The sequence below is a fragment of the Rhododendron vialii genome, chromosome 1a, assembly GCF_030253575.1.
Source record: "Rhododendron vialii isolate Sample 1 chromosome 1a, ASM3025357v1".
Taxonomy (NCBI): Eukaryota; Viridiplantae; Streptophyta; class Magnoliopsida; order Ericales; family Ericaceae; genus Rhododendron; species Rhododendron vialii.
This window is the reverse complement of record NC_080557.1, coordinates 5120734-5191372: the sequence shown is the minus strand read 5'-3', so window position 1 is coordinate 5191372 and position 70639 is coordinate 5120734. Positions and strand designations below refer to the sequence as shown.

Here is a 70639-nt window from a genome sequence, read left to right as displayed (position 1 = left end):
TGTAAAGTGGCAGATTTTATCTTAACATACAATTTAAGCTTTAGGCTCCATTCGTTTCCATGTAAAATATTTTTTCAGAAAACAAACTTCAAACTTTTATTTTTTGGTGTTAATTTGGTTGTCACTTGAATTTATTTTTTCAGAAATGAATAAAATAGTGTAGAGAGAGAAGGGAGGGGGGCGCCTAAACGGTGGAGAGATCTGAGAATTTTGGAATTGAATGTGGGCTAGGATTGATGATCGAGAAAATTGAGTAGTGAGAATTGCAGTGGAAAGTAGCGGGTTCATTTTGGAAAATAACCTACAAAAAATTTAAAGGTAAGTCATTTTCATCCAATTAATGAAAAATGTTTTACATGTAAAATGTTTTTCTCATTTTTTACAGAACCAAACACCGGAAAATAGGTAAACTATTTTAATGGAAAACAGTTTATGCCCAAACAAACGGACCTTAGTGTAAACAAAGGTTAAAATCATGTCGTCAAAATAGTAATTTAGTATGGGAGAGAGGTAAGAGCTTCGTTTCAAGGATGAGTTTGTTATGATCTTATGATATTATTGTCAAGGATGTGCGGGATAGGGCATCTTCTTGGCGGAATTATGGTCATAGTCCTGTTAATAGAGCTTTGTGTAGAGTTTGGAACATTTCAGAACATATATAGTTTGTAACTAGCCGTAGATAGGCTCTTGCATGTTTTTAAGTTGTTTCTGTTCCTGTCTTGTTTCCAGTAGGTAGCTGGGCTTTTTCCGAGGCATTGTTTGTCTATTTTTACTTGCAGTCGACGAATCGACTAAGAGTTGTTGAGTGTGCTGGAAATGTGGGTGTTTGTGATGGTGGAGTTTGGTTCCTTGTCGTATTTCAGGACTTCTCTGGAAGCAAACTGAATGAAGTGAAATGGAGATGAAAGAAGAACAACAAAATGGACTTTATTATTCCTCGGTGTAGAAGTCAATCGACTATGAGAACACAATCGAACAAACGGTTAAATTACAAGCTACTCCTAGAGCAAGAAATGTAAAGTACAGATAAAAGTAGAAGCCTTTGGGCGATTGATTGGGAGTTCTAAATGTCTTCTATTCCTGTATTTATAGGCTGTCTTAGACTTAAAATTCAAACCAGATGGAATTCCCTCCTTCGATTTGAATTAAGTGGCTCCATGCTCCCTATTCTTGCTCCACCATCTGCACGAGGCGGTTACTTCTCCACGATCTCACATGTTCCCAATGCGGTAATTACTCCAACTGCCTGCTTGCATTAACTGTCATGCCCACGATCCGTGTGTGATGCATATTCTGAAACGTGTTCAGTCGAATATCAACCGTCGATCAGTCCACTTGATTTTTCCTTAACAGGCTTCATACTACCTTTTGTTTAATCAGTCTAACACGTGTAACGTTTTGACCCAATCGATCATATTAGACTAAATACCATATTATGGTGTAAACAATGCCCCCCTATTTACCTGAGTTAAATATTAACTTTGGTAAATATTTCTCTTAGTAACTTACCGCCTATATAAGGCAGAACGCTTCAAATTTTAGGGCACGAATTCGAGCTTCTTCGCGCATAAAATTCTGAAACAACTTTCAAACCCTAGAGTAGCTCTCAAATGGCACCGAAATCCAAACTACAGATTGTCAGTGATCCAGTTGAAAATCCGGCTACCGAGTTAGCGGTGGAGGATTCCTTCCGATTCCCTGAGTCGTACCGAAATGGGGTTAATCAGAGCACCCAAGTCCTGATTCCTGACGATAACGTCAGTTCTCACTGTATATTGGGTCCAGTTTTCTCGTCAGCTCTTCCGGATGGCTTTCCAGAAGTTTATCCAGTGGGAGAACGTGACCCACTCCTCCTACAGCTTCCATCGCTGGAATGGTCAGGCTGGGATAAGAACACCTGCCTTCGTTCCTGGCCTTATACCGTCGAAATGGGATGGGTAGACTGAGTAAGGCGCATGATGAAGTTTCTTTTTGAGGATTGGAAAACAATGGGGATTCGTGAGACAATCGAGCTCTCACAATTCCCTTTGGACATGAATCCTGAACTCTTAGCTGCTGCCGCCTGTTTCTGGTCCAAATCATCCAATGCCCTAATTCTACATTGTGGCTTATTGTCTCCGACAATTTTGGATATCTCTCATTTGACCAGCCTCCCTTCCTTAGGCCGTGAGGTAAATGCCCTACTTTCTCCTGATCCATATGATCCCCCATTCATTGTTCCATCAGCTGGGGTTAGTTATTCGAAATGGCTTAAGATTCATTTCAAAGCCAAAGCATCTGGACCCTATTTTCATGAGAAGGTTGCATTTTATCTGTTTTGGATTTGCCGATTTCTTATGGCAGTTCCTGGGCTTAGGGTTACCAAAGAATACCTTAACTTGGCCATCTGTATGGCTCAAGTAAAAAGATTGGCCCTTGCCCCATTTGTTCTAGGATCCCTGTATAAGGGTTTATTCACCTTTGTTGACAAGAAGATAGCAGATTCTTGTCGTGGCCCTTTTTGGATTTTCCAAGCTTGGTTGTATGCATACTTTCCCCAACTAAAATCGAAGCTAAATAATCCTCTTCGATCGGATGAAGCCTTACATGCATGCCGTAGTTATGCCAAATACTTCTTAGGTTTTCTGACTCAGACAGAGGAGTCATCCTTTCAAAGGTACTTCACCTTCTTCTATGAAGATAACAAAAAGAATTGGCCTGTTTTCTATCCCTTCGATAAATTCGAATATGCATCCGAACGATTAAGGCCATGTTTTGAGGATATTCCTCCAGCCTCTCCCCAGCTTGCAGAGAAAATGACTCAATCTAAACGGTTATTCTGGGCCAGCATCCTTCTTCCAAGACTTATCCCGGTTGGCTTTGCCCTAAATAACACTCCTTTTGGGAACTGTGGTTTTGAAAATTATTCTCCTTGTCAATGTGCCAGACAATTTGGCCTTGCACAAGGCATTCCAATGCCCTTTGTTCATCCCAACATTGCTGAGATGGCTTCAAGCAGGCCAACGATTAAGGCCAAGGACTCGCAAATGATATCCTTGATGGTCAGCAATTTTCAATATCGCGTGAAAGCCTTTCAGTTCATCGACTTTAAGACCAATAATGTGACCCTGCCTGCTTTTGATGAATGGTGGTCGACTATGAGAGCCCTTTATTTTAGTGCTCCACTTTCAGACTGCCTATACAGGCTTGATCCTGAATACAAATACCTCCAGGATAAGGCTGGTAAGCACAGCTATTCATTGATTTGCAATTCAATTAGTCATGCTTCTACTAATCATTGAGATATTGTTTCCTTGACAGAGATAACAGCTCGACTGCCTGATGAATCTTCTAAGGCCATTGTGCCTCATGCAGGAGCAGTTCCCATATCATCTGTGCCAAGTGGGAATACTAGGAAAAGGAAAGCTGAATCGATTAAGGACTCCGAAACCAGGCCACGGACGCGGACTCTGAAAATCACATCAGGTGTGAGCCAAAAGGTTTCTAAAAGTCCTACCACTGGTAGATCTAAAAGACAAGTTGGTGAAGTATCTACCCCCACAAAGCAATCAACAAGAAAACCCACCAAAAAACAAAGCTCGAGTGACAAAGAGTTGGCTCCAAGGGTACATTCTTATCTTCTCTTTTCCCTTATTGTCTTTTCAAAAGCCTTTCTATTCTCATTTTCTTTCTTTTACAGAAAGGCAAGGGAACCAAAATTGTTGATGCCTTTGAAGAAATGGAAGAAGAAAAAGAACATTCTTCAAAATCCTCTCAAGTTCAGAAATCCTCCTTTTCAGCAGGAGAGACAATTGACACCGAATTGGCAATCGATCAATATGAATCTTTTGATACAGCAGTATCAGACCCTTTGGGTCAGGCTGATTGGTTGCCAGAGTTACAGGAACAACTGCTACACCAAGAAAATCCTTTGCTGCAGGATGACAGTCCTTTTATGCAGGTTGGTGAGGGCTCAGTTCTGATGCCAAATGTTGCTGAGCTTGGTGTACAATCCATTCGACAACCCATTGTCACAACAACTCAGCCTGCAACAGATGTGGTCAATGCTGTACCAGGACGGAAGACCACTGTTGACCCCAATCCCCAACAAACTCAGAAGATTGATCTAAACCAACAGGGCGACGGTAGGGAGGAAACGATTTATCCACGGGTGGCAAATGTACCTAATTTGGAGGTTCCATCAGCACCAATCGAAAGGGATTTGGAAAAGAAAGGACCAGTTGAGGGTCCTGTTCAGATTGCCCCCATTGCCCAAACTAGTCCTAACCAAGGAGGTGGACAAGGGGCAGAGGATGTGGCCTCTAGTCTTTCTGGCAATCCCTCTGGGAATCAAGTCCTATCACCAGCAGGTATGATCCCTGCAAGTTTTCCAAAGGCTCTTGCTCTAAACACATCTCCTCGCTCAGTGAACAAAACGGCAACAAATCCTGTAGGTGTTGAGGATTCTGCTCACGTTAAATCTTCTAGTGATTCACTGGACCATCTGATGGAGGAGATAGAGTCGACTTCTCAAGTCTTTCGATCCCTCACTGAAGTTTCAGAATCCAGTAGCTCTTTCTTTTTCTTTCAATTCAGTGCAGAGACCCAGAAAGAAATTCAAGTATTCTTTGACTTCTTAAAGCTTCCTTTTGAGGAGTTAATGACAGTAAAGTCCACAGATTTTAGTGCCTGTGTTGAATCCCTGTCACAAAGGCATGTTTTCCCCCTCAGGGAACAAATCATCCTGGAAAATTATGCATCATCATTAGGTGACAACATCAGCCTATTTCGATATTACCAGCAGGAAATAAGTCAAAAGCAGGACTTGATTGGTAACCTTTCCAATTTGACGGTAAAGTTATCGAATATGCATGCTGATGCTTCGACTTTAAAGTCGAGACTCGTGGCTATTGATCAGGAAGAAAAGGAATTGTTACACCGATTGGGTCAACTGCAGACTGAGAAAGGAAATCTTCTGGTAACAGTAGGTCAACTTGACAAAGACTTCAAACACTTAGCAGAGGAAGGCAAAGGAGTCTCAGTACATGTCTCTGCTGCTCGTGAGGACTTGCAGAGAAACAGAGTTAAATGTGATGAACTTGTAGTTAAATGGGAGGCTTTTAAGTCCTCTTTTCTGCATGATTGACTTTAGTTTTGCAGTCAGTCGACTAGTCTTGTTAGTACAAAATTATAGGTACTTTTGTTTGCTGTTTATTTTCTACCTATCAGCAGGTGGTATGCCAGAACTTATGAATGGCAACTCGGAACGGGTGTTAGGCCTTCCATGGCCCTTCTCGTACTTATTGTTTGGGATGATTTTTCTTACACTAATGTTTTGATTGGATCAGGGAAATACTCACATGTTTGAATTAAGGACTAAACTCACAAAAACGTTCACATAAGAATAAATAGGAATGAATAGGAATAACCTTACATAATTGGTTCGTATTCCTTTACTTACAAATGTGATGTGAGCAAATCATACAATCAGAACCCTTGATCCCTACATATCCGGATCGTGGGCACCTATAATCATGGTAATACCACGTTATGATTATGGTGACGTTTCCATTCACTTTTAGGGAACACGCACAGTAATAAATGACGGTTAAGTACAACAAATAATGCCGTGCTGCAGCATTTCAGCCGCCTTACTTTGGGAAACTACAATTGAGAGCCCACTAACCCTATCAGCTGTCACGTCTCTTAATTTCCCTCGGGGTAACCGTCCATGACCCACGTCTTCGGATCTTTCTGGTCTATAAATACTAACACTGAGGACAAGTTCAAACACTTGTGCTTCTACATTATGGAAACCAACGTCTCCTCTACTCCTCTTTCTACACAAATCACCCCTGCTCACGTCAAGCAATTGGCCACTGAACTCTCGTGGGCACTCATGGAAGATCATAATGAGTGCAAACGAAGGATTCAAGCTATCCACGATCGAGTGGAGGGTATGGCGCTTCGACTGGAAAAAATGGAGTCTGCCATCAAGCTTGTGGTGGCCAACTGGGACACCATCGACTACAAGCCTCCTTCGATTGATCCTGCTGACATCAGGTCCTCCATGGCTGGTACCTCTGGTCAGTGGAAAGAATGGCCTAAAGAATATGCCTTCTTTTTGTGGGGAAGTCATGGTGTGGTTTTCTTTGTTAGATCTCACTTGAGATCTTTTCCTTTTGTAGGTTGGGTAAGGGGTTTTTTTTTGTTAGATCCTTCCTGGGATCTTTTCCTTTTCTGTTAGATCCTTCTTGGGATCATTTGCTTTTGTTTGGACTTTCTCTTGTAATGCTGCCCTACTCATGGGCAGTTTTTGATTATGAAATGGAAAATTTTGTTTTAACTCATGTTCTCCCACATAGACGGAAAATAATGCTTCAAATATTTTCCATTAATGGTCCTTTCATGGAGGACTCCTTCGATTGATGCCAAATGATATGCACCTCCCCGTAAGACTTGGGCAATACGGAAAGGACCTTCCCAATTTGGAGACCATTTCCCAAATCTTCCCTTCTTCCTTTTTGAATCGATTGGGAGGATTGTTTTCCACACTAAGTCTCCAACTGCGAAAGATTTTTGTTTCACTCTTTTGTTGTAAGCCCTTTCTACTCTTTTCTTTTGGGCTTGAATTTGGTTTAGAGCATGTAACCTTTTTTCTTCCAATCCGTTGATGTCCAAAAACATTGCTTCCTCATATTGCAACTCTGGATCATAATGACGTGCCACCCTTAGAGATTGAACATTAATTTCGACTGGCAAAACCGCTGCGTGCCCGTAGACTAATTCGAACGGAGTTACCCTAGTACTATCTCTTTGTGACGTTCTATATGCCCACAATACTCTGGGCAACAGATCATGCCATTCTCTTGGGTTATCATCGATTACCTTTGCTAAGGTGTTCTTTATAATTTTGTTTGTCGATTCGACTTGCCCATTGGCTTGGGCATAATACGGAGTAGAATTCAAAATCTGTATTCCATATTTTTGTGCATACTCGATAACTTCTCTACCATTGAATACAGATGCTTGATCAACAGTAATAGTTTCAGGAATTCCAAATCTACACAAAAGATATTCCTCAATAAAATCAATCACTTGTTTTTGTGAAACACCTTTTAAAGGTATTGCCTCCGTCCATTTTGTAAAATAATCAGTTGCTACTACCACAAATTGGTGCTGTAATGAAGACGCTTGGTGGATTTCTCCTATCATATCGATTGCCCAACCTCTGAACGGCCAAGGTTTGATAATCGATTGCAACTGATAAGCCGGTATCCTTTGGATAGGTCCATACTTTTGACACTGTTGGCAACCTTTAGCATACTGAAAACAATCAGCTCGGATGTTTGGCCAATAATACCCGTGTCACTTAATTAACTGTCTCATTTTATCACCAGCTTGATGGGCACCACAGGTTCCTTCATGAACCTCTCCCATGATCCTCATCGATTGATCTTTGCTAACACACAACAGTAGTAGACCATCAGAAATTCTTCTATACAAATCCTATCCTAACAGAACATAATTGATGGACCTGCATTTGACAATCCTTTCTACCTTCTCATTAGGATTCAGAAGGTAATTCTTTATTGGATCCATCCAATCATCAGAAACGTCGATTACCAATACATCCAATCGATCTTTTTCCCTTTCCTCTCAGAAGGGTAAAAACCTTTTTTGGATTCTGATCACTCTTTCCTTGTCTCCTTTAGGGATTTTAACTCCCGAAGTTGCTTGGGCCATTTGATTGGCTTCACTATTTTGAAGTCTCAAGATATGCTGAAAACATACCTCGTCAAAGTCTTGAGTAAGACGTCGAACTTTTTCAAGCTGCAAATTCAATAATGGGTGATTGCACTTATAATGCCCCGTAACTTGTCGAATGATCAATTGTGAATCCCCAGAGACTTTCAGATATCGTACATTCAAATCTTTTGCTATTTCCAAGCCTATGATTAAGGCCTCATATTCTGCTTGATTATTCGTCAAAACTCTACTCTCATCAAGTTGGAAGGAGAATTGCAACATTTCTCCCTTTGGAGATGTCAAAACAACACCTGCCCCAACTCCATTGTCTATTTTCGAACCATCAAAAGACAACTTCCAAGGTCTGAGTTCCAAAAAATGCACCACAAAGGTATCCTCTTCCAGGGGTAAATTTGGATGCTCAGATAGGAAATCTGCCAATGCTTGTCCCTTTACTGCCTTTTGAGGCACGTATTCAAAGTCGTACTCGATTAGAGCTAATATCCATTTCCCTTGTCTCCCCCTTAAAATAGGCCTAGACAAGATATACTTTATTATATCGGTTTGGGAAATGATCTTTACCCTAGTTGGCAAAAGGTAATGCCTTAACTTAATTGCTGAAAAATATAATGCCAAGCAAATCTTTTCAACACATGAATACCTTCCTTCACAATCATTTAACCTTCTGCTTAGGTAATAAATTGATTGCTCTCGGCCTTGTTCATTATCTTAGGCTAACAGACTTGCAATCGAACGGTGTGTTGCTAATATATATAACTTCAATGGTTTGCCATTTATTAGAGGCATCAGAACGGGAGGCGTTACCAATGATTGTTTTAAAATATCGAAAGCTTTCTGATGCTCTTGTTCCCATTTGAAATCCTTTTCTGACTTCAATTTTAATAATGGGGAGAATGCCATTATTTTTCCAGATAAATTGGCAATAAATCTTCGAAGGAAATTAATCTTTCCCAAGAACTGTTGGAGCTCTTCTTTATTGGTTGGGGCTTGTGCTTTCAAGATAGCATCAGCCTTAGTTTTATCAATCTCAATTCCTTTTTGATGCACCAGGAATCCCAAAAAATTTCCTGTTGTAACACCAAATGCACATTTCAAAGGATTCATTTTTAAATTGTAAAGCCTCATCCTTTCCAGAGTCTGTTCAAGATGATGCAAGTGCTCATCAACTGAATTTGACTTTACGACAACATCATCTATATAAACTTCCAAGAATTTATGTAGAAAATCATGAAAAATCAAATTCATAGCTCTTTGATAGGTTGCTCCTGCGTTTTTTAATCCGAAGGCCATAACCACCCACTCGAACGTCCCTATGTATCCAGGACATCTAAATGCTGTTTTATGTGTATCTTCTTCTGCTATATATACTTGATTATAGCCAGCATTACCATCCATGAAGGACAGCATTTGGTAACCCACCGTTGCATCGACTAGCAAATCAGCAACAGGCATTGGATACTCATCCTTTGGTGATGCGGTATTTAGGTCTCTGAAATCAACACAAACTCTAACTTTCCCATTTTTCTTTAAAACTGGGACCACATTTGAGACCCATTCAGCATATTTGACCGGTCGAATGAACTTTGCCTCGAATAAACGTTCCATTTCTTTTTTTACTTGGGGAAAAACGTCATCTTTCATTCTCCTGGGTGCTTGTTTAACGGGTACATAATTCTCTTTTATAGGTATTTTGTGCTCGACTAAAGATCTATCTAAACCTGGCATTTCATCATAACTCCAAGCAAAGCAATCTTTAAATTTACGCAACAAATACTTGAACTTCTCCTTTATTTCATCAGGCAAAGTGGCATTTACATACGTGATCTTAGGATCTTCTGGAGTTCCTAGATTTACTTCTTCCGTGGGATCTTTCACTTGGGCCCCATCATCATCCAGCTTAGCTAGTACTGGTTTCAAGTCTGCTAGACCTAACTCTTTCATGTTTAATGGGCTATCATCAAAAACACATTCAGCCCAATTACAAGAAATAGGCTCGTCTGCCTGCAACTTTCAGTCAACAAGAAAAGAAAACAACCTCCTAAAAGTGGCTTTAACAGTAGCCAACTCTTCACTTCCTGTATTGAATAAATTTCTAAACATTAAAAACGTTTTGGTCGCTTTTGACAGGCCTTGATATAATGTTAGGCCTGGTGAATCCTTGCTTAGCTCCTGGAATCCTTCTTTAATGTATGTGAGGAATTGACTCTCAGTTACCCCAACTTGGTTAGATCTGACTTCTGAGTCTTCTATCCTTGTTGGCCATAAATGTTCGTTGTAGAGATCTGCTTCGATATTATTGGTCTCTGCTTTGAATGGATGTCGGTCTGCCCAAAAGACCTCCATTCCTGTTGCTTCCTCTTGCTTCAGAAAGATCAAAGCCTGATGCAAAGAAGATGGTACACAACTATTTATATGGATCCAATCCCTGCCTAGTAAGGCATTATAATTAGATGAAGAATCGATTACAAAAAACGTTGCATTCATCTTCCTAGTTCCAATTTGCAGTTGTAAAGATATAACCCTCTTGGCAGGAGAACACCCTCCAGCGAAGTTGCCCACTGTGACTTCTGTTGGGATCAAATCGTCATCAGTTTTGTTCAAGAATTTCAACATTCTAGAGGGTAATATATTGACTACTGCCCCATTATCGACCAACACTTTTGAAATAGGCTGGCCATTCATATGCAGTTTAATATATAATGGTCTCAAATGCCTTATGGAGGCATCATCAGGTGTTCTAAGAACCACAATACTGTTCCCGTGTTCATCCGTCTCGACGTTAATGGGCTGTGACTGAGAATGCTTCTCTTTATCCATTATTTTTACAATCGATTGGGTGGTATCTTCGACGTCACCTGCCAAGTTCATAGGCTGATTTGGTTTTGCCTTGAACTGCTTTAGCAGAACTAAAATCATATTACATTGATAATTTATAGGTACTGACCCGAATTGGATTGCGGCCAGACGTTCACCAAAGGTTGCAGATCTCTGCGGAGATGGGGAAGCATCTTTGATCAGGTCTTCTTGTTCTGAACCCTCGTCAAAGAGATCATCATCATCTGCTTCCATGAGCTTCTGGAACTCCTCCATTTTCTTCTTTAAACTCTGCTTTAACTCTTTCCTACCCTTCGGTTGGGCAGTCGACTGGGGAGAAATTGCAGCATCACTTTCTTGCCCCCCATGCTAGAGAGTTGGTTTTCTCTGCGCACTGGCCTCTCCTTGCTCTCGGGTCCACACCATGTTCGAAACCTTCGATGGTTCCATTCTTTCTCGTGGTTCGAAAACATGGTCCCATGGATCACCATAAGCCCTGGCTGCAAATTTTCTTTGAAGCCTCCTCTTCTGTGAACTGGATACTTTGGTATACCAACCCTCTGCTGGGAATTTTGGGTGGTTAAGCGTGCTCCAATCCTCATGATCATGATTAGGCGGCATTATCATCCCGGGTTGGTGCAACCCACGTCCATAAAGTCCTCTTCCTCGTGGCCCAAAACCTCTTCTGGAACCAACACCCCTTTGATTAGGGTATCTCCCTCGATTGGGAAATTGATACCCTACTGCTTCAAGGTTTTGGCAAGAAGGTACCCCGGGCCTTGCAGGCACCACTGGGTGTCCTCTGAATAAGAATGGTCCATCATCTGGCCCATAGCAATGCTCTGACTCTATTATGTTAAAAAGCCCTGGATCTATGCCTTCATAAATCAATTTGGCTCCAACATATATTTGAAGACTGTTTCCCCCCATTGTGTTGAACCTTAGTCCGGACTTGGAGAATGCACTTTTCTGCTCCTTTTCTGCTATGATTGCTTCTCCATACTGGACCTCATGTCCACACCTGATACAGAGGTAATCGTTTGGGAATCTGGAAGTATGAGACTTTGCTGACTCTTCTTCAGTCTGCATTTGATCCTCATCCCTCTGCTTTTGTTTCTCAATATTAGAACCCAACCTTTTAGCTAGGCCGGCCGTTACCATGTTCACTTCAATCTTTGGAAACGGATTGGATTCAATACCCATCTGGTCCTTGTCACCTTTAGCATATTGCAGCAACCCCTTCTGGATCAAATCCTGTACACAATTTCGAAATGTAACACAATTGTTAGTATTATGCCTGAATGAATTGTGCCATTTGCAGTATTCTTTTCCTTTTCTATCTTTGTCAGAAGGAATAATATGCCCAGGACTGAGGGTGATAAACTTTTGTTTTAACAGCTCATCAAATATTTGGTCAGCTTGTGCTAAGTCAAATGAATACTGTCTATAATTTGCTTGCCCCCCACGCCTATTGGGCTGGGATGAGGGCATATTCATTGGTTTTTCTGCTTTAACCAGAGTGTCACAAATTATGGGAGTCTTTCCCACAACTTGTGCTACATCGATTTCAATATCTCCTTCTACATCTTGGTAATACATTCCTAGAGATGTATTTTTTAATTGCTCTTCTTCCTGTAGGATAGCTTCAAATTGGGATGCTCTCATAGAAAGCTCAAATAGATCTTTGAAATTAGATCCATTAAACTGCTTTTTAAAGTTAAACTCGAGACCATCCTGAGCTATTCGAACTATCTCGGTCTCTGGCACATTATAATGGAACTGGTTTCTCAATCTCTTAAACCTAGTTAAGAACTGTTCTGTTGTTTCATTCGGCCTTTGTTTTAACTTAGCCAAATCAGCAATCGAAACCTCTGGTTTGTGCCTAAAGTATTGAGCATGAAATTGTTCTTCCATATCTTGCCACGTATGAATGTAATTTGCAAGTAAATTTATGAACCACGTGAACGCTGTTTTAGTTAAAGAATGCGGGAACAACTTCAATTTAAAAACATCATCTAAGCCTAGTTCGCCTAACTGCAGGCAAAACCGGCCCACATGTTCGATTGTTGATTGGTTTTCCATACCACTAAAAAGTGATAACTCAGGTATTTTATATCCCCTTGGTAAAGGCACACTTTCAACCCAATGTGGGTAAGGCTTCCTAAACATAGGTTTCTCTACCCTGCGCAGCCCTGGTCCGTATACATCTTGAATGACTTCTAATATTTGTGCCCTGTTAATATTCATGGGATCTGGGGCTCTAAGAACATTTGGTATGTGAGGTTGTACGAAAGGGACATTCTGACCGTTTCCATTGCCATTATTTGGCAAATTGTGAACGTACTGACCATTATTTCCATTATTTGACACAGTTGGCATAGTATGGTACGTGTAATTGCCAAGATTTGGCACGGTTTGTGCAGAACTGTACATGTGCTGACCATTGTTCATAACATGGACCCCTGTGAAACCATTTTGAGGATTCTGACTAGGATTGATACCATTAGTTTGACCATTCCCACTGTTGTTTCCAGCTTCATATATAGATGGAACATTCTGATAAAAACTGGTTGGCCTTGCGGACCGTAAAGCAGTTGGAGCTACATATGGTCGACTATGCATATTCATACTTGAGTCAAATACCGGATTTGAATATACCTGTTGAGGGGCCTGTCTGGGCAAATCACCGGATTGCAACTGTTCATGAACTACACCATTTGCATCAACATCTATGATAGATGAAGGTGTAACTACCCTTCTCATTAGGGTAATCAATTCCTGTGCCGCTTCGTCTTCTGGGTTAGACAAAACCTGTGCCAACTGCCTGGAAAGGCTCTGTATATCCGTTGGCGCACTCAAGCCATTCCCTTGGCTATTCTCAGGCATCCTTTGTTCAGGATGCATCACATCGTTTTGGGTTTCCAAGCCTTCATTCTGAGGCTCTGTTGGTCGGTCGCCTTGCTTTCTTGTTGCCGGTGCCATTACTTCCAAATTAGTAAGAGCCCTCATTCTAGCGCCAAAATTGTTTGTCTATTTTTACTTGCAGTCGACGAATCGACTAAGAGTTGTTGAGTGTGCTGGAAATGTGGGTGTTTGTGATGGCGGAGTTTGGTTCATTGCCGTATTTCAGGACTTCTCTGGAAGCAAACTGAATGAAGTGAAATGGAGATGAAAGAAGAACAACAAAATGGACTTTATTATTCCTCGGTGTAGAAGTCAATCGACTATGAGAACACAATCGAACAGACGGTTAAATTACAAGCTACTCCTAGAGCAAGAAATGTAAAGTACAGATAAAAGTAGAAGCCTTTGGGCGATTGATTGGGGGTTCTAAATGTCTTCTATTCCTGTATTTATAGGCTGTCTTAGACTTAAAATTCAAACCAGATGGAATTCCCTCCTTCGATTTGAATTAAGTGGCTCCATGCTCCCTATTCTTGCTCCACCATCTGCACGAGGCGGTTACTTCTCCACGATCTCACATGTTCCCAATGCGGTAATTACTCCAACTGCCTGCTTGCATTAACTGTCATGCCCACGATCCGTGTGTGATGCATATTCTGAAACGTGTTCAGTCAAATATCAACCGTCGATCAGTCTACTTGATTTTTCCTTAACAGGCTTCATACTACCTTTTGTTTAATCAGTCTAACACGTGTAACGTTTTGACCCAATCGATCATATTAGACTAAATACCAAATTACGGTGTAAACAGGTATGCCTCTTGTTTATTATATTCTTGTCTCCTTTTGGTAATAAAATCTTTCTTTACCCAAAAAAAAAAGGGTCGTAGAAACGACTGCACGCGTATCAGACCAAGATGACCAGTGCCTCCCGTTTGATTGCAAAATTGGTACTCTTATTAAGTGGTGGTAATCCAAACCGTGGTATTAAAAGGAGGACAATGTAATAGTAGTTTTTAGTAGAGTTGCTTTATGATTGCGAAATTTCATAAGACATGGGAACAATTTACAAAACTGGATAAAAACCTAAATGTATCGATGAATAAACATTGGAAGTCAGTAGTGTTAAGTGACCAACCCAGCTCTGCTTTTGAGTCCAAGAATTCAATTTTAATTAGTTGCTAAAAAAATTTGAAAAAAAGGAGTCATTGGAAATATAACATTCTTGGGATAAACGCGCTCTGAGCCAAAAAAATTAAACTTTCTTTCAATAAACTCAACTTGCCCTAAGTGGCCAATTATATATATCTTGACATGCAATTTAAACTAAAGAATAAACAAAGGTTAAAATGGAGTCGTCAAAATAGTAATTTAATAAGGGAGAGAGGTAAGAGATCCATTTCAAGTACTAGGTTTAACATCTTTTGAAAGCTCGGTTTGATGAGGACAAAGGTTCAACATACGGTTCCATATCGGAACGGGATGGCAGGTACCGATGGAATACCGACCATTTGTGGCCCTATTTTGGGGTCCCACATAAACGATTCAAACTTTTCATTACTTTTAAAATAATTTTTCCAGTTTACTAGTAAAATTTCAGCTCAATCAATCCGATAGATGAAAGTACGACTTGATTTGACGTTCAATTTTTCTTTCAGAATTAAGGATCCTAGATTTTGATAGAAACATTGGACGATTAGGTCAAGCATTCACATTGATTGGATCGAGCTGAAAGTTTTACAATTGAACCCGAAAAGTTCTATAGAAAATAATGAATGCCCACACATTATCTGTACCCATTGGTACTATTTTGGTCGGTACCCTTAACATTAATGATTTTGTTTAGATTGCCATTCTCAATCTATTGGTACTGAGAATTTTTCTACTATACCAGTATCTCAGGCAATATTGACAACAGACCCATGCTATTGGTGAACTTTTTCAATTTAAAAACTTATTTAAAAACTGACAACCATACAATCACCGCTTGAAGGTGGCTACAATGTACTAAGTTGCATGGCTACAACCCTTGGAACAATCTTTCATGGTTAAGCTTTTGCATCTGACGTCATATAAGTGATGTTGTCATTATTGCGTCAGCCAACCATCCTAAAACTTTACGGCACTTTTTGTGTTTTGTTTTTGATCTTTGCGTGTACTTTTTGGTAATGAGAAATGATTATATACAGAAAATCTTATTTGCAAACCATTCCGTACGTAAAGAAGATTTTACAGAGGTTAATCGCGCATGTTCAAAGTATTTTTGGACGATCGGAATTAAAATTTAATTTTAACCGGTAACAATTAATTGTGGCCGGTCAGAATTGAAAATGAATCTTATCCATTAATTGCGTGAATGGATTGCTGAGATTGCGCCGCTCCACGAACAGATTGACTTGTTCATGGAGCCTCCGGAAATAAGTTTATCTCGATTATATATATGTGTGTTTGTGAAAACTTATTTTCAGTAAAACATCTCTATTGTCAACTTTACTGATGGAGAGAGAAGCAGTGGCAGAAAAAATGGAGGAGCGCCTCTGTTATGCAGCAATGAAAGGGGATCTAATATCATTGCAAGAAATAATCGCAAAAGATGATTCCATTCTAGACAGAGTTTTGGTGGGAATTTCCAAAGGGAAAAATCCCCTTCACGTGGCCATATCAACCGGGCAAACACGATTTGCCTTAGAACTTTTGGAAACGAAACCAGGACTTGCAGAAGTTTTAGATACGAAACTTGGTGCGGCCCTTCACTTAGCGTCGGCTAAAGGGCACCTTGAGATTGTGAAAGCTATAGTGAACGTTAGCCCTAAGATGTGTCTGACTTGTGATGGAGATGGTAACAGCCCTGTTCACATCGCTGCGATGAAAGGTCAGGGTCAAGTGTTGGAAGAGTTGGTTCGAACCAATTACCACATAGCTCGAGTTAAGGTGAATCGAAGCGATACCATCTTGCACTTATGTGTAAAGTATGACCAATTTGAGGGTCTAAAACTACTTCTAGAGATGATTCCAGATCCATATTTCATCAACGATGCTAATGTTGATGGCAACACCATATTGTATCTATATAGCAGTTTTTGAAAAACGACCGGAGGTATATCCACATTCACGACTTTCTGATTGCTAAATTTTGTTTTAGGCGTATTATATTGTATGTTATTTATTGGCCTTGTCCTTTCATATGCATATATATCAATACTTCATTGATCTCATCTATTTTTTTATTCTTGGAAAGAATTACAATTTTTGAAGTAATAGCTAAAGTATTTTCCTCGCATATAGTTGTTTTTTGTCTTTTAAATCAGTGTGAAAAAATGTACAAATTTATCTTCACTGATTGAAACAATGGCATACCAAATGATCCAAAAAGATTTGTCCTATAGTCCATTCTTTGAATCACACAAACCGTTAAATTTGTAACCTCATATGGTGTCCAATCATTTCATTACTGAATTCTATTCAACTTTATCGTAGTTTTTTTGTACCACTGAAGCAATAGACGAACTCTATGAAATGAACGATTTGGATCAAGATAATGCCATCTCGTAGAGCTCTTTGTAATTGCACTACAACCTTGATGAAGCGGTTTTTAGTCACCTCCGGAGGAAGGGTACCTCAAGCGGTTTTTAGTCACCTCCGGAGGAGGGGTACCTCAACCGTCCATCTTGTCCTCCAGCGAATGAAACGGCTTCCTGCATGCTTGATTAACGACCTGCAATACAAAACAGAAAAGCTATGGGCACCAACGTGGCTGTTGCCATCACCCCTCCGATGCCTAAGTTAGTCGATCTGCTTTAGAAGAGAGTATGGACTGAGTATGAGTTCTGTAGTTTTTTGCATTGCGTACCTTTGTGAGGTGGAGATGTGATCTTTATATAGGCATTTTGGGAGGAATCCCTTGGGACCGGGACTCTTAAGTCTCATCCGCTCGTGGCGGGACTCTTTTACCTGCTTATCAGGTTAAGAGTCCTTACGGTGTTGGGACCTCTTGGGCTTATCCGCACATGACAAAAATAGGTTGGAGTGTCCTCCTTACCTAGGACTTCTTAGGTCTTTATCAGATTTGAGGAGTCTCTTCACCTTTGAACTCTTGTGCCTGCTTATCAGGTTAGGAGTCCAATTGGTGGACGGATCTCTTGTTATTATTTATGGACCATGGTTTGACCTCTTCTGAGGAGATAAGGCTTGTGGCTACTCCCTGAGTTCCCTTCGTGCATAGGTGTCTCACGGTTATCCCTTGGGATTCGTAGCCTCATCTCTTGGGATGAGATAAGGCCTTGGATATTCTAGAAGGGGAATAAGAGTCCGACTTCTCTGAGTCTTTTCGACTGTACAAACCTCTTGCATGGAGTGTCTCATAAGTCTGGCTGCAGGTTTGTCATATTTTTCGAGCTCACCTGGTGAGCTGAGCTTGATATCTTTCTATGAGCTGTGTTCGTGAGTTGGCCTCCGTCCTTGGACTGGTTTAATATAGGCTAGCTATTATAGGCTAGATTCTATGTTCTTAGGACTCTAGCTCGAGCCCTTAAGGCTGTGCTCACGAGCTCTTTGGTTTGGGCTGACATTGGGATGACCTTTGCCCTTAGGCTGGTCCACTGAGCTCAGTTCTTCAAGCTAAGCTCTATGTCACTAGGTCCCCTACATGGCCCTTCATGTTGTGCTAGGCTTCTTGGTCTAGGCTGACCTTAGGAGGTTATTTCCTACTTATCAAACCCTATAGTGCGTTGGCGCACTACACGAACTCCCAAGTCTCGAAGGTTATCGTACGACATTGTCAAAACTGCACGAAAGTGATTTAATTTGTACTTTCTAATATGAAAAATGTCGTTTAATTTTAAAGAAATCAAAGATAGACAATATTGTATGAGACCCTTTGAAGTATTCTTTCTGGCCTTGTTTATCTAATTGGTGAATAATTCACTCAGATAATCAAACATGTGCTTAGCTACAAGAAAATTGTAGCTGTGAATGCAATAAACAAAAGTGGGCGATCGCCGCTGGACATTCTTCTGCAAATATTCCGATCTGAAAATCAATCAGATTCGGAGATTAAAGACATCTTACTTGATGCTGGGGCCAAAAAAATGAAGAGACGCAAACAGGATTTCGTAGGGGATGATTGCCTTGAGCCTTCGTGGCAGAGTAAGAGAAGGAATACATTTATGATTGTATCTAAACTGATGGCAACAATGGCATACCAAGTCGGGGCGGGTGAACCCTCCCGGTGGTGTTTGGCTAGATGATGCAGCAGCACACAAAGTCGGGAAAGCCATACTTGCTTGTAACTACCCTGATTTGTACCCGATCTTCATGTGCTTAAACACGGCTGGATTCCTATTGTCTCTAAGTACAATCTTAGTGCTCATTATCGCCTTGCCAGATCGAGAATGGCGTTTACGGTGGGCTCAAGCTTTCATCTCCTGGTGTACGATCCTGACAACGGCTTTTCCTCACACATTTTCTGTCATTGCAATTTCACTGGCCTGGGAGAAGTATATATATGACAGGGACGCAAGCAAAGCAATTAAACTTACTGCTGTGGTGTGGGCAGTTGTGATTTCGCTTATCTTCGTATGTCACTTGTATCATTTGACAATTGGGATTCTGAAAGAGCAACAAAGGTGTCTAATGAAGTGCATGGATAAGCTTTTCAAGGTCGTCAAAGGTAGCCCGACATCACTTCCAAACTCAGTTAGCGGGAACGCACCCAATATTTGATCTTTTGATCATGCTCATGCTGTGAGTTTTCTCCGGAAAATGTTACAATACACACCCCTCTTGTTGCATAAGTGTACTGTAGCACATGTAGTACGAACTTAAAGGAATGTATAACGATGTGTATGTGTCTCACAGGCATGAGATTGAGTGCACTGTAGTTCAAAAATATGTCCGTAAAAATCAATCTCCATGAATGAAAAATAAGGATATTTCAAGAAGACCTCATTATTTAACAGTTGACACATATTAGCTCAATTTTTAAAAGGAAAATGCTACAAATTGAAAGCAATGGCCCATATGCCAAGAAAAATGTTTCTGAATTCTCCAAAAGCACCAAAACTATTGGCTTCCGGAAACTATTTGAATTGACTGTTGAATAACGTACGTTCAATCTCTCTCGACTATTCGTGTCATATTCAACTTTAGGAGAGAACTAACTACAGGTCTAGTTATATTTCTATTGACAAGCTTTCGAGATCCAATGAACAAACCGCTTGGCCTGGGGCAGATCCAATGAATAATAGATCGAGTGTTCTGTCTTGTAGTATTAACTTCCTATTAGGCTTTCATTGACACTTTGTGTTTTTTGATGCTCTAGACTATGAATGAACAAAACATGCTAATGTGCACAGAAATTGATTTGAGTTTCTAGACCTGATCTCTTTGATGTCTTTTGGTTTTGATTTGAGAGCATGGTCTCATAGCAAAACGTCCCTTTAGCTCATTGGTTCTTGGAGGTATAGGATCTCGGAACTACCACTTCATGTAAATATTGCCAAAATTAGGTCTGTCTTCAATCCTTCCTCGTCCATACCCCCAATAATTGGGGAATGACTGGGGACTATATATGGGTTCTATTATTGTTGTTAATCTTATTGTAGGTTTTCACCGACACCAACAACACCGCGTGTCAAAAAGACTTGCATACCTTGTTGCTGGACAGCTTCCAGAAGGTGGAAAGCAAGCAGAATGCACAGCCATTGTGAGTTACCACATTGGCTTAACTGTATGAATATACCGTATCTCAAATCCCAGACGCAAGCAGTCCCGTCTGTGGAACTTGTTACCATCATTTTAGTGTTTTCCGTGTTAAAATCTATCGAGTTGATCTTTATGCAAAATTCACGGGGTTGAAGATTTTTCAGGCCTCTCATCCCACATATTGACAATACCTTGACCCGCAGCAAAATATAAGGACTTAAGCCCCGTTCCAGAAACCTTTTTAACAAATAAGCAGCTTATTTCACATTTTCAAACTCAAAAATAATGTAAATGAAAATAATTTTTTTATTTTTTTTGCACCGTATAAAAGATCTTAATAGGATCTATCAAACAAGATCCATATTGATAGGAAAATTATTTGCGTAAACACATTATTTTTGAGCTTAAAATTGCATTCTTAAAAAATAAGGACTTAAATCGAGTTGCGGAACAGAGCCTAACATCATTTGGTCGCTGAGAAATGGAAAATCAGCATATTAGTCTATAGTCCAAATGAAACAACCCCATAGAAGCTTTAGTCTAGCCTAAGTTTCTGTGATGTGTAGAGTCCATTAATAAAAATATTTTAGAGTCTAGAGTCTGTGAAAAATACCAATAAATAAGGTTATATTTGCGAACTATGTACTCTATATAATCACAATAAAATAAACATATATGTTTATCTGTTCAAATCTATACTCAGCAAAGAAGGTTATTTTTGCAAAATATTTGGGTGGGATTTGTGAGTGGGATCCGAATAGTTGGGTTTATCATAAACAAATAGATTCAATACACAAAGAAACAGCCAGAAAAATCACCCCAACCCTTTGTGTATATGAATTGCTTCTGCTTAAAGAGTTAAAGGGTAAATGAAAATGTTAACATTTTACCATACCCTGTAAAATGCAAACAAAAAACGCAACCAGAAACCAATAAATCCATATACTCCAATGACAGATGACCTAAGTTCACGGGCTCCGCCAACGGTAACGGAACTCCAAAGACGGAATCTGGATTTTATCCTAGCATTGTCGAAATGTATACTAAAAAAATGGAAAGATGCATTACAATATTAATAGTCATCGGCTCCAGAAAAAATTAAAATAACCTAACAAAAACTATAGTAATGATGTTTGACATTTGCATACTAAAAAAGACTAACTTTAATTTTGGGTATCGATAATGCCACTTCCCAAATTCATGTCATTCTCCAGATCCCTATATGAATTTTTCAAATTGACAACCGCACTTTCTTAATTTTGGAAGTGACATTATAAATTTGGAGAGTGACATATTATAATTAAATGCGCTTAATTTTTTAGTTTAAGTTATTTTAGGGTTAGAGTGTAGAGGTTTTTTTTTTTTCTTAATTACACATCATCATATTATTTCACTTTGGCCAATTGAATTTAGTTTTGGAATACTTTTTTTGGTCTTTTTTCTTGAAAAAAAAAATTAGAAGATTTATGATTAGTATATAATAAAAAATAAGAAAAAAAATCTAACAGTGGCCAAACTATATAAGTTGGAGATTGAAAAATTTTTATATATAATAATTGTATTTTTTAAAATTCTTGTCGTGGTCGTCGTGGTCACTAGACCCACTGATTCCATTCTTGCGGAACTCCGCCGAATTGAGTGTGGAGGAGAACTGAATTGCCCGCATCAAGGGGTCATCGCCCCTTTCCTAAGTCGACTTGGTCGGTTCAAAAATACCGTCCCAAGTTCGAGAGCTCCGTCGATGGTAACACAACTCTGGATTACCGGTAGTTTTTGAGGTTTTTCTTGGCGGTTGGTTTTGCGGCCTGCGAAGGAGGTGACTCTGGCCATCGGCGGAACTGAGAGCGAAGATCAGAGAGAGGAGAAGGTTCAACTCATTTTTTGGGGGAGAGAGAAAAGAATAGAAATAATGGTTGTATACTATGGGGGCACTTTTGTCAATTCCCGGATCTTAGATTCTCTAGACTCTAAAATGAATTCAATAATAGATCCTACGCCTTAGAACTATTTAGGGTAAATTTCATTGACCTCCCCTGAGGTTTCTGACAAATGCAGGAACCTCCCCTGAGGTTCTAATAATTGCACTGACCTCCCTTACTTTACAAACTATTGTTCAGATTCCCCCATTCCGTTAAATCAACAATAACGCCGTTAGTATTTGCTACCAAATGACTAAAATGCCCTCGAATAATTGTAAACTAAAAATCAATTCCTCTTGTTCTATTTTTTCTAATTGTTAATTTTAATGTTAAATTATAACTAACTAAATATATTTGGTCAAATTTCAATAACTACTAATACATCTCATATTTCAATGATCATTATTTTCATATAGTTAATTTTTTTTCATGTATCTCATTTTATTTATAAAGTTAATATTTTGTATTTTTCTAACTCATCACATCCCGAAACAAAAATTAAAAAAAAAACTTGATTTCGACCTATTTGTTATGAGCGAAGTCAATGTATCTTTTCTCTCAATTTTTTTTTTCATGTTTGTATGCTACTTTTTTCTTTGACTTGGGATTTAATACTATTTAACAAAATTAGACTTGAGTTATACATACTTTGGTCAAACTTGTATCGTGAGTTATGCATTTTACAGTTTGATAATCATGGTCTATTTTTTCCTCTCTGACGTGAATTTTGAAAATAAGAAACGCATGCAAATGCCTAATCCAACATACAAAAAAAACTATCTTGTATTTTTTAACGAAATGAAGTTGGTGTAAAAAGTTCTTTAACCTTTTTTTTTTTTTTCCTTCTTATTTCATTAGTGATAATTATGTTTCATCAGAAATGTACTAGTAGAAAAAAATAGATGAAATCTTTAAAGAATGATCAATGAGTAAACCAAATTGGGTTTATTTCTTAGAAAAATTGAAAAGAGCCATGTTTTTTTTCCCCTCTAGTATGATGGATTAGATATCTCTTTGAGTCCTTTATTTGGAAAATTACACCTTGAAGAGAAGGAAAAACAATGACTATGATAATGTAAAATGCTTGATTAATTATTCAAATTTAACAAAAGTTTGTATAATTGAGTCTAATTTGATGTTAAAATTATCTTATATAAACAGTGTAATGTTACTTTTAATATTTGAGAAACTCCAATTAAAGTACAAAAAAAGAAGAAAATGACTTGATTGTTTAGTTTAGTAATATTCAAGGGCATTTTAGTCAATTAATAACAAAAACTAGTGGTGTTAGTGTGGATTTAACGGAATGGGGGAATCTGAACAATAGTTTGTAAAGTAAGGGAGGTCAGTGCAATTATTAGAACCTCAGGGGAGGTTCCTGCATTTGTCAGAAACCTCAGGGGAGGTCAGTGAAATTTACCCAACTATTTAGCGTGGACTGCCCAATTTGACCACTTTATTTGGACTTTAGCGAGAGGGAGAGAGAGCTGAGGCTTTCTTTTTTGGGTGGAAACAAAGTTGGTTTTTTATGGAGAAAAATGGATTTCTCTGTTTTGTAGTGAGGAGGGATTTTTGAATTGCCTTTTCAAAGGAGTGAGGAACATAAATGTGTTGTATAATGATCTGAAACATCACGTGACAGTTCTTTTGAACGATTGTATAATTTCAAGTGACGAGGGTCACTCCGAGATAATAGGAGAGAGCGTATTTGATTGAGAGAGAGAGAGAGAGAGAGTTGTCAGGGAGTGTTTCCTCCGTTCCTTTTTGCCCTTTTCTCCTGACGAGGGTCACTCCAAGATAATAGGACAGAGTGTTTCCTCCGTTCCTTTTACGCGTGCGAGGGTGTTGGCCAGAAGAAGCTTTGATCCGGTGTGGCGCGCGCACGGGATAGTGAAGAATGGATCAACGCCTGGGATCACTACCATAGCATGATCGGACGTTTCGGGGGACAACACATGGCTGAGGGAGTTTGAATTACTCCCTCTGTCCCAAATTCTTGATTCTTTTTTTTTTTTTTTCCTTCTAAAAGTTTTAAAAGATTGGTTATATATTCTAATTTATAATTTTTTTATATCAAATAAAGATATCGTTTGATACAGTATATCTCAATGAGCTATTTTATACAATGTCTTTTAAATCGCTTAAAAGATTATAAATTGTAAGATATAATCAATTAAAAAATAACACGCACTCTCAAAAAGACCAAATATTTTGGGAGAGATGGAGTACATGTCAATACTCCAATAAAAAGCACTGTCTCCATGTTGTGTTCCGTTCATTGTATTGCGAGACTGGAAAATGATCCATTGTCATGCACTTGGACAAGCTTGAGAGGGAGAGAGAATCGGATGGCCTATAGGCAGCCACATGGGATCATGACATCTCTTTCGTTTCGGAGTTTTTAAATTTAAATTTTAATCATTATTCTATTTCTCTCAAATCATTATTTTATTTTTCTATCTATTTTTTCAATCATTACCTTTATTTTTAATTATAACTCGATTTTTCTCTACCTTCATAGCTTTATTGACAAAACTCAAAAATCCATGCAAGTCCAAAATGAACGGACCTATACTTCGGATTCCAAAATAACATCACATGTGAACTTGTCAGCCAGCTATTATTGTTTCACATGACGACAATTGTACTATGGAGTGAGTACTTTTAGAAAAAGTTTCCTTTTTTTGTTCAAATAGGCTGGTTCAAGATCTCCGAGCCTTCCCTATTTTTAAAAATGTTTGACCAAAACGACATCATTTTGGTCTTTGGTCCCTACAGTCTCCTAGTGAAAATGACAATACTGCCCTCCCTCGCCCCGTTTCTCATCAGTCCGATCATCTCTAACATAAATTGGGAGCACATCATCACAGCCCTCCCTCGTCCCATTTTGTTGGCAACCCAACCTATGGCTTCCATTTTAACAGCCGGCCTGGGGATTCTAACGGCGGACGAGAAGCCGCCGTTGAACGGGGCTACCCCAGTGGCTCTGTGGGTGTGGAATTTGGCTGTGATTACTCGAGTGGATAGGGTAGTCTGGAGTGGAATGTGATTGGGGTTTGTTGTAGAGCCGCTGCCATTTTGGGGGGGAGAGAGAGAGGAGGAGGTCTGGGATTCTCTGAGTATGAAAGAAGAGGGAGGGGAGAAAGCCAGGGGTAAAGTTTGGGGAATTTGAATTTGTAGAAGGGGCAATATGGTCATTACGACAATAGCCTTTTTAAGGGAAAAGTGGAACGGAGGTTATTTTTTGGTACTGTTCATTATCGAAAAGAGAACTTTTGAAAAAAGAAGCCAATCTGGAACGGTCTCTAATTTCTTCAGCATATATAATCAATGCACGTACGTTGTTTTTCTTTAGGCTTATCTCTAGCTACCGAGTCCGTGTTGCAGTTGGGCAAACTTATTTTTGGAAAAACATATAGTAGTACTCAAAATGTTCAACATGAAATTGTTGAAGAGAAAGCAAAAGAGAGGACGCGGTGGGAGAGAGAGTACTGAGATTGAGTCTAGGAAGAAGGAGAAAAAGCAAGAGGAAAGGAGAGAGTATAAAGGGCCAGAAAGAAAGATAAAGGATAGGGAGAAAGAGGAGAAAGAGTATTGGGAGAAACAGGAGATAGAGATACTATGGGAGCTAGAGAAAAAAAGATATATGAAGGGAGAGATAGAGCCAGAGGAGAAAGAGAGAGAGAAAAAGGAGAAAAAGAAAGAGGGAGAGATAGAGAGAGGGGATATGGAGAAACAACTCTTTGATGCAGCAATGAGAGGGGATATAGAGTCACTGCGCAGTATAATTGATAGCGATGATTACATTCTGGATAGAGTGCCGATGGGAGATTTCAAAGAGAAAAATCCTCTTCACGTGGCTATATCAACAAGGAGAAAAGAATGTGTCGACCTACTTTTAAAAAAGCAACCAGATCTTGCTGAAGTTTTAGATCCTGAACTAGGTGTGGCCCTTCACATAGCATCCGCTAAGGGGCACCTAGAAATTGTGGAACTTTTACTAAAGGTTAGCCCTGCAATGTGCCTGGCTCGTGATAGTCATGGTAATAACCCTCTTCATATTGCTGCCATGAAAGGTAAGGACTACGTATTGAGAAAGTTGGTTGAAACCAACCCCTTTGCAGCTCGAGTTAGGGTGGATAAAGGCGACACCATTTTGCACTTGTGCGTAAACTATAACAGGGCTACGAGTTTGGAACTACTACTAGACATGATAAGAGATCAAGAATTTGTCAATTCTGTTGACACTGATGGAAACAACATATTGCATCTGGCTGTTCTAGGTAGGCAATTTGAGGTATGTCCATATTCAAACTTCTTGATTGTTAAATATTTGCAGTATTCTTTTACCAAGGGAAAATAACTGCATTCATAAATAGTAAACGATACACAAAGGATTCCAACCTAAAATAGAAAAAAACATTGAGATTTAAGTAAAGAGACTTGTGTCAATGCAGGGCCGGCTCCGACCTTTGGGTTGTCCAAGCCTAACTCCAAGCTTAGTTGCCCACTTATTATTGAGTCATGTAAAATATAAAAAGATGTATAAGTAAAAAAAAAACATAATTAAGATTATATTGTGCTTTTAGTTTGAATTATATTTAAAAAAAAAAAAAGAACTCAATGCTTTATGATTAGTACGATCCAATTAAATAATAATAATCTTCTCATTGAATTTTTTAAGCAAATTCTTCAAATCACATACAAAGAAATTGACATATATTAACATGCAAAAATTGTCTCTAAAATATATTGGTGACAAAAAATTATTGTGACAAAGGTGTCATTAAAAAAGTGTATCTAAAAATATATAGTAATAATTAAACATAAAGTTGTCACTATAGTCTTCTGTTCTATGTGGGTCTTGCAGAAAGAAGTGGAAAAAAAGAGAGAATTTAAAAAAAAAAATCATTTCCTTGTTTGGTTCTTAAAAAAAAAAAAGGAATTTTTTTCAAATTTCAATCTAACTTTTTTCCCAAATTTTCTTCATTTTTTCCTTCTATTTCCTTCTCAATTGTTTCATTTTTTATTTTTCTTTCTTTCCCTAAGTTCCAAACAAAACTTTAATTTCAGTAACGAGGTAAAAAAAATAGACTCCAATGTTAGACAGAAGAGTTAAACCCGCGGTCCTAAAGTCTAAGTTGACCAACAAACCAATAGCTTCCTCTCATTTCATTTGATAAACAATTTATAGGCATTACAAAGAGAATCTTCAAGACCAATAGTAATAAATACTTGACAAATTTTCAACACAAACCCTTCAAATACCTAGAAAACCTTTCACCTATATCCATGAACACTAATAAATAGAACAGAAAGTCTACACACACAGCAATCTGTGCACAGATTGTGCACAGATCTTATTATGGGGCCCACCATGGGTCCCACAAAAATCATCCGAGCCGTTTATTAAATGTAAAACATTTTTTCAAGGGCCCCCGTAAAAAATAAGCTCAATCTGATACCTATAGGTGCTCGATCCAACCGTATAACTTTTCATTATCTGAAAATCTGAATGAAAAGTTAGATGGTTGGATGAAGCATTTATAGATATCGGATTGAGCTTATTTTTTACGGAAACCCTTGAAAAAATGTTTTACATTTAATGCACGGCTCGGATGATTTTTGTGGGACCCGTGGTGGGCCCCACAACAAAATCTGTACACAGATTTGCTGTGTGTGTAGCAGCTCTCTAAATAGAAATATAGAAACATGTGTTCAACCCTATCCAACTACATGCATGTGTAATTAAGGGGTTGTTCGGCCTAATAAGCCAAATGCCTTATTTTTTTGACTTTCTTAGTCAAATTTTTTTCGCATTTGTTAGTTTTTCGTCTACTTTTGGTGGATTATTGCTTCTTCATAACAAGAGAAATATAAAAAGTAAAAAGTTACCATCGAAACACAACATTTTATTTTTTGAATAAAAACAAAAATAATCCAACAAGCCAATTTTTTCGTCTTAAAGTCTATGGTTCTAACTGTTAAGAGATACCATACTTTGTATTTAACGCTTCCAAGACCATGAATAATTTCCACCGAGCTTTTTTATGGGATCCCCTAGTTAGCTTAAGTGCGAACTTTACATTTCCCGATCAAATTAAAATTCGATGATTTGAAGCGTTGAATGTGTTTAGAACGTGATTTTAAGGGTCATCGAGAAAAATCAGCTCCAAATATGGCTACAAAGTGCTTAATTTAAACAGTTTTTCATAAAGTTCGCATCAAGGTTGTGAATCTCGTTCTATACCGGCCGGAACGTCCCGGATTTGTGAGATTCTGGTACCATAAGCCTTCAATACTGTTCCGGTCTAAATACTGGGCCTTACCGATTGGTACAGGATAATCCGAACGATCTTGGCTGAGATGGGCTAGCTTACCGGAGATTTCATCCGGTATTTTGCAAACAGAACCCAGAAGAAGATCCAAGCCACCTCAGTATACCAAACACATATCGGCCGATCGGAACCTTAGAGAACGAGAGAGAGAGAAGATTGATCGAAGAGAAAAGAGAGGAATCATTTCTCCGGCAACCGGTCGTCGTTTCTCCAGCTTCTCTGTCGTTGTTTCTTTTTCTTTTTCTTCTTCCCCTCTACGTTTTCGGGTACAGAGAAATGAATATAGTACTGTACAGGGGAGAGAGCGAGCTATTGGGGAGAGTATTATTTTGAGTCTCGATCCTCCCACTTTCACAGCTATCTGTTTTTATGGCAGAACAAATCACAGCCCTTGATATTTTCATAGCTGTATGGAAAACAATTTTGTTTATATAATTACAGTATATATGGAATTGAAAGCTATATTGATTATTAAAAGTAAATTTTAAGTGAATTTTTTTAAATTCCAATAGTCTACTAGGACTAACGACTTAAAGTAACGGAAAAAACAAGGTTATAATTATATGTACATAGTATTTTTTATTTTCAACGATTAATCCGAAATGGTACCCAGTAACATACCAATATCGGAACGTACCGTTCCAGTGACAAATCCGGTATCATGTCCAAAACGATATTTAAAACCTTGGTCCGCATATAACTATTTTATGAAAAATTGTTTAGATCAAACACTTCCCGGTCAATGTATTATATAAGGGCAATTTTGAAATTATTTAAAAGTGGAGATGAAAACATAATTGTTTAAAACGACCGGAATGAGAACATAACTTGGATATGGGCTGAGGACCAATATTTAAGTAACCACTTTTTTAAGGAGCAAAAAAAAAGTTTACTAAAACTAGAAGTTGGTTTAAAATTCCTTATTGACCGTCTTTTTTTACGTGTATATATATATAGTTTCAATCAGGTAAGGGCGCCCTTACCTTGTTAAGGTAAGGATCTCCCATTTTTCGATTGAATTTCAATAATCCGAGCCGCCCAATGTTTTCAGAACGTAATTTTAAGGGTACTCGCGAGAAATCGGAAAAAAAATGATCGGAAAGGGCTTGATCTGAGCAGTTTTTGTTTATTTTTTATCGAACGGTTCAAATAAAAATTGCTCCAATGAAGCCCTTCCCGGTCCTTTTTTTTGCTGATTTCTGCAGAGTATCTTTAAAATCACGTTCTAAACACATTGAGCGGCTCAAATCATCAAAATTTGGTCGGAAAAGGAGAGAAAAGGGGAAGTCCTCGCCCTCATTAGAAGTGGACTAATATATATATATACCGGGCGGTTTCGGGAACATCCAAAAAAACACCTCATAGTTTCCGATCAAATTTTAATGATCCGAGTCGCTCAATGTGATCAGAACGTGATTTTAAGGGTACCCTAGAGAAATCAGCAAAAAAAATGACCGGAAAGGGCTTGATTCGAACAGTTTCGAACAGTTTTTTATTGAATGGTTCAAATAAAAATTGCTCAAATCAAGCCTTTCCCGGTTATTTTTTTTGTTAGTTTCTCATAGGCACCCTTAAAATCACATTCTGCACACATTGAACGGTTCAGATCATAAAAATTTGATCGGAAACTATGAAATTGAGATTTGGGGTGTTTTTTTAGATATTTTTTTGGGTGTCCCTTGAACCGTCCCGATATATATATTTATTTATTTATTTTTATCTAATCAAGAGACCGGATGTATACATATTGCAGATTGTCGCACTCGTGCTTTACAACACTAAAATAGATGTCAATGCAAGAAATAAAAGTGGATCGACTGCGCTGGATATTCATTACATAGTGACAAATCGTGAAGATACGGAACAAGTGTTTCTTGAAAGCCATGTCTTACAAGATAAAAAAGCGGCTGAAAGAATCGAATTCCTCCTACATAAAGCTGGGGCTAAAAGACGCGGAGAACTTTTTTTACCGTATCAGCCTTCATGGCAGAAGAACAAAAACGAGACATTATTGATCGTATCATCACTGATTGCAACAATGGCATTTCAAGTTGGGTTGAACCCTCCGGGCAGTGTTTGGCAAGACAATTCAGTATACGAGGCCGGGAAATCTATAACTGCTTACCACTATCCGTTTTGGTATCCTATCTTAATGTATGTCAACACGGCCGGATTCCTTCTATCTTTGACTACAATCTTACTACTGATTATGGCTTTGCCTGCGGAAGGCAAGGTTTTTGGGGCAATTCGATCTTTTGCCTCCTGGTTAACGATCATGGCCACGGCGTTCGTTTATACATTTTGCATCACTGTTGTCACACCAAACGTGAAGCAGTCCGCAAGCTATGCCATTGTGTATTTGGTTATGACATGGGCCTGTATGATATCGCTTTACCTCCTAAAGTACACCCGTCAATCGATAAGAAGTTTAATGGAAGAGCGAGTGAATCAAAAGAAAAACAGGGAAAGGATCACGTGGACGAGACCACCAAAACAACTTTCAATTAAAGTTGTCGGAAGGGAAGATGAAGCTGGCTTAAGCACAAATGTTGAAGCCAGCGCAAGCGGGTCCAATGAAGCTGGCGGAAGCGGGTCCACTAGTCTTGTTAAACGAGAAGGGAAGCAAAAGGAGGCCATGGAGCCAAATGTTGAAGCCGGCACAAGCGGGTACAATGAAGCCGGCGGAAGCGGATCCAGTAGTCTTATTCAACCTCAAAGGAAGCAAAAGGAGGCCATGGAGACGTTGCCGGGGATGATACAACCAAGCCCAGTTTCAGTGGAAGCTAGCGGAAGCAAAAAAATTGAAGCTGGCGGAAGCATAGAAGTCAAAGTTGGGGAAAGCGGGTCCAACGAAGATGGCGAAAGCATTATCGAGTTCTCACGGAAGAGACAACCAAGACCATTTCCAATTGAAGTTGGCGGAAGCAAAAAAATTGAAGCTGGAGGAAGCGAGTCTGACGAAGTTGGCAGAAGCAAAGAAATTGAAGTTGGCGGAAGCAAGTCCGATGAAGCTGGCATAAGCAAAGAAATTGAAGTTGCCGTAAGCGATGAAATTGAAGCTGACAGAAGCGGGTCTGATGAAGCTGGCATAACCAAAGAAATTGAAGGTGGTGGAAGCAAAGAAATTGAAGCTGTCAGAAGCAGGTCCGATGAAGCTGACATAAGCAAAAAAATAGAAGCTGGCAGAAGTGAGTCCGATGAAGCTGGCGGAAGCGAAGAAATTGAAGTTAGGGGAAGCGAAGAAATTGAAGCTGGTGGAAGCAACAAAATTGAAGTTTGCGGAAGCAAAGAAATTGAAGCTGGCAGAAGCGAATGTACTGAAGTTTAGCGGAACCGATGAAATTGAAGCTGGCAAAAGCCGGTCCAAAGTTTGATTGATCTTTTCATGCTCATGGTGTGAATTTCATTCTCTAGAAGTGCAACAGTAGACACTTCCTTTTGTGTGTGTGTGTGTTGATTTCATAACCAGATATGCTCATGGATAATCTCATTTGTTTTCATAACAGTAGGCATCATCTCAATGAAATACGTGTACGTTTAAAACCTATCTCCATTCATAAAAGAAGATGATTCCAGAAAGACATCATCTATAGGACGGAGTCGCAGAGCACATATGGATGGCATGAAGGCAAATACCAAAAATATGGCATGATGTATGCGGCCATGCTTGTGTCTGCAAACAAAATGGCATTGATGAATCGGTTTATGGTCCTTCCGCGTCAGGTCCTGCAAAACAAGAGAAAGCTATGGACACCGGTCTCCGATGCCTAAGTCAGTCGAGATTGCAGGAGGGTACTCAAGCAATTGATTCTCAAGAGTTCCGTACCTGGTAATTGCAGCTTAAGATTAGTTTGGACTTATCCAATTGTTCGTAATTATCTTCCCTTGGGATATTCGGGGTTTGAATGCTTATCCTTGAAGGAGGGAGCTCCCAGTGTTTGAGAAGCCCGTGCTGAACTCTTTGCTGAGCTCTTCCTCATTAGCTGATGCCTTATGGCCAAGCTGAGGCTTAGCTCGTACAGTTGCCCCTTATGCCGAGCTGACCTTGTTAGGTCAGTCTATACTTATCAGGCATGTTTTCAAAATTCGGCTTTGGGAGGTATACAAAAATTGTGCGTTGGACTCGGTCTGACATACAGAGTAAAAAAAATATTTTTTGAACAACATGAGCGGATCCGATAATTTTTGTAGAACCCAACACGGGCGCAAAATGGATCTATACACGACTGTTGTACGTGGGTTGTTGTACCATTCGCACAACTCAAGGGAAAGTGATGTGCCGTTCCGCTAAGAACTTTTTCTTTTAGTACCTTTTGTCTTTATTCAAATTTTTTTCGCGCTTGTTCGTTTAGCGCCAAATTTTTTTGACTTTTTGAAAAAAATTAATTTTATCCAAATATTTTGAACAATGACCACTTTTAAGTAAAAAAAAAAGGTCAAAAAGTTGACTTTTTTTTTTTTACTTAAAAGTGATCATTATTCAAAATATTTGGGTAAAACTAAAAAAAAATTCTTTTCCAATTTGTCTAGACAAATCAAAAAGTCAAAAAAAATTTAACGCAAAGCTAACAAACAAAGAAAAAATTCAAATGAGGACAAAACAAGAAAAAGCTCAAAAAAACCATTATGGTGTGTTTGGTTGGATGAAATGAAATGTGAATATGAATGGAATAGAATTGGAGGAATTGAGAATGGAATAATCATTCTCATTCTCATGTTTGGTTGTGCTAAGGAATAATTATTCTCATCTTCAATAGAATAGTGTGGCAATAACAATTTTTAGAGTGACAATAGTAATTTTTTAAGTGGCAATAGTGAATGTTGGAGTGGCATTAGTAATTTTTTTGTGACAAAGAAATGGAATTAATAACAATTCCTTAGTTTTTTAGATGGAATGACAATTCTTTTACTAAGGTGAATAATGATTCAATTTGGAATCATTATTCCATTATTCAATAGTGAACTAAACATTGGAATAAGTAAGTTATTAGAATGACTATTCCATTCCAACCTTGATTCCATCAAACCAAACATATTAGAGAAACTTAGGATGAAGTGAGAAAAGTACATAGGCAGCATTCTTCCCATTTTTCCCCCAAGACGGGGATTTTTTGCCCGATTGATTCACTTGAATCGTCATGATTGACCAAAAGCCGCGGGGTGTTAACCTTAATCAGCTAATTGAAGAACCCACGACGTAGCTACAGGCATGTCAAATTGCCGCACCCTAACCACACTCATCTCACATACATGCGTGGAAATTCCACAATAAATGTATGAGACCCACATGTATGTGAGAGGAATGTGATTGAGGTGCGACAAATTGATGTGTCCCTAACTTTTATACTCAGCATTCTTCCCATTTTCCACCCCTTTTCAGCGTTAAATAGTGTAGTAATGTTAGATCGATAGTTTTAACTTTCAATGTACAACTCCTTGAGCTTCACCACAGTGACAGACTCAACACGTACCGTAACCTGACCAAAAAATACCCCTCAATTATTAAAGGTGGCGGGTATGTGCACTGAGGTGCAAAGGTCTGCTGGGTTTAGTGGCGACTAACAAGGCGAGGCACTGGCCTTATTGAAGTAAGGCAAACTCAGGCCAGAAAATATACCAAAAAATGCATCCACCACCGCTTCAAATAATATAGAGACAAAATCAATGAAGACTAAAAAATGTACCATGTATAGATTCCAAAAAATGTCAAATAGTCAACAATGCTTGTAAATTATCTATTTGTTGATAGAAATTTCAAAATATCACCATGCAGGAAATTAGTCTTTCCAATTTGGTGATAGAAATTATCTGTTGTTTGGGCTTTGCAATTGTTTTGGAAATTTATTCTTCTTCTTCTTCTTTTTTCTTTTTCTTTTTTATTTTATTTTATAGTTTGGACTCTGTTTTTTGGGCTTTGCTGTTAATGAGATTTTCAAGCCCACTAGTGCTTGCTATTAGGTTTGTTGTGGCCCATATGATGGAATGTGCCCAACCAGGCCCGGTTATCATTTTCAGTCCAAATCGAAGAAACTGACGAAACCAACACCGAATGAAACCGAATCGGTCCAAACCGAAGTTGAACATTTTGTTTTAGATTCAGATTTTCAAAAACTGAAACTTTCGGTTCGGTCCATCACCAACATTGCCATCCATTGCCCATCGGCCACTTAATTGCCACGGTGATCACCATCACCACTATCTTCCAACCACACCACAATCACTTCTACGACGCAAAGTTAGGTCGCAAGCATTGATCTAACAGAGACTCAGAGTAAAACAAGTAAGCTACTTATAATGGGAAGTTGCTAGAATTTTTCCATGTAAGTTGGCCGGCAGCTGAAGTGACAGGCTGTGGTGCTGGTGCAGCCCTTGGCTCCAGTCACTCTCACCACTTGCACCACTTGATCGTGCAGGATTTCAACGAGATAAAAATGCCTAATTTGTTCTACTTGCATTTGGAAAGTTGGAATAAAAAAATGCCACTAATACTTAATTACTATAATTGCTTAGGATCTGACTTCTGAGTGTGATTCTGTGAAGTCATGTTTGCAACACAGAAAAATCATCATATAATTTTTCCATGTATTTATCCTGTCAAAAATTTGATCAAGTCATGTTATTTTCAAACGAATGGAAGAAAGATATATGAAACGGTAATGCCCAATTTTCAAGGGGTTTGCCATGACTAAAGCTCTTTCTGACGTGCGTTTATATCAATATTCGAGCATAGCTCTGAATGTGGTAGCTGATATCCTAACACAATTCTGGTTGTAAGACATGGGAATGGCCAGACCTCTCGTTTGGTTATTGAGCTCTCTAGGGCGAGATAACCATCTTCTTTGATCTTCAGTTGAGTTGTTATCAATAATAGTATATTATCGTTTTGAAAAAAAAAAACAAAAAATTCTTAATCTCTCTCCGTCTTGACAATAATTAAACTGCTGATATTACTTTGTAAAGATACGTACGCCACATTGGATGAGCTAGAAATAGGTATACCATATGCTACTGCTTGCATGCCCACTTGCCCTTGCATCTGAGATTATCTGAATCATGTTGAACGTCATGCATTAAGTTGACGCGCATTACTCATTGATTGGGCTGACCTCATTATTTAAATCCAATCAAGAAGATGCCTTCACCGCCGATCACAAATTCCCGTTGCCCCGTTGACCTCATTATTTATGTAGCATCAGTTATGGAAGATGTTGTGAAAGCTTTAGCGGAGGTTAGACCTAATATGTGTCTGGCTTGTGATTGAGACAGTAATAACTCTCTTCACATTGCTGCAATGGAAGGTCGTGTCCAAGTCTTAGAAGAGTTGGTTCATACCAGTCCTGAAATAGCTCAAGTTAAGACGGATCGAGGCGACGCTAGGTTGCATTTATGCGTCAAGTATTATCAGCTTTATTGTCTACAAATAATAGTATGATAGAATTTTTCGTTCAACTTTGTGGCATGGGGTCGCCTAATAATCCGAATCCCTCTACCAATGAACTAATTATCCAATAATAAAAATAAATAAATTCAGATGGAAAATTCTTAGCAGAGAGCACAATTTTCCAAATTGACAAGTCTTCCCCAGATCATCCTTTCGGACTTACAAATTATCAACTTGATACTATATTAATGCTCAGATTAGTTTAATTAGGATTTTAATACTACTTCTGAATTGTTAAGTTGACTAATTACATTCCCACACAAACTTTATACAGAATGTAATTAAACATCGATCTCTTGCATCAAGTAATTCAAGGTTGTCAGGATAATGATTGATTCTTAGTCTTCTCTTGAGAGGGGTTTCTTTTAGGTGTCTCTTGGTTTTGGTTGGGTTTTGAGTGTGGTGTTTCTTTTTTGAGTTTTTAGGCCTTCATTGGCTTCTCGCCATCCAAGGGCAATTATTTTCCCTTCTGGTTTCTAGCGAAGTTTGATTGTTAGAGTATGAGGATGCCTTCTTTTGTAGGTTCGCTCATGATCTGTTTTGATGCTTCGTGTTTCGGATCATTTTAATCTTTTTTATTTTGGTTGGTAAGAAAAATTGTAAAATCTTATGTATTTTTACATTTTCAAATTGCAGTAGTATACTTTCTCCATCTCAAAATGATAATCCCCTCTGAAAACACATGCAATATCTGGATTAAAAAAAAATGAAGTACTTTCTCCATTAGTTTTCAAGTTTCTTCCTACCTAATTAAAGATTTTAATTAATTCTTTAATTTGGTACCAAAAAATTTGAGAAATTATGAACGTAAATATTTATTTTTTGATTAAAAAATTGTAGGTCTTTTTGTTGGGGACTATCATTTTGGGACATAGGGAGTACGAAATTTTGTGTATATTTTACTCGTTACTGGAGAGAATAAAGTTGAAGTGATTCTTGAACACCCTCCTAAAAAATCCTGGAGCCGTACGTCCATTTGCATATTATATTCAACTTGATACTACATTAATTCTCAGATTACTCTAAGGATTTTAATACTTCTGAATTGTTAAGTTGACTTTTTTACATTCCCACACAAACTTTATACAGAATGTGAACATCTCTTGCATTAAAAGTTGACTCGCATTAAGTAATCTCTTGCCAGTAAGCAAATGTACGTCAGCTATGTCGCCGTACATTAAGTTGAAACTTCCCACACAAATTTTATACATAACTTTAATGTTCAAAATATTCGTGGCCAAAGATACGATGGTACTAATAACGTGCGTGGAAGATGGAATGATTTGCAGACTTTATTTTTTAATGAGTGTCTATTTGCACATATATAATATTCACTGCTTTGCTCATTGGCGCCAATTAAACTTGGTAGTGGCATCCAAAGAGGTTATATCAGTGGGTCAATTCTCCTCTTGTCTAACTCTTGTTAATATCATTGGCTCCTCCCCTAAAAAGCATGATCAATTTTAGGTATTCAAGCTTATAAAGAACTTGCTGAAAAGCTAGCTATTCACAATGATGACGATGAGGAATTTGAGCACAATTTAAAATGCTTGATTTTAGTAGATAGGATTTGGTAAACGTTAATACTTTTGCAATCTAAGTTGACATGAGAATTTTTTTTTTATTTGGCACTAGATATGAGAAAAATGTTTAGTATTATATGTATTGGTGTTGTTTTGTATTTTTTTGAGTTAGTAATAATTCACATTATTGTGTCTATTTTTTTTTTGGAACTTTTTGCTCATATATATTCGCCTTTGCTACGCGAAAATCTTAGCTCCACTCCTGTACGTCAACATAGCTGACGTACATTTGCTTACTCGTTGCAATTCGACGAATTCTTTCACTTGACGGGGGATCGATTAGTAAAGAAACTGCTGATCCCACATTAGAAAATACCTAGGACAAGTTACAATTCATAAATAAGAATCTAAAAGTTAATTAGTTCTCAAACACTGCGCTAGCGCTTTGAGCACTCTTAGTGGTGGCGCATTTGGGCGCAGCTATTTCTGGACGGCAGGCTCATGCATGGGTCCAATACTGAGAAAACGGAAACGTGACTGTATTCGGTTTGGGTCTAGATCCAAGTTTTCTCCCTAATTATTACTATCATTTTTCTATTTATCTCTCTCCACTTATTATCCCAAAAACCTTCCTTAAAACCCAAGATCATCCTATCCTCACTGGCATTAAGTTAAGTGTGTGTGTGTGTGAGAGAGAGATCGATCTAGAAAGGAATCCTAAGATCATCCTATGCTCACTGGCATTAAGTTGACTAACATTCCTCCGTGACTGGGCCTCATATTTAAATCGAATTAGGAAGATGCATTCACCGTACGTATGATTGCACTCTTGTGTATATATATATATAAAGCATTCAACTGTATCTATCTACCAATATATGATACATACGTAATGGGCCAGTGATGCAATTGTGCAAACATAATTGCTCTAGTCATATTATGCTCAATTTTTTTCTAGATTAATGAGAGGAGGAGGAGAGGGAGGGGGGGAGAGAGAAACAGGCGAACTATTGATGACAACAATGCAAGAGAGAGAGGAGAGGAATGAAGAGAGTGAAGAAGGGATAATAGAGAGGATGCCGAGCAAGAGAGAGACATGGAAGGACAGAACAGAGGAATGGCTCTGTGATGCAGCAATAAGAGGGGATGTAGTATCACTCAAGGAAATAATGACAATAGATGAATACATTCTGGATAAAGTTTTGGTGGGAAGTTTCAAAGGGAAAAATCCTCTTCACATGGCTACATCAACAGGGCAAAAAGAATTTGTTCAAGAACTTTTGAAATATGAAAAAGATCTTGCTAATGTTGTAGACACGGAACTAGGCACGGCCCTCCACGTAGCATCCTCCAAGGGGTATTCAGATATTGTGAAACTTTTAGTGAAAGTAAACCCTGAGATGTGCGTGGCTTGTGATCGAGAAGGTAATAACCCTCTTCATATCGCTACCATGAAAGGTAATGATGAAGTATTGAAGGTGTTGCTTCGAACCAACCCCCGTGCAGCTCGACTTATGGTGGATCGAGGTGACAATATTTTGCACTTGTGTGTAAACTATAATCAGCTTGAGAGTCTGAAGCTACTGCTAGACGAGGTTGGAGATAAAGAATTCGTCAATTGTACTGATATCAAGGGCAACAACATATTGCATCTCGCTGTTTTTGGTAAACGACATGAGGTATGTCGATATTAAAACTTTCTATTGTTAAATTTTTGGCAATTTTTGTTGGTCAATGTAAAATAATTCCATTTATTAAGCCCAGCAACACTAACTGAGGATTCTAACCTAATGTGAAAACAAGGTAACAAATGATACTTCAAATAACAGAACACCGGGAATCCTCCAATGAAGAAAATCATGCGGGGGAGCGATAGACGTGCATACCTAATTGCACGCCATGCGCTTACTAGACCGGATTCTATTATTTACGTTCAAGACGAAATTAAGTCATTCAAGTTTTTACAAAATAGTTTTGATAAATTAAACGATTAATCTTGAGTATTGTTGCTATTATAGTATTATATCATATAACTATCCGTAGTATCATTACCGCACGATATAATTTACTACTCCATTCGTCCTTTTTTTAGATTCTAGTATTACATTTTAGGTTGTCCCTTAATAAGTGTCTATTTTGTAAAGTTAGTAGGTAAAGTTGATGCATTTTCCATATTGCCCTTAAAAATATATTACATTTTAAAAGTTAGTGAGTAAAAGTGTAATAATGATGTCTGCATAGAAGGTGATCAGTAGGGAAAGTGGGGTTAAAAATTAATGTGAAAAGTGTAGTAAAAATAAGTTTGAGTTACCAAGCTGGACACTTAAAAAGAGACGGAGAGAGTATAAGTATGCTCAAAATGAAATGTAATTGCAGCTGAGGCCGCTTCCGTCCCCACAATAGCTCTTTGACCAACATTTTTTTAATTCTTATAATTACTGTATTACTTCAAAAAATTGAAGGTTAAACCTTAGCCAAAGTTTATCATTCTTGAATGCCAAGGTTGGTATTCAGCATTTTAAGGAGTCGACAAATAAAATGCTGGTGTTCAAAGCTAACTCAATAATTAATTGATATACAAGAAATATAAAACTTATGTGAATCAAAGATATTGATTCAGAAATACAAGAAGGTAGATATAAGTTTGAGCCAGGTTGCAAGAGAGAAACTCTTGTGAAACTCGTAGTCTCGGCGTAAATGGACTGTTTTTTACCGGATCAGGGAGGAGAATAGTCGATATGCGTGTAAACTAGCCTAGACACTCTTAACAATCGAACCAAAAACATTTATGAATATATTTGTACCCATCGGGCCCCTTGATAGTACCCTGACAACCAGCCTATTGTTTACGCAAGTTCCTCCTTTTAAAATGCTTACGAAACTACAGTTAGTCAAAAATCTGGAAAATTATATGGTGGTCATAGACGACCACCAATTGGTGTGCCCACCTATATTTTCTTTGATTTTTATCTGAATCTTAGACCGTGTATATACATATTTCAGATTATCAAACATCTGCTGCAAGAGTGGCCGCTAAAAAAACCAAAAGATGGTGATGAGCATGGTCAATTAATAGATGTGAATGCAAGAAATGGAAGTGGGTGGACGGCGCTGGATATTCATTCTCAAGTAGCAGAGAGCGAAGACAAGAGTAGTGATGAGTATATCAAAAACGTCCTACGTGAATATGGGGTTAAAAGATCCGACAAACTTTTTTTCCCATTCGATCCTTATTGGCAGAAGAAGAAAAAGGATACATTAATGATTGTATCTTCGCTGATGGCGACGATGTCATTCCAAGTCGGAATCAACCCTCCTGGCGGTGTTTGGGTTGACAGTTCACCAGAACACAAAGCCGGGAAAGCTATAGTTGCTTATACCATTCCCAAAGCGTATCCGTACTTAATGTATTTCAACACACTAGGATTCCTTCTGTCTTTGACTACTATCTTAGAGCTCATTGTTGTTTTGCCAACGCGAAAAAGGGCTTTTGGGTTTATTAGAGCTGGGATCTCGTGGCTGACGATCATGATCATGGCGTTCGCTTATGCATTTTCCGTCATTGTTGTCTCACCCACGGAGATGTATAAACCCGTAAACCTTGTCATTTCGGTTACTGTTACAGTGTGGGCCGCTGGGGTAACATTCCTCCGCGTACTGCCATACCACGTTAATTTGAAACTGCTTCGCTTGATAGGATATGTGCTACTACTACCTGTACTTTTGCCTGTAGGTATAGCTGCATGTTTCGTTGGAATTTACGAAGTATGTTGTGAAACTGAGCCCATTGGAAGTACTGTCCAGTCGACTGGAGATACGGCCTCAACACCAAATCCAACTGCAGTTAGCCAGAACGACTCGACGAGTGTTTCGATCCCGGATTAATTATTCAATGGTCTTTGGCAGTGCCTCTCATTCGTGTCCCAACACCCGTCCCCACCACACATTCATGTGGAATCCGTACATTTTATCCTGGATAGAAATGTAAAGTGGAATTAAATGGTTTCAAGTCACCACGTGTCGGTGCCCCAAGAGCACGCAGCAATTGTTCTTCAATCACACCATGCCGTGAGTTTTTTATGCTAGGAAAGTGCTATAGGACATTTTCTTTTGGGTGTCCTCGTTATGTATTTGTACATGCTACAAATTTAAGTTACTTGTGTTGTGAATCTAATAAGATTTGTGTTATTAATACTATTTTTGTCTCATTTTTTTTGTTTTTATTTTATATGCTATTTTGGAATGTCTCAATATGGGTGATGGGAGCGTATTTAAGAGCATCCATACTCATGAGTGCCAGTTTGCCATTGCCATTTTTTGACAATGAGTAGTGTCATTTTGTCAATGCAAGATTCAATATTCCACTATTTTAAACAACTTTGGGCATGTTTGGCGTCACACCCACTTTGACAAATTTGTAGGGCGGGGTCCTACAAAAGAGCTGCTGTTGCATTCCACATAAAAACCCAAGAACTTAGTGTGTGGCGTGGGTGATTCAACACTTCAGGGGAAGACTCACGTTAATGAATTCTTCCCTTAACAGTTTGCCCATATACTTTATGTCCATCTTTAAAATGCCGGTGGCTATTGCTAAGGTTTTGGAAAAGATTCAGAGAAATTTTTTTTGGGGTGATTCAACGGAGAAGAGAAAGATTCGTTTGGTTAAATGGGAGACGGTTACCAAAAAGAAAATGTTTGGAGGGCTTGGGGTGAAGAATTTGCTGATCCAAAACCTTGCTCTGTTGGCCAAGTGGTGGTGGAGGTTTAATAAAGATAGTGATTCACTATGGGTGAAGGTGATTAAGAGTAAATACAAGTTGGAGCAAAATTGTTGGCTACCTCGACTGCCGCCTTCTGGTAAGATCTCAAGTATTTGGAAAGACATTTGCTCGGTGGGGATTCCTCCCCTAGCATTGGATCTATTATTCAAGAGGGCTTTAGACTGGTAGTTCATTTCGGGCAGGATATCTCCTTCTGGAATCACGTCTGGCTAGGGGACTCGACCCTTAGAGAGGAATTCCCGCGTTTATACTTAATTTCGACCCAAAAAGAGATGGTGATAAGGATCTCAAAGACGCAAATGGTGATGGGAGTTGGAACTTGTTGTTCCAGAGAGGGTTGAGGGATTGGGAAGCCCAACAATTTGATGGTCTACTATTGCGATTACAGTCTGTAACTTTAGATCCAACCAGGTGTGATGTGTTGGGCTAGAGATGGGCATCGAACAATTGTTTTTCAGTTAAATCAGCTTACAACAAATGGGAACAAGAGGGCTTCTCAAACAATTGGGTGCTGGGCTCAATCTGGAAGAGTATTAGTCCCCCAAAAGTGGAAATTTTTTCGTGGCTGGCACTGCAGGATCGAGTAGCAACCAGGTCGGTACTCCTCTCCCGAAACTTGATCTTTGAGGGCCAATCGGTGGTGTGCTCCCGCTGTTCTTTTCTCTTAGAAACCAAAATGGGGATTTAGGGGCACTTTTGAAATGGCATTTTTTCAAAAATGCCTTATCAAGTTATTAATGCGGCACCATCTTCTAAAATGCCTCATTTGATTCCCTTTTTGCGGCAGCCAGCATTGATCCCAAATTTAACATATTTAATTTTTTTTGGTAATTTGATAGGGCAATTTAAAGTGCCTCGAAAAGCTAGATTTAATAGGGTACTTGCTTGGAGATATAAAACTACGACGTTTTTGTAATCGACATTTTTTTAAAAACTAAGCTAGGGAATTTTGGGCACTTTTTAAAAGGCATTTTTACAAAACTGCCTCGTCAAGTAATTAATGAGGCACTTTTAAGTGCCGCAAAACAATTTTCTCACCAATTTTCCGTAATTTGCGAGGAAACAATTCCTTGCCAAACTTAACTTATTTTTTAGGCAAAGACAAAAAATTCCCCCGAGCAAACACTGGACCAAGCCTATTCCTTTCCATCAAATTTTTTTTTTCCGATCCCACCCATTAGTAATTAGATGTCGGCCAAAACATTTGCATAAGGATAGATATTCTACACTCGAACATCGCAGCGCGTAGTTCGACACATTACGCTCTTTACTCAATTATCCGAACCATTCATCTTGTAGAATTCGTCAAATTGAATCTCCACGCAAAAGTTCAAATTGATCGGACACACGCGACTACCTCATTGAAAAACTTTTATATAGAAAAATATATGAGTCAAAAACTTTTTTGCATGAATAAACTATTCCGATGAGGCGGTTATGGGTGTTCGATAAATTTGATTCGCGGCATGAATGATGTACTGATTCTACTTTATCATATTTAAAAGATAGACGGTTCCAATCGCGAAAAAATACCTAAGGTATTGTTCAAGTGGTACATTATCAGACTTAAATTCTTCCAAAAGTACTTAATGTCTTCCGAACACGTGGTTTCCGTTATTCAATGATCTCCAATTGGGTGACACTAATGGAATTGGTAAGATATAAAATCTTAATGGTTTAGATCGAACGTTATAATAATAGACTCTTCAACGACATTTAGAATCTATATGTTCAACTTACTTAGTAATTAACTTAGTCTTGAGCTATAGTTGAATGTATGGTAGCCACACGACTAGGACACAATCATGATGATCGAGACTGTTGATTTCGTTGTGCTTGTTAATCACATCATTCACGTAAAATTTTAGCTCTATCTGGTTTAGAAAACCATACTTGATAATAAACTAAGTCTCGTGCTGTAATTGAATGTACACTAGCCACACAAGTGCGACACAATCGTGGCAATCAAGACCGCTAATTTTGTTCTACTTGTACATTAGATCATTCTAGTGAATTTTTGGCATGATCGGGTTTAGAAAGCCACTTCATTTTGACGCAAATTCATTAACAAAATGGTATTTTCCTCGTAATAGGCTATTTGTGTTGTAGTGTAATTAATTTCCCTCAGGCGCCAAAAGTAGAGGAAAAATTTGAACACATAAAATTTTAAGCGCGCTCAACTTTAATTACCCCCTCACAACTTTCCCAATTATTTCCCTGAACTTCCATTCTGTTCTTGCCCCAGCAAAACAGTCTCCATATCCCGTCTCTCTCTTCTCTCTCACACACACACAAGCACTGACTACCGAGAACGACGCCATCGAAGCTCATCCCCGCTGCGAATCGACGAACACCGGGACCGCCGTTTGGCCACCATTCCGCCACTCCAAGGCCTCCCGTCTCTCAACATTCACCAAAACACATGTAAGTAAATCCTCGCTTATACTGTTGTCCCAGTTTCTAATCGTTCAACAAATTAGGTTTACTGCAACAACTCTCTCTCTCTCTCTCTCTCTCTCTGTGCTCGCGCGCTGAACCCTAACCCAATTGGTCCTCGCTGAGGATATTTGTACTAGTTTCATGAATCTTTATTCTCGTTATCGGAGGAATTGCATCTCTTTACTTGCTAATTATCATCCCTTCGTTGGAGATTGTTGTCCTCTAAATTGCAGGTCTCGTCGTACGCTGAACGAAAGACTTCATCGGAAAGAGCTCTTCACTCTTGTCTTCTTTTGTTGGGTAAGAGACAATCGATGTACCTTATTAATTTATTGTTCTAGGGTTTTGATTTGTGCGTTGGAATTTGGGGTTTATGATTGTTGAATCCAGAAATTTATTTGGGGTTTAAACTTCACAGAGCTGTGCGTTGGAATTTGGATTTGTGCGTTGGAATGGCTATTTTGATGGGGACATGTACTGGGTCTCTAGGAACCCTGAGGTTGATATTTATATTATACCGCATGTGTGCTGTTGTTCAAATTCCAATAGACAATTATTGGAAATTATATATCCTTTGTTGAGTTTCCTCTGAAATTGGAAAATACAACTGTGTTAACTATTCGGCGTTTTGGTTGCATTATTCAGCTGTTGGATAGTTTCAAAGTGAGAAAACCTTGGAGACGTATCTATTCAACACCAAGCGTTCCTAGTAAAAAGCCAAATGAGCTTTCTGTGGAGGAGTTTTTTTTTTTTTTTTGAACTCGAGCACTTTCCTTGTAATATGGCTAAAGTACATAAATATATACATTCTTAGTTATGTATACCCATGTGTCGAGTTAACGGCTGTAATTGCTATTCCCTTTTTGTGGTTGACTCCAACATTGGCCAGTTTGTGCAAGGACATGGGAGGGGTTGTGCATTGGAGTGAGTTGGGTTATGATTAACAATACTACACAAAATTACCCTTCAAAAGGATTGTTTAATTGTGTTCTTGATGTCCGCAGTTCTTTCCCTAAACCCTCTCTTTTCCTTCCGAAACAGGTGGTAATTCCAGATGAATTGAAGGCGGAAAAGTTTCCCCACTATATGGGAAGGACAAACAGCTACCACTCCACTTCTGTTTTAGGACCTATTTACGACACTATAGAAAAGTCATCCCAATCCGAAGATCTTCCAGCCAAAGGTGAGAGTTATGTAAATAGTCCTTGCACTTAAATTCCTTGATGATGATATTTTGGTCACGGGTTCCATCACTAGACATCTAGTTAACGGGACAAGATTGAGGTTGTGGATTTTTTTTGCTATGCCTTGAATGTCCTACAAAACATTACAGTTAGAGTGGATTATGATTTATAGTTTAGTAGAATGACCTCTGTGCGCTAAACGTGATAGAACTGTCTTTTCTCAAAATTGTGATTATGGTGACCTTATGAGATTAGAGTGGGTAAGGTAGAAGCTAGATCTTTACCGAGAGAATTGGTGGATGGTGCCGTCACTGCCATCACATCGGTATTTTATATCCTCGGGCCAAGTTTGTTAGCTTATCACTTTGTTAGGCAAAGTCTGTAAGCATATCATTTCCTGCTATCCAGAAGCCCATAATCTCACACGTTTTGTCTCCCTTTTTTATGTTGAATTTGAGGGCATCGATATAATCTTGTTGAATGTCTTATCTGATGAGATTTCTATGTCTTCCTCAGGTTGCAGTCATCCCAAACTGTAGCGTTTTGGCAGCAATGGGTATTATTTGGCCTGGATTGATTGGTAGCACCTTGCTTGACCAGCTCAGGGATCAGTTACACTATATTTCTTTACAAGTCACTGTTGCATTATATGTCTTATTATAGGTTCTGGTCTATGGAATTTGATTGAATCTAGGCAATACATGGCTTCTATCATTCTGTTTGGCAATCCATGATAGTAATTGATTTAGTTAAAGTGAACTTGTCTGATGTTAGAACTATGACTATAGCAGGTATTTGTGATTCAGGAATGCTTGTAGATTAAGTATCTAAAGCTGATGAAAAGCTACAGAGTTGATACTGTCAATTCCATATGGATACGAATAGCTAAAATGGATAGTGCTGTAGACATGGATAATTTGCTAGTATAAATTTGATACTGCAGAATTTCGATATGATGATATCTTATTGATTGATGCTAGGTGGGGGATTATGTTTATTTCAAGGGCGTAGCTATAGAGGTTGGTGGAGAAGAACTTTGAGCTAATTGGTGTGAGATTCATGTTCAAGTCCCAATTCTATGGGATGAGCATTTGATGAGGCCTTATGGAAGCCTTAAGACTGTTGGCAATGCCATTGGTACTCCAGTAGCATGACCTATTTCTTTGGTACGTTTAATGTCCAATATTGTCTATTTTTTTTAATTCTTACTATAAAACAATAGGTTTTAAAACCATGTATATGGTTTTTGTTTTGATCAGGTAGTGAAAGATCATGATGGATGCTTTATTGACTAAATGAGATTGCTTGGAAGATGCCTTGTAGACAGAGTTATGTCATATGGATACTGAACTTATGGGTTTTGTTTGTTTTTACTTGTGGTTGTTTTTTGATACCATGGTATCTCTCATGGTATTGTTCTAGTTTTTTGTTGGAAACTTTAGTAAGTTTCTTAAAACTGTGTCTATTTCATGTTCTGTTTTTTGGTATTTGGATCCTTGTAAGTTTGTTGACTGGTAGTTTAAGTTAATGGCAATGGCATATGTTGCATGGATATGGTTGGGAAAAAAATTGAAATTAATTAAGGTTTTATTGTATGGTGGTTGTTTGATTGTGTAGTACAAATGGAAAAAAAAAACTCTTTAGAAGGCACTCAAAAGTGCTGTGAAAGCTATTCTGTTGACATCAAAGTAGTGGTTTGTGCGGCAGTTTGTAGTGCCTTAATAGGGTGTTCAAATAATTTTCAAAATATATGTGGTGGCACCAAAAAATGCCTTGATAAATAATCTATAACGCACTTAGGAATGCAATGAGAAAGTGCTTTTGAAGCTCTTTAAAGTGCCTCAATATGTAATTTATGTGGCACCTAAAAGTGCAGTATAAAAGAGTTCTTAAGGCGTTTTAAAGTGCCTCATAACAAGTGCTGCGTTAGACCTATAACTGCATCGATACACGTGGCACTAAGGTGGAGTGCCCTAATAGACAAACTGCCCCAATATGTCTCTTATTGAGGCAGTTTTGAATGTCCTAAAAAGCCGTTTTTGTTGTAGTTCCTTCACTGCCAATTTTCTTGGCTTGTGTGGTCTTTGATTTTGGATTGGTGGCATGTTAGTTGGGTGTGCCCTGCATCCTTGTGTGACTTGTTTTCTTGGTGGCTTGGGTTCGGTTTCAAAAATTTGGAGAAGTTTTTGTGGGAAACAACTTTCCAAGCTACAATTTGGTCATTATGGTTGGTTAGGAATGATATTGTGTTCAACATCGCTTCTTGGCGTGTGGAGGATCTTGGAGAGTTAATTAAAACTAGAGTAGCTATGTGGGTTAAGGTGAAATTTGATATAAAGGTGCATTCGGTGGAGGACTTTAAGGGCTATCTTGACAGTATGAGGAAGGTGAAAGTTTGATTGCCTATGAGAGGAGTGGGTGGTCCAATTATCTGTTGGATGTGTCCTCTCCTTCTTTTCGTCTTCTTTTTTCCTTGTGATCTTGTTTTCCGTTGCTCGTTGATAAGTGCCAAAATATACATATTTTGGCCCTCCAATCTATATTTATTAGTCCTTTATTTTTGTTAACTGATTTTTATTCTGTGTTTTAATGTTTATAGGTTGCTCGAGCTCGGTATCCAATAATTTGGGTAAAAAAGAAGATTTTATAAAAGTTTTGGATCAAGATGCAAAGTCCTTCAAAGTTGAATGGCTAATGTTTTATTATGTGAAGTCCAAGGGCCACTATGTAATTATTGCCTTCAATCCCTATAAAACCAACTTTGTTACCTACTGATTAGGTCAGCAGCTTTTGGACTTCTTCCCACGGACGAAAAAAAAAGACAGAGAGATTGGGGCTGCCGTGGGAAGGAAAAGAAGGAAGAATTGGGGCTGCCGTGATTCTTCTTGGGATCACGCAACCGACGGGCTGCGGCACATTTTGGTTTTACAGTAATGTTTTCTTTTTCTTTCAAGTTTTGAAGCTTTGTTCAATTTCTCGTACACTAGTAATTCGTTTCAGTTTCTGTTCTTTAATAAAGTTGTTCTTTGGTATTTGTTTGATTTGTATCTTTTATTTATTTCGTATTTAGAAGCATGTTTCAAGTTAGGGTTTCTTTTATTTTATGCGCAATGTTTCAAAACGATAAGGGGTGGCTACCTAAAAGCCCATTAAATTAGTTAAACCCGAGTTTTTAGTCAACACACATCACCGTCTCTGTGGATTCGACTCCGGACTTACTGGATATTATGCTACGTCAGTCTCCGCCCTACGCTTGGGGCAACCCATTATTTTAGGTCTAGGAATCGGTCAAGCATTTTTGGTGCCGTTGCCGGAGACGGTAACGTGTGTTAAGAATTCGGGTAGTTAATTTTTTTTATTTTTATTTTATTTATTTTTATCGTTGAAAAGCAAAAAAAAATAATAAATGGCCCATTTTGCGGGGAGGTATGGAGGTTATGCAAAACAATTTGATTGTTCAGTGTCGCTTCCTATATTTTATGGTTTTGCATCAGAAAATAATTTTTCGCATGTTCATAAACTTGAGGAAGCTTTTGCTAGTGATGAAGTGGCTCTTTTACATGTATTTTCAGCATCTTTGCGTGATAGTGCTCTAGATTGGTTTAATTGTTTGAGTCCAAGATTGACATAGGGTGAGATTGTAATACAATTTTTCAATCATTTCAATCCCTCATATGAGACTCACATGCTTTTACAAAAACTATCAGATTTCTCTCAACATGATGATGAGTCTTTGTCACAGTGTTGGGAGCGATTTAAATTTGTTGTATTCTCTTGGTCGTTTAATTGTGAGCTTGGCAGTCTTCTGGTTATCTTTTGCCGTGGTTTAAACTTTAAGTCATGCGAGGTGGATTTTAGGTCCACTGACGAATTTCTGGATAAAACCCCTGAAGACGCTTGGGATTTCTTAGATGAATTAACCCAAAAGCTCCAATTTAGTGAGTTGACCAAAAGTTCTGAGGATACCAATTTTGATGCCAGAGAAAGAGAGGAAATAGAGTCACTTTCTGAGGATATTAATTCTGATGCGAGGGAAAAAGAGCCACTTCCTAAGAATTCTGATGCGAGAGAAAAAGATGAAATAGAGCTACTTGTCATTAATGAAGGCTATATGCCTTTTGAGGAGTCATTGCCTATAGTTGCACTAGGTTATATGCCTTTTGAGGAGTCATTGCCTATAGTTGCACCAGGTTATATGACTTTTGAGGAGTCATTGCCAATAGTTGCACTGAATAATCAAGTACTCTCAGCTCTAAATTGTGCCACTCCTGCTACTGAATCTACACTTTCGCAAGAGTTTTTAAATGTGGAGCTTATTGATTTTCTTGGTGTTGATGAATTTAATTTAGTTTATCATCCATATCTTGTGGACTTTGTCAACGCTTTGAAAATTGATCTAGTTTGGGCTATACATTTGTTGGAATTTAAATGTCTAAAACGAATTCGGCAAATGTGCTACTCGAAGTATCTTATCTTATGGCATGGTCGGGTTCAATTCTTGATAAAAGGTGTAGAATGGAGCGTTATGTTCATTGTCTTAGCTTTCATTGGCATGATAAATATTCGGTACCCACGTTTGGCTGCTTGTACATATTTTTTTTTTTGGTCTGGTATAGCCACCCGTTTCTTGCTTGAGAAATGGGGAGAAAAGTAGTACTTGTATCTTTCGCGTGAAGAAAATGGATGATTTTTTGTCTTTTATTTTATTTCTTGCATTGTTTATTTTTTATTTTTTATTTTTAGTTATTTTTCTTGCTGTCTTGGAGGCTCACATTTTGCAGGTTGTTCGATCTAAGTTGGGCGGTCTCCCTCTTTCTATAATTTTCTCTGCTTAGCCTCTCATTTTCGAGGTGATATCTCTCCTCTCTTTTACGTTTCTGTCTTATCTTTATTTTTCATACCTTCAATGCGGACATTGAATAGTTCAAGTTGGGGGGAGGAATCACTTTGTTCTTTATCTTGTTAAAAAAAAAAAAATTGAAAATTAAAAAATACTTGTTGGATCCTGTTTGCTTGAGTCTCGGAGATTGCGATATCTACTTATTGGTTGCTAGTGTTGAGAATTGTTGGGCATTAATTGAATATTGATATTGCATGGTAGTTCTTTTTGCTAACTTGGCGATAGGAATTTATCCTGGCATACACTCTTAGCATCTTTAAACTGCACGTTTCTTGGACCTTGACTGCTTGTGAGCTGTGACTTGAGTGCTTTCAATGGCTAGATTAGTGGAGACTTATGCCCATGTGAGCTTTAGTGCCTTTCCTTTCTTTGGAGTGGTGTCACATAAATTCTTTGTTTGTCGTTAAAAAAAAAAAGGCTTAATCGTTGTTGATCTCATTATCTTTTGTTGTCAAGTGTTGAGACTTAATACATGCCTGTTATCTTATTCTTTTGAATTGGATCGTTACTGGATTTTATTGCCCCTAGGAGAGGATAATAAGCCATCTTTGCTAATTGAGCCGGTTCGTTTCTTTTCCTTAAATATTTATCCTTGCAAGCCACATTGTGCCTTTTGCATGAGCCTTTTTCTTGTTAACCTTCACCAACCAAATTGTGTCTTGAGAATGGCAAGCTAATCATGTGAAAGTTAATTTTTGAAGAGAATATGATAAGTGTTTCAAGAATGTTGTACTCGAGTTGCGGTATTCTTCCCCATGCAAAAAAGAAAAGAGAGATTGAAACTTGAATAAAATAAATAAAAAATAAAAAATAAAGATAAGGGGAAGACACCAATATACTTGTTACAAGAATGAAATAAGTTGTTTCATCTTGGAATTGTGTGAAGGGTGAAGAATATGAGGGATATGGCGGAGTTGAAAAGGGTTGAAAGAGGACGAACATTCTTATACTTGCCTATGTTATCTTGGCCTAATTTCGGACACTTGCCTATAATTTATCCTAACATTTGAAGCACTTTTCCTTGCCTACCGATATAACCGAATAAAAGTCCTATTTGATCTTAGGGGCAATGAGTTGTGGTTTGATGGATAGATAGTCTTTAATGCTTGACATTCCTTTCATGAGATCATGTGTCTACCTTAAAAAGCTTTCCCTTCGTGTCTAAAGTGTGCGAGGTACTTTGATTCTCTATTGTATAACTTTCGCCCGCACATATTGAGAGTTTATTAAATGCATCATGTTTCGAGTGTTTTCTTTTGTTGAGTGCATAACACGGTGAGAATTGAAGTCGAGACTCGGTCCGGAGAGAGTACTTAGTTGTGGTTCACTTGTGGTTAAGGTCCTTGCTCACACACGCTAAGTTTGAGTGCCATGATTTATTTCTATGTTTTGATAGCCTCTAGAACTATTTTTTCGCATATGCTATATTCTTGGCATTGGCGTATCAATGAGTTGCATTGCAGTTTTTGGGTTCTATGTAGACAGGATTCACGGTGTTTTGTGGGTGATCACTGCTGAAAACCCTCACGAGACTTCACTCGTCCTACCGGCGCCACCCGGGGGTTTAAAAGATCTATCCCTTAGTCAGTTGTTTTATTTATTTATTTATTTTCTTTGCTCGAGGACTAGCAAAGTGTAAGTTGGGGGGTGTGATAAGTGCCAAAATATACATATTTTGGCCCTCCAATCTATATTTATTAGTCCTTTATTTTTGTTAACTGATTTTTATTCTGTGTTTTAATGTTTATAGGTTGCTCGAGCTCGGTTTCCAATAATTTGGGTAAAAAAGAAGATTTTATAAAAGTTTTGGATCAAGATGCAAAGTCCTTCAAAGTTGAATGGCTAATGTTTTATTATGTGAAGTCCAAGGGCCACTATGTAATTATTGCCTTCAATCCCTATAAAACCAACTTTGTTACCTACTGATTAGGTCAGCAGCTTTTGGACTTCTTCCCACGGACGAAAAAAAAAGACAGAGAGATTGGGGCTGCCGTGGGAAGGAAAAGAAGGAAGAATTGGGGCTGCCGTGATTCTTCTTGGGATCACGGAACCGACGGGCTGCGGCACATTTTGGTTTTACAGTAATGTTTTCTTTTTCTTTCAAGTTTTGAAGCTTTGTTCAATTTCTCGTACACTAGTAATTCGTTTCAGTTTCTGTTCTTTAATAAAGTTGTTCTTTGGTATTTGTTTGATTTGTATCTTTTATTTATTTCGTATTTAGAAGCATGTTTCAAGTTAGGGTTTCTTTTATTTTATGCGCAATGTTTCAAAACGATAAGGGGTGGCTACCTAAAAGCCCATTAAATTAGTTAAACCCGAGTTTTTAGTCAACACACATCACCGTCTCTGTGGATTCGACTCCGGACTTACTGGATATTATGCTACGTCGGTCTCCGCCCTACGCTTGGGGCAACCCATTATTTTAGGTCTAGGAATCGGTCAAGCACTCGTAAGCGCCTGTGCTTTGTGAGCTTCATCTCGATGTACCCTGTTTCGAGTTAATAAATTTCTTCGTTTTGCCGAGAAAAAAAAAAAAAAAAAAACCCAGGAACTTGAGTTGAGGAGCTTCCTCTTCTGCTAGGAATTTCGTCAAACAGTTCAGCATCAAGAAATACACAAACAGTTCAGCATCAAGAAATACAATGCTAAAAGCTAAAAAGTTAATTTGTTGTAAAGCCGGAAATTTGGAGTCTAGCTCTTCTCTCCTTCCCCTGCTGACAAACCTTCATTTGTAGTACAATTTTAGCTGCTCGAAAACTTCCTCAACCAGAACGTGCTCCAAAACACCACCCATATAGCAAATTCATCACCACCATTAATTGCCTCATTGTCAGAATTTATCAATGATTTGCCAAAAGAATTAAAAACTTTTGGGTAAATTTCACTAACCTCTCATGAGGTTTCTGACACAAACAGATATCTCCCCTGAGGTTTCTAAAATGACACTGCCCTCCCTTCCTTTTACTGACAATATACATATTCCCCCCTCCATCCAAGTAACTTTAGCAATTTGACGGAAAGTTCCAAGGCATGCTGATGTCATGGTGTCCTTACTTTGAATATACCAACAATGCCCCCAACCCTTCAATAGTCTTCATTCTCATAAGTATAAATACTTGCAACAGTAGTAATTCATATATTTTCAACCAACTATGTAGAGCACATTAAAAGTAACTTTCTCTCTAATTTTTAAAGTGTTTTATGCACGCCAAAATTGAATTTCTTCTTCTTCTTCTTCTTTTTGAAATTGAACCAAATTTAGTTAAAGTTCAATGAAAGATTTGAAAGTTTATGTTTTTATGTGATCGCAACATCAAAAAGAAAGTCCGAATTTTTCACGGAAGTTAGCTTGAAATATTTGATCTTAGATGCATTTTCCTTTGGAACGAACCTTGTCAATGATCGAACTTAAAGATATGAACTAAGGGTCATTTGAAACTGAGAACAAAGGAGAGGGATATGGAAAGAATGAAGTAATGAGAATTTCTTCTTCTTCTTCTTTTTTGAAAAATGGCCTTCAACGGGAAAAAGGTGAACCACATAACACTAAAAAGTTTTGTTTTTTAACATTGTAGTACATAGACATCTAGTTTACAGTGGTTTTGAATTTTGTTTTATCAATTTTTCTAAGTGACTTTGATTGACATGTTCTCAGATCAAGAAAACTCAATAAAGTTAAAAAATTAAACAAATGCATCAATTTTCAAAAGTAAAATCACCAAGGTCTCAAATTTGTGATTTTCATAATATCGGTAAATTGTTTTGATAGATCGGTAAATTATTGATAGAAAAAACACATTGAAAGAATGCTGAGTTTCATTTTTTATAAATTGGTAAATTATTTTTGTTAATAGTTTGCTTTGTGTTGCATGTCATTTGTATTAAATTTGGGAAAAATGTAAATGTGCATTTGAGTTTGAGTTGTAATCAGTTAGATAAAAACATCAGAGGTTAGGATTTTGATTCATTCATTGAGTTGGTAATTGAGAGACATCAATCAATAGAAAATCTTCTCTGTTTGTTTGTGATTTTCTCTGTTTGGTATAAAGTATATTGTCGTGTCCAAATAGAACCAGCCAGTATCTTTGCATTAGTTCACTTTATACACATAGGATAATATTGTAAACTCTGGTTTATTGACAGCAATGAGAGGTGTTTTGGCTTAATAATATTTAGACTATTTTTTTTTTTGCCTTCTTCATAATTTTCCGCATTTGTTAATATTCTGTTAATTTCTTGGAATATGAATTTGTCTCGACGAGAAGAATCTACAAAGTGAAGAGTTGTGATCAAAACCTTTAAATGTTAACTGTGTAGGACTTTAAGGTGTTCCTAGATGGTATTCGGAAAGTAAAGTTGTAACTAAACCTTAGGTGCTTCATTCAACTGTTTGTTGGATATGTTGTTTGTTTGTATGTTACTTTCGTTTCTGTTGTATCCGATCCTGGCTCTTTGAGCTAAGATGTAACTTCCTCGATGTACCCCTTCAAGATTTATAATATCGTTCGTTTGCTGAGCAAAAAAAAAAAATGTTCATTGAATATGAAGATAATCCAAAATAGACAAATTTTTGAATTATTTTTTACTTTATTCAAGTTTTCTCACTATTTTGGGTAATAATCTACAAAAATTTGACGCCAAACTTACAACAACGTTGTGGTTTGGGTTGGTTTCTTACCAACTTTTAGGGTTTTTATGGTGTTTACTCCTTGGTTTGGGCACAGTCTGATGGGCCTGGATAAGTGCCTCTATGTGGTTAGGAGTAGAGGGATTTGGATGGTCATGTCAGTGAATCCGAATCCCTATTAGCTCTGTATTTCGTGTTTTGAGTTAATGAATACTTCCTCCGTCCCTTTTTTTGTGTCCAGTATTCCATTTTGGGCTGTCCCTTAATAAGTGTCCATTTTGTAAAGTTAGGGGGGTAAAAATTGGTGTATTGTCTATTTTGTCCCTAAAAGTAGATTTTATTTTGAAAAGTTAGTGAGTAAAAATGTAATGATGATGGGTAAGTAGGGAAAGTGGAGGAAAAAGTTGATGTGAAAGGTGTAATGATGATGTCTTTTTAATAAGTTGGAGTTACGAAGCAGGACATTTAAAAAGGGACGGAGGGAGTAATATTTTTGCTGATCAAAAAAAAAAAAAAACTTACAACAACGAAACAAATTTGAATGAATACAAAAAGTAATCCATAAGAATTATTAACCATATCCACGCTTATGGAGTGATGATCAGCAAAATTAAACCATAGTATTAAGAGGAGGATAACGTGCCTTTAAGAAAAAAAGAGAGAGAGGAGGATAACGTAATAATTTTAGTCGAGTTGCTTTCTGATTGTGCAATTTCATAAGAAAAACATGGGATCAAATTTACAAAATTCAGATAAAAATTTAAATGGAACAAAGAATAAACATGGAAGTTAATGGCTGGGGCAAGTAATCACACTTGAACTGGCTCTGCTCTTGACTTGAGTCCGAAAAATCAATTTTAATGTAATTGCTTAGAAAATTAACCGCAAGAGTCATTAGCATATAACTTTCTTGCAATAAACACCGAGGAAAAAAAGAAAAAAACTTTCTTTCAATAAACTCAATTTGCTGTAAGAGGCCAATTCTATCTTAACATTTAAGCAACAAAGGTTAAAATCGTGTAGTCAAAATATTAATTTAATAAGGAAGAGAGGTAAGAGATCTATTTCAAGGACGAGGTTATTATCTTTTGAAAGCTCAGGTTTTTTTTTTTTTTTTCCCGTCAATATTGTATACTGAGCCGGCTCATAGGGGAAAAGGAAAAACCAAGTGCTTCCGGCCTCTAAATTTTGGAACAAATTTGGGGCTCACTTCGATATAAGTTATTTGCAAGTATTTGAAAGATTTTATAGATAACGTTTCTCTCTCTCAATTGTATACTGTTAGGTTAAATTTTCATAACTTTTAGTAATTTTATTGTGCATTTGCGCGCTTTTAAAATAATTTTTTTAAGATGTAAGGGGTCCAATACTCGGAGTTTGCTTCCGGCACCCAATAAGTTTGAGCCGGCTCTGATTGTATACATTAGCTGGGATTAGTGGGGGTATTAGTAGGTTAGTTCCCATGGGGTTTCATCAAAGGCTATTTATAGCCCTAAATCCCAAATGCCCACAACAGAGCTCAAACTTTGGCCTCCCACATTGGGAGAACAGGAGTTATCAACTGCGACAGGAGCCTATTGGTTTTGAAAGCTCAATTTGATGAGGACGAAGGTTTTGGAAATGACCGTATGGGATTGGTACTGTTATACCCCTATGGCCCGTTTGTTTGCCATATAAGACACCCGGATATGGGAAAAAATTTCAGTGTCGGGTGGGTTCCACGTGGTGCCCGCTCGGTATATTCGGACCGTCCAAAAAGGAGAGATCTCTTTTCGCTGCAATGAATACACATTTACAAACTTCTATTCAAAGTGTGCATAGAAGTTTGTAAATGTGCACGTATTCATTACAGCGAAATGTTTGCTGAAATTCTAGCTTTTTTGAGTGGCGGTAATCCAAATTAACCGTGGTATTAGAAGGAGGACAATGTAATAACATTTGGGATCTCTCCACTCATAACTAATTGGCTTTGAGATGGATATAAAGTTTTTACAGGGTTAAGTGAACAACATGGTTCTGCTTTTGAGTCGAGGAATCAATTTTTTAATAAATTGCTAAAAAAGAGTCATTGGCAATATATATATATATATATATATATATATATATATATATATATATATATATATATATATATATATATATATTGCTTGGTAAACAAAACATTTTATAGAACTCGATGGGGTTACATCGAGGGAAAACATACAAGCTTATAGAGCTTAGAGGCACCTAAAAACACAAACACATCCAACCGAAAGTTGGATAGCACACCTCAAAAAAGATTACAACTTCAATTTTCGGATACCATCCAAAAAGACCTAATTGCATTCTTCCAATAAACGCTGAGCCAAAAAAAGATTAAACTTTCTTTCAATAAACTCAATTTGCTCTAAGTGGCCAATTGTATCTTGACATACAATTTAAACTAAATTTTAAGTGCAAACAAAGGTTAAAATGGTGTCGCTAAAATAGTAATTTAAAATGGGAGAGAGTTAAGCGATCCATTTCAAGAACGTGGTTAATATCTTTCGATAGTTCAATTTGATGAGGGCCAAGGTTGCAGTTATATTCGATTCCCTATCCTACTGTTACGGCCAGTGCCTCCAGTTTGATACCAAAGGTGTCGGTACGGTCGGAGATTTTGGGTTTATTTGAGCATTTGCACCTGATTTGCTTATACCAACCGGATACATTCGCTTATCCCACTCCTTACCCTATTCTTAGCTTATCCCACTTGTGGTAATGACTTGGATGCCCTCAACCTTAAATCTCCCTCTTTAGAATCTGGATTAACTTTTTTAGTTGTTTATTTACAGATTATCTATTTCATTATTGAGAACATGACGGAAACATATATTTATTCTCCAATTATTTATCTTTACAAAACGTAAATGCAATTATTAACGTACATACACCCTGGGGTTACTCTAGTGATAAAGACGAATGACTGACTTGGAGAGAACTCCTCTTATTTGGTCAGGATTCAATTCCCCATGGCCGGATGAGTACCGTGGTATTTAAGTGGGGGGCCGCGGCTAGTGTGTTGTCATTAGCTTCTCCTGAGGTTTGGGTTGCAGTCGGATTCATTTAATGGTATGATTATAGGGCAGTTCCTTTGTTACCAAAAAAATAAAATTATTAACGTACGCATGCAACATGAGGTTGAATTTTCGGCCATTCCCACCGTACCAGGAAGTTTTCTACCGTACCTGAGTGTCTCAGGGAATACCGATGCGAGACTAATTACGCGGGGATTTTGAGTACCGTAGATTGGGCTGGAGTGGCGAAAGCAGATGACTAGATGAGAGAACATTAAACGTTACTGCATTTGAAGATATTATTTATATATACTGGTGGCACTTTTTGAAAATTTGGAGACATTATGAGGGTATTTTGGTGGCTAAAAATTGATCCACTCACCACACAGGCAAGCGAGCTAGCTACACTTGCTGTTATTTTGGATGGAAAACAGAACTTTGCACATTAGTCCCCTATCGACATGCATGGCAGTTATGTGCTGATAAGCAAATGTGGAGGGGGCGATCCGTACATAACCCAAACATAGAGGGTCATAGTGAATTTTTCTCTACAATTTTTCTAAAGCTTTAAAACTAAGAGCCCAAAAGCCAATTGAACGCTTGCCATAATTTGTCCGATTTTTCAATTGTGCCCCTCAATTGGAGGGCCACTGGTTTTGGCACCGAGGGTAGTTTCGTCCATTTGCCTCAAGCCAAGAACGTGGCCCAGACAAGCCACATCTCCCCTATTCCCTTTTCCTTTCCTTCGTCTGGTTTGGAGCAGACAGCACTAGCAGAGAGAGAGAGAGGAGAGACAGAGAGAGAGAGGAGGCAGTCTTGGACACCGACAAAAGAACGAAGAACAAGAAGCGTAGGCGACGGACGGTCAAAGAGAATAGCATTTGTGGGTTTGCTGCAGGAGCAAGCCGATCGATTATTCCGGTGGTGTTGGCGGTTGAGGCCCTCTTGACTCTTGATATATGACTGTATGTTAGCATAAGTTTTTTTACAGATTTCATCTGCAATATACTTTTTAAGAGGCAAGGCATATGAAGCTCTGGAAAATCGTGCCCAGGCTCGGCAATGGTAAGTTTCTTAGCTATAACATAGGATGATGGGATGATCATGCAATATTGACACTCATGTTATGGGTTAGACTTTAAAAGTATAAAGATGCATCGATCATTCTTAATGCTTGAAATTAATGAAGTAGAAAAGTATAATGGATCGTTTGAAACTTCAATCATTATGTTTAGAATGAATGAAGCGTATGATATGTTCAGGAGGTCCATCTGGAAGTATCTTAAGGCTTGCTTTGGAAACACCATAAGAAGTTATAGCAATTTACTTTTGATGATATGGGTGACAATGATATGAATGGAATTTATCTAATTTTTTTGATAACTTCCTATTATGGAACCATTTAGGATCTTAGGATGAAATGTGGGTCTAAATTGCTATGTTTGGGTAGGATTGGTTGGAGGCTATGACCGGCTTTAAGGATTTTATCATGCCTATAAATAGATTTCATTTGGGGAGAAGAGTAATACATCTGGACATGGTGGAGAAGATTATAAATAGAAATAAAATTGATAGAAATTTACCTTTTATTCTTTGTTGTCTTTCCTAGCTCATCTCCGTATTTACTCTTCGTAATGCTTTAAGGTACAAATTAAGCTGCTCTCAAAGCTGATCCTCTGTGTTATGAGGTATGGGTATCTGCTTGAAAATACTGCACATATTATTTTGTTTGCTATGTTCATGTATTCAAAGTGAAGTGACTTCCTTATTGAGCTTTGGAGCAAGGAATGCTACTTAATCAAAAACCAAAAAAAAAAAACCGACCAATATAACGTGGAGATTGAAGTATTCTGATCCTTTTGTCTTGGACCTTCTATGGTCACTGACTCACTATCATATGTAACCACTTCCAGTGAAATGTATTTGAGATTACCTGAAGGGATTAGCCTGATTGTGAAGGCCTGAGTCTTAGAGGTTTGATTCCTCCCTCGTAATGTCTTAGGTTCAACTTCCCTTGCTATCAACTCTTGATGTCACCTCACCTACATGTGTAAGCAGTTTAGCGACTGTGCGAAGTTGTAGTGACTTGTCCGAGGTGCGCCCAAGGACCCGAGACAGCCTACATTACCCCTAAAATAATATATTGCAATTGTGTGTAATCTTTTGCACTTTAATCCTGTTGGAAATGACATCACAGTTGCGCGCTACTACTTTTGAGAAGCATTTTCATTTTCTAAAGATTTTCTTATGATTGTTTCTTTCATTGCTTAAGTTTTTGCTGTTTTGCTCCTTGTGCAGGCACTAGAGTGTCTAATTGAAAATCATATGCTTACATGCGAAGGTAAGTTTTTTGATTTCTTGGTCTCTATCATTGTGCTGTATAGATTGTGTCATTGGCACAAATCATTCCCTTTTATTGGTGAATGTTCAATCTTTGGACTTGTTTTAATTACGGTTCTTGATAAATGTAGAATATACTGAACATTGATTATTTTTTAGTCGTTTGGAATGACAAGGTTTGACACTACTGGGCTGATATCCTCCCTTGTGAGAGCTCATTATGCACATGATCCAATCATTCCTGTGGCATCAAGATACTTGCAAAGGTGATTCATTAATTTCTCATTCATTCACTTTCAGTGACTATTACTTCTCTCTGTCGCTCTTGCTTTATTTGGTGTCACATTTCTTGATGTTCTACCACGATACGTGACATTCACAAAAGGTTTTGCTTATGTTAAAAAAATTCATCTACCATTTTAAATCTTGCTAAGAGGTGATATAAACAAATGTTGTGTTGTGTTTGAGATTTTTGCGTGTGTTGCAATAAGTTAACTCATGTGTTTGATATTTGAGGCACTACCTCTGGATTAGACAGTGGGTGAGGCAATATTTGGTCTGTGGAAAAATCAAGGGCATAGGTCATTAAGCTATACATTGGTGGGGTTCCAGTTGCTTTATTTGAGGTTCAGCCCAGTTAGTATGGGGTGGTCAGTTAAGGAGATGGTCAATTTACTCATGAAAATCGGGTATCGTCGCATACAAATCTCAAGCCTTGCTTTCATGCTTTGAGGCTGCAACAGCTTAATCAATTTCTCCATTTGCAATCAGTTCCTGCATTTTCTACATTGTATCTGCTCACTTTCTACTACAGTCTAGCTCAATCTTGTAATATGCCACTCCATCAGATAGTTTGATAATGTCGTTTCCATTCTACTACTTTTATTCACGCTGTAATTATGCTTCATGAAAACTCGCCTGCTGTCCAAGTTTAAGACTACGGATGATTGTAAATTATAAACCCATGTAATTATAACTAAACTATAAAACTGTATGTCCGACTTCTTCCTGTCAATGTATATAACTTTATCTTCTTTTGGGTGCAAAACTTTATCTTCTTTTGGGTGCAATACAGGATAGATGACTGAGGCTTACGGGTGGCCAACCATCAAGAACCGCTTCAGCCACAGCTGCTTCAGATCCTACCCACAAAGACACCAAATAAATGCACCAAAACAATGCGCACGGAAATTCTCGTGCTGGCTTTGACAAAGAGAAGGGTGGCATTTTGCATGAGAGCGATATTTATGATTGATGAATTCGCGGTACAAAACTTCAAGTTTCATTTCAGGGATCATGTGACGGAATTGGAAGGTTTTACAAATTGCATTTAGTCTTTGTTTTTCTTCTTTTGTGGTGTTGTTTCTTTTCTACTCCAAATTGGTACTTACAAACAATTGACGAGAAAAAAAAAAATTGCCGTCCAAAAAAATGGACAATTGGCGTGATTTTGGCTTTGGGCAAATGTTTTGATTTTGGTTTTGGTTCAGCACATGATTTGATTTGGATTATCCTGTTATTGGTAGCTTCTTGTCTAAAACGAACACTCCTACTGCCTACCCCTATTCACTGAAATACGAGTATTTTCAAGTTCAAAACCTGGTTATTTACTTAAATAGGTAGCTAAGTTTGCGAGTTAAAAGCACTAACGTTTACCTCTCAATGTACACACCTTAAACTTCCTCAAGCAAGTACATCACATGCACAAAATTCATAGGCATGAGACTCCGCGTGCTAGCACGCGCAATTCACCTAGTAAGCGTAAACAAAGGTTAACGTGTTGTCAAAATCAAAGTTGTGAAATTAGTTCCGTACCGGTCGGTACGTACCGTACAGGAGCTTAAACGGAACGCAATGATTAGAGATCCGTACCGCTTGAAATACCAGACTGTTCCGGCAAATACCGGATGTACCGGACAATACCGGTGTGTTTCGGATATTTTTCGGTGTTCCGGCGGTACAAATTTACATTTTGTTTTTTTTCACGTGAGTGCCGAACGCTTGCTTCAGTGCTTGTGTGGCTAACCTGAGAAACGACAGTGAGGCAGGGAGTACAGGAGTAAGATGTGACGGAGAGAGATGATCCAGTGAGTATAGGAGTAATATATCAACTGTGTTGAGGACCTTTTTTTTATTTTTGAACCAACTGTTTTGAGAACTTGGTTTGCATATGAATTAGTCAATAGATGAGTAGTTCAATGGATGAAATCTAGTGGTTTATTGTTTGGAAGTCTTGCTTAAATTTTATTTATGTTTATACTTTAAACTTTGCAATCCAGTAACATATATTGAATATATATAAAAAAAATTGTGGCAAATCTGGAACGGTACCGGTACGTACCATTCCAGTAGTGAAAACGGTATGCTAGCCGGTACGGGATTGACAAATTTGGTCAAAATAGTAATTTAATGTGGGAGAGAGGTAAAAGATCCATTTCAAGTACTAGGTTAATATCTTTTGAAAGCTTAGTTTGATGAGGACAAAGGTTCAAAATTTCGGTTCCATATCGAAACGGTACGGTAGGTACATCCCGTCTGATCTTAAATAACTTTTTAGGACTCAAAAATCCATATTGTCTTGGTCGGTACCCTTAGTATTAACGATTTCGCTCAAGTTGCCATGCTCAATCTATTTTACCGTACTGAGAACTTTTCTGTCTTACCGGTATCTCAGGCAATATCGCGCAATATCGATGACACTCATGCAAATGGTTAATTTTTTTATCTCAAAAATTTATCTTAAAACTGACAACCAAACAGTCACCGCTTGAAGGTGGCTACAATGTAAGGTGTATGGCTACAACCCTTGGAACAATCTTTTATCGTCATGTAAGTGATGTTGTCATTATTGCGTCACCCAACCATCCAAGAACTTGAATAGATATTTGCGCATTTTTTTTTTGGTGATGCGAATGACTAAATATATATATGTGTGTGTGTGTGAGTTTGTGAAAAGTATTTTCAGCAAAACATCTCTATTAATTGTCAGCTTTACTAATGGAGAGAGAGGGAGAGGCAGAAAGAATGGAGGAGCGCCTCTGTTATGCAACAGTGAAAGGGGATCTAAAATCATTGCAAGAAATAATCGCAATAGATGATTCCATTCTAGATAGAGTTTTGGTGGGAATTTTCAGAGAGAAAAATCCTCTTCATGTGGCCATATCAACCGGACAAACACGAGTTGTCTTAAAACTTTTGGAAATTAAACCAGGATTTGCAGAAGTTTTAGATAAGGAACTTGGTGCGGCCATTCACATAGCATCGGCTAAAGGGCACCTTGAGATTGTGAAAGCTTTAGCGAACGTTAGCCCTGAGATGTGCCTGACTTGTGACGGAGATGGTAACAACCCTGTTCACATCGCTGCGATGAAAGGTCAGGTTCAAGTGTTGGAAGAGTTGGCTGGAACTAATTCCCACATAGGCTACATAGCTCACGTTAAGGTGAATCGAGGCGATACAATCTTGCACTTATGTGTGAAGTATGACCTGTTTGAGTGTCTAAAACTACTTCTAGAGATGATTCCATGTCCATATTTCGTCAATGATGCTGATGTCGAGGGCAACACCATATTGCATGGAGCAGTTTTTGAAAAACGACTGGAGGTACGTCCACAGTCACGGCTTTCTGATTGCTAAATTTTGTTTGAGGCGTATTATACTGTATGTTATTTATTGGCCTTGTCCTTTCATATGCATATCATTACATCATTGATCTCGTGTATTTATTTTTTCTTGGAAAGAGTTACAATTTTTGAAGTAATTGCTAAAGTAGTTTCCTCGCATATAGTTGTTTTTTTTTTTTGTCTTTTAAATCATATGGAATCCAACCACTGTAGTAATAGACAAACTCTATGAAATGAACGATTTGGATCAAGATAATGCCATCTCGTAGAGCTCTTTTAAAGTGCACTACAACCCTATAGTGCATTGGTGCACTACATGAACTCCCAAGTCTCAAATATGAAAAGTGTGATAGTGCTTTAATTAGTACTTTCTAATATGAAAAGTGTCGTTTAATTTTACAGAAATTAAAGATAGACAATATTGTATGAGACCTTCTGTAACGCCCCAAAAATTCGGAGACATTAAAAATAATAATGAAAAGATTATTTTCACAAAAGAAATTCAAAGATTTACTGCGTCACCATCTCAAAAGCAAATGTCATTATATCACAACCGTTTTGAATAAATCAACATATTACAATTTTCAAATAAACTTAGAAGCTTCCAAAATAAAATCGACTTAAATTAATCAGAGCGACTATGCGCACGGAAACCAAGGTTTTCAGCTTCTTCCTCGATAGGATTGAACTCTTCCGAATCGTACGACACTTTTGTTCCATCTTTGGTATCTGGCGTTCGAGTTACCAGGGCAACATAGTACCGTGAGCGATGACGCTCAATAGCCAAAACCCACCCGAACCCATAACTTACAAGCAGCAAGAAAATATAATTGAAGTGCATTGACATAACATAAAGAGAGAACAATTAATCATTTTATTACTATTCTTCAACCTAAGTGAAATCTCGGATCTTATCCACAGATCCGTTCCTACCCATAACCTCTGGCACAAACACTGGTGTGGTCCGACTCCCCTTTTCCAGATCCGGATGAAAGATACCTAAGTTATATACCTAGGTATCCCATCCGCAACCATAAGTTCGGATAAAACTTCACCGGCAACGCTCAAGCGCCGTCTAGCCCGGGTTGTGACGCAAGCACAATGCCACCCTTATGTCCCGTCCCAACATCCGAGAGCCGATCACCACCATGCCGTACCCAGGGTTCGTAAATCCATACTTTCAACAAATCACCACCCATCATTCATCACTAATACAACACCACGGGTTCCAAACCAGGATTGCCCGGAATCCAAAATCACATCCTCTCACATTATCCATTAAACCTACTTTCACGTCTAATATGTTAAATCCGTACATCGCAACCAACCCCGGGAACCTATTTGTCCAATCTATCAGTACAATAACATTTCACAAATTCAACATTATCATGATACAGGCTAACATGCTAATAATGTTCAATCGAGCGATAAAATTTATTTCGCTATAGAATTAATCATGCCACAGAAATAATCTAGCGATACAACTAACAATGCCAAAAAGAATAATCATGTGATGCCACAACAATGCCATAAAATAATCATGCGATACAACTAATATTGCCATAAAAATAATCATGCGATAAAATTTATCTTGCGAGAAAAATAATTTAAGCGGTTCCTTTATTTTCTCTTTTCTTTATCAAAACTAAAGTCTACATTTCTTCTTAATCGTCGTGGAGTATTGTCGGTACTAAAATAATTCAGGATCACAATAAAAACTAGGATTTAACCAAAACTAGTTAACTTGGGGTTTATAGTATTAGCCTTTAAGACTCAAGGGTTGGATTTATAAGCTAATAAACTTGAGGGACCAAACTGTAATTAATCTAAAACAATTTTTATATAACAAAAACAGTAGCCATGGTCAACGGAGGCAGCGGCCAGGGATTTCGGAAAATCCAGCGGTTTCAGCCGGGTTACGATCAGCGGCGTCGGGTTCGATTATTTTCATACCAAAACACGAAACAATCAATACGGAACATAGAATATATTTAGGGAGGTGAGTTCGGACTACCTCTCGTCCGGCGGAACGGGTTTTGGAGAGATTTTGGCGATGGTGGCTGAGCTCGGTCGGATGGTGATGTTGAGCACGGCAGGAGGTGATGGTGTCTGGCGGAAATGCAAGAGGTTCGGGGAACGGAGCTACAGCGGTGAGGTAAGCTTCGGGTGGTACCAGGTGGTGCTGACTGGTGGCGCTCGGCCGTGAGGAGGTGGGCCGCGGTGGTGATGGTGACCCGGCTGGTGGTGGTGGTTCGGGTGCTCCGAAGGTGGTGGTGTTGTCCGATTGGGAGGAGAATGGAAGAGGTGGTGATGGCTGGTTCTTCTTCTTCTTCTCTCTCTCTCTCTCTCTCTCTGTCTCTCTGCCGAAGGTTGCTGGAAATACAGAAAAGAAGAATGGGAAAGGGAGGTATAAGAGTGGGTTGCATAGGGTAATGTCCCCTGGGCAAAAATGAGCTGTCGCATTGAGAGTAAATGGAGGAGAAATTTGTGGGACTTATTGTACCCCCTCAATCTGCCGAATTAAAAGAAATGGGAAAGGTTGGATTGCAAGAAAATGATCCGGTGCAACGCATACATGCACCAAGAAAATTACTCGCCGGACACATGCGCACACAACAGATTACAGAATAAAATTTGGTGTGACGACATAAATAATTTTTCACATTAAGTAAACTAACGAGCAAAAAATAATATTTTTGTTTTGAAAATTATTATTATTTATTAAAAAATACCGGGTCTTTACACCTTCGATGTATTCTTTTCTGGCCTTCTTTTTCTAATTGGTGAATAATTCACACAGATGATCAAACATGTGCTTAGCTACAAGAAAATTATAGCTGTGAATGCAATAAACAAAAGTGGGCAATCGCCGCTGGCAATTCATCTGCAATTCCGATCTGAAAATCAATCAGATTCGGAGATTAAAGACATCTTACTTGATGCTGGGGCCAAAAAAATGAAGAGACGCAAACAGGATTTCGTAGGGGATGATCACCTTGACCCTTCGTGGCAGAGTAAGAGAAGGAATACATTTATGATTGTATCTTCACTGATGGCAACAATGGCATACCAAGTCGGGGTGAACCCTCCTGGCGGTGTTTGGCTAGACGATGCAGCAGCACACAATGTCGGGAAAGCCATACTTGCTTATAACTACCCTGATTTGTACCCGATCTTCATGTGCATAAACACGGCAGGATTCCTTTTGTCTCTAACTACAATCTTACTGCTTATTATCGCCTTTGCAGATCAAGAATGGCGTTCATGGTGGGCTCAAGCTTTCATCTCCAGGTGTACGATCCTGACAACGGCTATTTCTTACACATTTTCTGTCATTGCAATTTGACCGGCCGGGGAGAAGTATACATATGACGGACGCAAGCAAAACAATTAAACTTACTGCTGTGGTGTGGGCCGTTGTGAGTTCGCTTATCTTCGTATGTCACTTGTATCATTTGACAATTGGGATTCTGAAAGAGCAACAAAGGTGTCTAATGAAGTGCAGGGATAAGCTTTTCAAGTTCGTCAAAGGTAGCCCGACATCACTTCCGTACTCAGTTAGCAGGAACACGCCCAACATTTGATCTTTTGATCATGCTCGTGCTGTGAGTTTTCCCCGGAAGGTGTTACAATACACACCCCTCATGTTGCATAAGTGTATTGTAGCACATGTAGTCGGAAAAGGACTGTAATGTATAACGATGTGTTATATGTCTCATAGGCATGAAATTGAGTGTACTTCAGTTCAAAATATGTCTGTAAAAATCAATCTCCATGTATGAAAAATAAGGAGATTCCAAGAAGACATCATTATTTAACACATACATATATTAGCCCACTTTTAAAGGAAAATGCTGTAAATTGAAACTAATGGCCCATATACCAGGAAAAATGTTTCTAATTAAATATATTCTAGAAAAGACACCAAATTACTATTAACTTCTGAAAATTATTTGAATTGATTGTTGAATAACGTTCAATAACTTCAATCTCTCTCAACACTTCGTGTCAAGTTAAATTCTAGGAGAACTATCTACAGGTCCAATTCCATTTTCTAATAATAACAAGCTTTCGAGAGTACATGTGACCAGTTTACAATTGATCTGTTCTCAGTTTAAAATTATATCTCAAGATATGGAGGCTCGTGTCTCCTAACCTCAGGTTTGTGTACAAGGACACGTCTGGAAGATTATTCTTCGGATGATGCTATGGTGTCCCCGGTCATTTTGGGAACACCGTAATTTTTGGCATAACTTCACTATTATGAGCATAACTAAAGCCCATTACAAGCAAAACCGAACCCAAACAAGGTATAATCAGGGAATATCCAAAAAACCAACCAAGGCATAACCAAACCCAATCAAGGCATAACAAATAAGTTATGCTTTGCTATGGTTCTGTTATGCTCATAGTGGTTTTGGTTATGCTCATAATAGGTTTTGGTTATACTCATAATGGTTTTGTTATACAAAAAGTTACGGTGCCTCCAAAATGACCGGGGACACCAAAGTCATTCCCTTATTCTTATTGTATATCTATTCCTGTCCATTACCCCCAATGTTTGGAGACTAGATGAGTTTTGTTATTGTTATTGTATATCTATTATTGTCAGTTTTGAGGCTAGCTCACATATCAGTTTCTTAAACTACTGCTTTTAACATCCTAAAGAAACTTCTAATTAAGAAGGAAAAAAATGTTGTCACCGTAATATCTTCTTCTTTCACATCTCAGATTTGATTAGAGATTAATCTTAAGTCAGGTTGATTTTCCTCTTTCGCTCTTCTGCATGATACGTGATATACCATTTGCACGCTCGTCTAGTTATCTTGTTTATGTACATAAAATCCAAAATATTATTCAGAAATGAACTCAAAATTCAAATGCGACTGAGAAAAAAAGTACATTCTTTTTATTGCCGAGCGGCCCAACATATATATCACACCCACCTAAGTATTATCGACACAAGTTCAGAAGAGTTTATGCACCATCAGTTATCGCATGAGCATAATGAAGCAGATCTCATATATAGCCAACAGGTACTTGGACCGGTTTGAGTGGGGAAAATTATGGAGGCGCGGCCTAACATTTTAACACGTATCAATTCTATTCAATTTCAGTTTTAGTCTGTCTATATTATTTTTGGTCAAAGTCTTCGAGTCATTTCGTCAATCAAAGAGTCATTAATTCTATCGAAGAGTCATTTAGTTATTTAATTAGAGGACTAAAAACGTGAACTTCAATTAAGTAAATTACAAAAGCAATACCTTTGACAATGAACGTGGTTGAAATAGAATCCCCGAGACTGGCCTCGAATCGGGTTTGGGTACATCCCATCTCCATCCTCCTTTTCCGCATCAACATTCCAAAATGCAATATTCCCAAACTTGTTCTCCACAGCGACCAAATTTTTTCGTAATGCAGTCTTCAAAATGCTACAAATCCAACTTCAATAGCGGGGTTTGTTGATACTACTATATGGCTTGCTATTTGTAGTAGGCCGAGCAAAATGGCTCGTGCCATTTCCGAACGTGATCCAGTATCTCTATCAACTCCAAGTCATCTTTCTCTCAATGTTCGGAATGCCGAAGGCCTCCGTAGCCGAGGGTCTCATTAATTACGACTTCCTTAATCACCTCAGTCTCCAGCACCCACGCGAGGGAGGAAACGCGTTCGGTTGGACACCCTCCGAGGTCGCACAACACACTCGGTTCCGAACGAAGCGTAGCCATCGTTCCAGCTCGCCTGCATGGGAACAGCAACCGTGGCAATGATGATGGTTGTGACGTCATCCAAACGGTTATGAGGATAGCGATGGGGGCACGTGAAGGTGCCAGCTCATCCTGTAAATGGTTACAAAACCCTAAACGTGACGTAGGAGTGGCGTCAGCCGACGCGTGTTGAGCGTTGGTGCAATCTTGGAGATCAAGCTAAGAGGTTCCCTATAAATATCCCATTATGCCTACTTGGAAGAGGTATGCACAAAAGAAAAACCCTAGCTCCTGGTTCTTAATTTCTCTCTGCAAGTAAACTGACTCTTGCACTGGAGGGCCATCTCGAAGAACCTCCGGTGTGGTCTTTAGTCGTGCTTCATTTTTGCAGGGTGAAGGAAGGAACTAGGAGCAGATCTCGAACCCACTTCCAGAAAGCATGAACCATTCGGAACGGAGCCCCACACTATTGCTATGACATAGTATGTGCGTTCACTTTTATCGATGTCCAATCAAATGTGGTTGATCGACAAGGAAATCAACCAAATCGTACTGATATCAATGACAACAACATATTGCATCTCGCTGTTTTTGGTAAACGATCGATATGAGG

The 70639-nt window shown here is 38.3% G+C and overlaps 7 protein-coding genes, 1 long non-coding RNA gene and 1 other non-coding gene across 20 annotated transcripts in view; 8 read left to right on the top strand and 1 right to left on the bottom strand.

Annotated features, from left to right (window-relative positions):
• Positions 1–905, top strand: part of LOC131326805 (ankyrin repeat-containing protein BDA1-like) — a 5705-nt gene extending 4800 nt beyond the window's left edge. The window contains exon 3 of the mRNA XM_058359693.1: positions 864–905. Coding sequence (XP_058215676.1) covers positions 864–905 — 42 coding nt within the window. The remainder of the gene's footprint in view (positions 1–863) is intronic.
• An 18885-nt stretch (positions 906–19790) lies between these two features.
• Positions 19791–19898, top strand: LOC131308828 (small nucleolar RNA snoR100). Its single transcript, XR_009194578.1, has one exon. It is a non-coding gene; the product is annotated as a small nucleolar RNA snoR100 (small nucleolar RNA).
• A 5026-nt stretch (positions 19899–24924) lies between these two features.
• On the top strand, positions 24925–31961 carry LOC131299078 (uncharacterized). Its single transcript, XM_058324641.1, has 2 exons — positions 24925–26384; positions 30179–31961. Exons 1-2 carry the CDS (start codon positions 25518–25520, stop codon positions 31751–31753), a joined length of 2442 nt encoding a protein of 813 aa, XP_058180624.1. The 5' UTR covers positions 24925–25517; the 3' UTR covers positions 31754–31961.
• Positions 31962–38369: 6408 nt separating this feature from the next.
• On the top strand, positions 38370–41581 carry LOC131299017 (protein ACCELERATED CELL DEATH 6-like). The gene is made up of 2 exons (XM_058324547.1): positions 38370–39068; positions 40393–41581. The coding sequence occupies exons 1-2, from the start codon at positions 38403–38405 to the stop codon at positions 41272–41274; spliced, it is 1548 nt and encodes a 515-aa protein (XP_058180530.1). The 5' UTR covers positions 38370–38402; the 3' UTR covers positions 41275–41581.
• A 2420-nt stretch (positions 41582–44001) lies between these two features.
• LOC131299031 (probable RNA-dependent RNA polymerase 5) lies at positions 44002–47661 on the top strand. 11 transcript variants are annotated; one of them, XR_009190603.1, is made up of 6 exons: positions 44002–44594; positions 44843–44909; positions 45028–45108; positions 45651–45792; positions 46774–46959; positions 47053–47661. XR_009190603.1 is itself a non-coding variant. In XM_058324607.1 (5 exons), coding segments are annotated over exons 1-5 (315 nt in total). In that variant the 5' UTR covers positions 44007–44592; the 3' UTR covers positions 46333–46746. The 11 variants fall into 11 exon arrangements, 4 of the variants coding, with proteins under 4 accessions (XP_058180557.1, XP_058180581.1, XP_058180590.1 ...); XR_009190613.1 differs by having other exon boundaries at positions 44012–44594; positions 44821–44909; positions 46310–46959; XR_009190602.1 differs by lacking the exon at positions 44002–44594 and adding an exon at positions 46310–46373 and having other exon boundaries at positions 44605–44909.
• An 11643-nt stretch (positions 47662–59304) lies between these two features.
• Positions 59305–62176, top strand: LOC131299073 (uncharacterized). Of its 2 annotated transcripts, XR_009190616.1 has the most exons (4): positions 59305–60043; positions 60654–60700; positions 60872–60961; positions 61771–62176. It is a non-coding gene; the product is annotated as an uncharacterized LOC131299073 (long non-coding RNA). The 2 variants fall into 2 exon arrangements; XR_009190615.1 differs by lacking the exons at positions 59305–60043; positions 60654–60700 and having other exon boundaries at positions 60707–60961; positions 61771–62143.
• A 1543-nt stretch (positions 62177–63719) lies between these two features.
• On the top strand, positions 63720–64331 carry LOC131326798 (ankyrin repeat-containing protein BDA1-like). The gene has a single exon (XM_058359682.1). The coding sequence runs from the start codon at positions 63720–63722 to the stop codon at positions 64329–64331; it is 612 nt and encodes a 203-aa protein (XP_058215665.1).
• A 473-nt stretch (positions 64332–64804) lies between these two features.
• On the bottom strand, positions 64805–66803 carry LOC131299023 (uncharacterized). The gene is made up of 2 exons (XM_058324559.1): positions 66333–66803; positions 64805–65047 (listed from the first exon to the last, which is right to left on the bottom strand). Exons 1-2 carry the CDS (start codon positions 66742–66744, stop codon positions 64944–64946), a joined length of 516 nt encoding a protein of 171 aa, XP_058180542.1. The 5' UTR covers positions 66745–66803; the 3' UTR covers positions 64805–64943.
• LOC131326789 (uncharacterized) lies at positions 66791–67664 on the top strand. Its single transcript, XM_058359670.1, has 2 exons — positions 66791–66856; positions 67119–67664. The coding sequence occupies exons 1-2, from the start codon at positions 66791–66793 to the stop codon at positions 67662–67664; spliced, it is 612 nt and encodes a 203-aa protein (XP_058215653.1).
• The last annotated feature ends 2975 nt before the right edge of the window (positions 67665–70639 follow it).

What these genes read in the sequence shown, in the direction of transcription:
- LOC131299078 (XM_058324641.1), top strand. Translation starts at nt 25,518, where the DNA reads ATGTTCAACATGAAATTGTTGAAGAGAAAGCAAAAGAGAGGACGCGGT. An exon ending in TTCTAGGTAGGCAATTTGAG is followed by an intron (nt 26,385 to 30,178) that starts GTATGTCCATAT and finishes TACATATTGCAG; the next exon opens with ATTGTCGCACTCGTGCTTTA.
- LOC131299017 (XM_058324547.1), top strand. Translation starts at nt 38,403, where the DNA reads ATGACAACAATGCAAGAGAGAGAGGAGAGGAATGAAGAGAGTGAAGAA. An exon ending in TTTTTGGTAAACGACATGAG is followed by an intron (nt 39,069 to 40,392) that starts GTATGTCGATAT and finishes TACATATTTCAG; the next exon opens with ATTATCAAACATCTGCTGCA.
- LOC131299031 (XM_058324574.1), top strand. Translation starts at nt 44,751, where the DNA reads ATGAATCTTTATTCTCGTTATCGGAGGAATTGCATCTCTTTACTTGCT. An exon ending in CTCTTGTCTTCTTTTGTTGG is followed by an intron (nt 44,910 to 45,027) that starts GTAAGAGACAAT and finishes TAAACTTCACAG; the next exon opens with AGCTGTGCGTTGGAATTTGG. An exon ending in GGGTCTCTAGGAACCCTGAG is followed by an intron (nt 45,109 to 45,650) that starts GTTGATATTTAT and finishes CTTCCGAAACAG; the next exon opens with GTGGTAATTCCAGATGAATT.
- LOC131326798 (XM_058359682.1), top strand. Translation starts at nt 63,720, where the DNA reads ATGGAGGAGCGCCTCTGTTATGCAACAGTGAAAGGGGATCTAAAATCA.
- LOC131299023 (XM_058324559.1), bottom strand. Translation starts at nt 66,744, where the DNA reads ATGCAACCCACTCTTATACCTCCCTTTCCCATTCTTCTTTTCTGTATT. An exon ending in CCCGTTCCGCCGGACGAGAG is followed by an intron (nt 65,048 to 66,332) that starts GTAGTCCGAACT and finishes CTCGAACGCCAG; the next exon opens with ATACCAAAGATGGAACAAAA.
- LOC131326789 (XM_058359670.1), top strand. Translation starts at nt 66,791, where the DNA reads ATGGAGGAGAAATTTGTGGGACTTATTGTACCCCCTCAATCTGCCGAA. An exon ending in AATTAAAAGAAATGGGAAAG is followed by an intron (nt 66,857 to 67,118) that starts GTTGGATTGCAA and finishes TAATTCACACAG; the next exon opens with ATGATCAAACATGTGCTTAG.